At 49.7% G+C, this 55,137-nt stretch overlaps 1 protein-coding gene across 1 annotated transcript; it reads right to left on the bottom strand.

Moving 5' to 3' along the window:
* Positions 1-11,025: 11,025 nt before the first annotated feature.
* Positions 11,026-47,924, bottom strand: Qsox1 (quiescin sulfhydryl oxidase 1). The gene is made up of 12 exons (XM_047520523.1): positions 47,556-47,924; positions 37,816-37,916; positions 28,599-28,644; positions 28,003-28,105; positions 25,639-25,729; positions 23,573-23,718; positions 21,928-22,062; positions 20,693-20,822; positions 18,000-18,122; positions 17,171-17,318; positions 14,415-14,594; positions 11,026-12,792 (listed from the first exon to the last, which is right to left on the bottom strand). Exons 1-12 carry the CDS (start codon positions 47,836-47,838, stop codon positions 12,032-12,034), a joined length of 2,247 nt encoding a protein of 748 aa, XP_047376479.1. The 5' UTR covers positions 47,839-47,924; the 3' UTR covers positions 11,026-12,031.
* Positions 47,925-55,137: the final 7,213 nt, after the last annotated feature.

Consider the following 55,137-nt stretch of genomic DNA (forward strand, 5'->3'; position numbering starts at 1 on the left):
ACGTTTTAAAACATGTCCACAAATTCACTGACACCTCCTGAAACACCCACACATCCATTCAGTCTTTTCAGTCACAGAAACGGAGGGTGGTGACAACCAGTGTTGCTCAGGCCACAGGCTAGACACAGAAAGGAATTCTTCCAGAGAGACGTGAATTAGCCACGCTCTCTCCCTCCATCCCGTAGGCGGGTAATCCACCGTGAAGGCCGCATTTCACACTTGTGCTCTGGAGTGGGCCTGAGGTGATTGCTCTAGGAGAGTGAGAATTGGAACCCAGTGGGCTAATTTGTCCCTTTTACCACACATTTCAGGGCTGCTACTCAAGGTCCAGCTTCACTGGGAGAAGGCATGGCCCCCTGACCAGCAAACCTGGCCGCTGGCCCCCGCGTGCCCGTCGCCTCATCGCCCTGCCCCTTGAGGCCTCCTGCCCTTCCAGGCCTCCCAGACCAGCTTGTCCTCAGGAGCCAAGGATGAGGCGGCAGCAGTGTAGACGCTGGGGGTATTTGCTCGGGTCTGCAGTCTCTGGCCACTCGCCTGTGGACAGGAGTTCCTCATTGTGAGACAGGTGCTGTGACCCTCCTCCTCACACTCTGGGCTTTGGCCGTGGGTTTGGCTATGGGGCCAGAATGCTTTCCCACCACTCCTGCATTTTCTTTTATTAGCTTCGTCATTTTTATCTTCCCCGTTTAGGTTTCGAAGCCTACGCCATACCTCTTTGGTATAACGCAGAGGCCTGTTTTCTTGTTCCCCATACTATGGTCACTTAGAGTGGCCGACACATTGATTTATGGTGCCACCCTTATTATACGCGGTTTCCACATTTTCATGGGTCTTCCTTTTGAGCTTTTTGTTATGATCCAAGGATCCATTTATTTGTTTCTACAGTAAAATAACTTCTTAAAGTTATTAACCGCGGCCACTTTGTAGTATGTTCTAATTTCTCGTAGGGCAATCCTCCGGCTTTCTCTTGCTTTCTCCAAAACTGACTCGGCTGGTTGCTTCTCCCTGAGAACCTAGAGGACTTTAAATGCCCATGTAAATTTCAGAATAAGATTCTTGAGTTTCACACACACACACACAAAAATGATAAAAATAATTCCTGTGGACTTTAGATTGGTGTTTGATATTGGATTTTAGAATAATTTGAGAACCCTCTTTTTTCCTTCCTTGTTCCTGGGGACTGAATCCGGGACCTTGTGCAGGCTGAACCATGCTCTGCCCTGAGCTCCAGCCCCAGCCCCTATCTTTACAATCTTAAACTGTCTAGTCATAACCACAGAACACCTGTCCATTAGTGAGCTCTTCATGTCCTTTACAAGAACTTCTCTTTTATTTTCTCCTCTGCATTTATCACTGTTAGCTCCTTGTTCATTTATTTCTTTACCTGATTATAGTCTCTTCCTATCATTTTGTCACAGAACTGTAACCAAAGACCCCTCTCCTCTTCCCACCCTGTCCCTAGTGCCTTGATCTTACTGACCCTACTTTACTGATGAAAAATACTGAGGTTCAGAAAAGTTGAACTCCCCAAGGCCGCAGAGGGAGCCAGCCACGGGCCAGGATCTGCAGTGGAAGAGAGGCGAGGAGAAGCACGGTGGGGTCAGACAGTGGAGGGCACAGGCTGAACTAGGACTTGACCTTTATTCCTGTTGGTAAAAGGGCGATGCTGAGACTGAACAGGGACCAGGGTTTAGGGGCCTTCCCAGCATGGGGCAGAGAGAGAGAAAGTGGGGTCCAAGGCACAGGACGAAGACTGCGGGGAACAAAGGGAGAGAGCAGAGGGCCTTCAGAGCGAGGAGAATTCATCGGCAGGATGGGAAGGGAGCCTTCCAGTCCTGAGGAGAGGGGGCAGAAGCCCCGCCGGTCAAGACTAGGAGCTGGAGAGCTGGAGGGGCCAGACTTCCCACAGAGAGGCTGAGTGGCAACTGAGTTCAGAGGAGTCGGGAGGGTGATCGGGAGAGACAGGCAGTGACTCTGTCCCCCCATGAGAAAGGGCCATCCTCATGGAAGAAATTAAGTGAAGAAAACCAGGTGCCCCTGGTGCTGGCGGAGCCTTGCCCTGTGCAGAGAATGGGTGTGAGGAGCACAGAGGTCCTGGCAGAGCTGCTTACGCCCAGGGAGGGGCGCATGGCGGCAGGCAGACAGGGCTGGGAGGGAGACCTGTCCCTGGTGTCCTCCTGGATTTTTTTGCATACTCGAGCATGTGTAACCTATTCAAAGCAATTAATGAAATAAACTTTTTTAAAAAAAGAACAAAGGATGAGAAAGGACTTCGGGAGGGGTAAAGAACTTCGAAGCCATAAAGCGCTTTTGCCTTTGAAGAATGGTACTGGGCCTCCAGAGAAAAGTCCCCCCACGGAACCCCCCAGGCAAGCAGGGCCCCTCACTGTGCTCCTCCCTGGAAGGGTGTGTCCAGGACGCTGTGTCTCCATGACCCAGTGCCCAGTGCCTCTGTGGCACTCTGCTCCCAGTGGTGCCGCCTGGTGGTCCTCTACTGCCCAGGTGTCTAAGGTCCAGCGGCCATAGTAAGCCCGGGCCCACTGTGACAGTACAGAAGGCCCGGATGCTAATCATGAGAACACAGATGGACTCCTCTCTCTGTGCCCTGGCATGGTCGGCCACGCTGTTAACCCCACGTGGGCTTTTGTGCAGATGAGGAATCTCAGGCTCAGAGAAGCAGCTGCCCAAGTTTACATGGTCAGTAAGTGGGAGCATCAGGATTTGAACCCAAGTCTTCTTGACCATAAAATCCCCCTTCCTCTACAATGTAGCTGCTTCCTAGTAACCTTGTTCACTTAACCTTTGAAGCCCTTTCATGTTGAAGGCACTGTGCCCAGTATGACAGGGTATGAACATGAATGACATGCTTTGAGAGGTGCAGATCCTGGAATGTGTCCCTGTTCATTCACAAGATGGATACAAACACCTGTTATGTGTCCAGCACTGAGTTAGGCCAAGGACTGCAATGAAAGCAAGGACGATCATCCTGAGTCCACGGAGCTTAGAGGAGCTGGTGGAGGAGACAATCACCCTGGGCACTGTGGTAAGTACTCTTGTGGCAGTGACCAGGGGTGTTCCTGGTGCTCACAGAGGGGTACCCAGCTTAGAGTCAGCAGGCCAGGAGGGCTTTCCAGAGGGAGTGACATCTCAGCAGACTCTAACTCAGGGCACAGCTGAAATCCACAGGGCAGGCCAGGGCAGAGATAAATAAGTGCTGTGAGCGCGGTCCCTTCTGGGACACAGATGTGCGCTGCCTGAGTACCCGGCGCATGGGCACATTCCTCGCCCCCACACAGATAATGCCCTCTGCCAATTTTCCTGAAAAATGACCTGTGTAGTTAGAGAATGAGTGCAGTGGAACTTTCCCCTCTTCTAAATCAACAATGCAAATTATAAATTATAATTACCAATGGCAATGCAACGGCAAACGGGAACTGTCCCTTGGCCTCCACGCTGGAAGGCAAAAGGGAGAGGTGATGAGTATGGATGCCCCTGGAACGGAAGAGGACCTGGTTGACTGTCACCATGTGGGAACAGGTCCCATGTGGGCAGGTCTTCTGGCTGGTGGACTTGAAGTTATTCCAGGTTTTAGGCACAGTCTCTGATTATTTCCTTAGGATAGACTACTGCATTACTGAACCAAAGGAAATAAACATTTTAAAGGCTGACATGTATTTTCATGCTGCTTTATTTTCAAAAATGTTCTACAACTTACATTATGACCTTTGCAGCACCAGGTTGTATTGTTACATGATATATGCAAAATGATAGCAAGCGGATGCAGAGTTGACGCCTATGATCCCAGTGACTCGGGAGCTAACATAGGAAAAAAGGAAATAGGGCCGGGGGTGTGGTCAGTGCAGAGTACACCCTAACTTTTCACTTCTTCATTGAAGCAGAATATTGCTTCATATGTTTATTGATCTTTGTGTTTCTTCTTTTGTGAACTGACAGTTTTGGCTCATTAAAAGTGTTTTTGGAAAAAAATAATAGTATGACTTTTTAGGCTACTGCTGTAGGGGTTAGGTCAGTATTGATGTTCTTTCGTGTTCCCACAGTCCAGGTCTCTGAAACTGCCCAATTAGCCTACACTGGGTCACGTGCCTTCCATCTTGGCTAGGGAGGAGAGGGCAGCTTGATCAACGGCCCTACCAAGACTGCCCATAGTGGGGAAGTGGTGTCTGGGGCAAAGAAATCTATAAGCTGCGTCCAGAAGCAGTTGAAGGAATGTGGGGCACATGAATTGATTCACCTTAGGCTGAACACCGTGCCCCAGGTATTGGTCAGTTCTTCTAGAAGAGAGTACAGCCTAGAGTTTCTCTGAAGATTAGACCCTTCTATACCTAAAGTTCAAAAAGATAAGTTAAATATCTCTCCCTGTACTTATCATATTTATGGATACTTTATATTTCTTAAAGGTTTATTTCTTTTTAATAATTATGATTACATACCTACTTTTCTTCACTCATATTATACCAGAATTACCTGCCATTGATTTTGTTCAAATACAAATTTTTTTGTTTTGTTTTGTTTTGTTTTTGCGGTGCTGGGGATTTGAACCCAGGGCCTCGTGCTTGCAAGGCAAGCATTCCACCAACTGAGCTATCTCCCCAGCCCCAAATACAAATTTTAATGACTGAGTCGTTATGGATTATCAAATATATTTATTCTACATCCATTTGCAAGAAGTTTAGTTTTTTTTAGTTAGACATATAATTAATAAAATAATGTATATAAATAAAAGTGTTTTGAGTGTACAAGTAATATTTAATTTAAAAAAATCAATGGGGCCTGGGGATGTAGCTCAGGGGAATGTGCCCAGCATGTGCAATGCCCTGGGTTTGATCCCCAGTATTGGAAAAGGAAAAAAAAAAAAAAGAAGAAAGAAAGAAAATGAGAATACAGATAAGTAAGAAGAAAAATGCTCACAATCCACCCCTGAGTACTAACCACTATTACCATTTTGGTGTATACATCCCAGATTTTCACCAGTGCATTCAATATCCATAAATATGTGTGTGTGTGTGTGTGTGTGTGTGTGTGTATACATCTTGTTAAAAATAAGAACACAATATACAGAATTGTTTTTTAACTTGATTATTTTACTTGACAATGTGGTATAAAAATAATTTCAGGTTAAAAATATGTATTCAAGTCATTTTTTAGTGTCTGCATTATATTCCTTTATAATGATATACCACAATTTAATCAATCTAACATTTTTGGGATTTAGGTTAATCTCTCTTTGATAACACACATATATCTAATACAGCAAATCTTAGTAAATATCCTCAATTACCTCCCTAAGATAAATTCCAGAAATAGAACTGCTGGATCAAAGGTCATATATATTTTCTTAAGGTTTTTAAAACATTTTACCAGTTATATTCCATTATGAATCATTATATATATTTCCAAAAAATTGTATTCATTTATGTTCCACTGACAGTATATGAGAGGACTCAGAGGCAGATTGTGTTTTCTTAAAATGGCTTCACCCTTATCTCCCATCTTTCCAGAACTTTGTCAGGCCCTTTTCAAGTGGTGGAGCCGAGGACATCCCCTTGAACCTGAGCAGACCTTCGTACCTGCACCCTGGGTCCACCACTGCATCTGCCTCAACGGATGAAGAATAGCAAAAGTAATGCTATGTGACTTCTGAGGCGAGCGTGTGAAAATGCTACCCACCTCCCCCTCGTTGCCTTTGGATCTGGCCTTGGAGTCCAGCCACCATCTGTGGGCAGCCCATGGAGAGGCCCATGTGGAAAGGAGCGAGTTCCCTGCGCTCAGCCCCAACCAGATCGCCAGCACCAACTTGCCCGGTGGTCCCACCCAGACATACTGCATGGGCAGATGACTGTTCTCTGCTGAGCTCAGCTCATGCTGCAGGTTCATGAGCAAAATTAGAGACCACTGTTGTCCCAAACCTAAGTTCTAGAGAGGTCATCACACAGCCATAGGTAATCGATACTTCTCTTTCCCTTTATTGTAGCTCTTATTATTGTTAATTACTGTATCTTTGCCAACAGGATAGGCAAGAAGTGGCAACTCTCATTTCGTTTTAATACATTGGTCCATTATTTTCAATAGGGTTTTAGTGCTTTTCTTATTCACAATAGAATGTTAAGGTCCTTTAATTCTATTTATCTTCCTTTCAAAAGGGATATTTTTGTTTCAAGAAAATTCAACATTTAAGCTAGGGCCAGGATTTGGGCCAGGCTACTGGGACTCTCCTCTTGGTGTTCATATTTGGTGTATATTCTTCCATACTTTTTCTAGACAGATATACATATACAGATACATGCAGATATGGTATAGATATGGTATCTTCATAGATATGTATCCTTCTTGAACATTTCCAGGTCTTATTCATGAAGGCCAAGCTCATTCTAAGACTGCTAGCTGTGCAAGAATAAGATTCTTTTGCCATATTTATGGCATTTATTTTTCCCAGTTACCAAATATGCCATTTGATTTTGTTTTCTATTTCAACTTATTTTCAAAGAAGCAATGTCAAGTTGAGTGAAGTCTCACCTTAGTTTCCCATTGCTTCTATGCTTTTAAAAACAGTAAGGTAGTGAACTAGTCATAAGAACAATGTCCTGTGCATTTCCAAAGCTAGAAGGATTTCAAGTTTTCACCATAAATAAATAAATAGAGGAGATATGTTTACATGCATGTAAACATTACATAGTGTATATATCTATCAAAATATCACATTATCCCATTAATATGTGGTTTCAAATATGTATCAGTTTAAAAAAAATTTTTTTTAAGTGAAGTATACAACTGTGCTTTCCTTTTTTGTTGTTTTTGCATGAGTTTTGGTATTTGGTGTGAAAGTGGGATCTTACCTGAATTCACCCCCAAATGATCCATATTCTCTTCCCCAGTGGTAAACAATTGCCCCACAACCCCAAGGCAGAAAGCTCTGTGACCATGATAACCTTGAGATGGCTAAGAACTTGGTGGGGACATTGTAAACAAAATCAAGCAGGGCGTGATTTTCAGTCCCTTCCCACTGAGCTGCCCCTCCATGGTGGACAGAAGCTTCCGGATTCTCTGGTGAGAGGCAGGCCAAGCCAACACTGAGGGAGGCGGGGAAGTTTAATGGACAGAGCCAGAGGCCACCCTCCTGGGGAACTTGGTGGCCCCAAGGGAAAGGCTTTTGCTCTCAGGGTGGAGATGAACAATCCTCTGAACAAGCACCAATTCTCCAGCCTTGTTGGGTAGACTCCTCCCAGAATCCACAGAGAGTTCAGGAGTCTTCCTAACTCCCTCAGAGACTGCCCCTTAGCTCTGTGTCCTGCATCCTCAGACATCCCCACCTCTACCCTGTGATCTCCAGACTCTTTTCTGTGACCCATGCTTGCCATCCCCCATCCCACCCTAGGCAGCAGTGAAACCTAGAAAGGGACCATGAAGGTGACCAGAGACTGCAGTCCCAGGACCCTCTCTGTGGCCACAGCATGCTACTCTCTCCAGAGGCACCACGCCTGAGAAGAGGTCTCCTCCATCCTGAGTAGTCACCAGGGCTCCAAGAGCTGGCCCCTCCATTAAGGAGACCACACTGCTGGGTCAGTCTGAAGGGCTGAGGTCCAGCAGGGTCTAGAGGACTGAGAGGACCATGAGTTCCCTCGTGGGTGTGGATGACCCCTCAGGGCTGCAAAGCAGGGGGAAGCATGGGTCAGAATGGGATAGGCTAGGCCAGCCTGGACGCCCAGGAGCCTGACCTGGTGTGGAGATACAAGAGCAGGCACAGGTGGGGGGGTGGACAGGCTGTTCCCTTGGGATTTGGCTTAGCCCTTAAAGCCAGGAATCCTGCTGGCCTGCTTCCACAGCAACCTTCCCCTCAGACGGCAATGGGGAGGCCAGGGGCCAGGGAAGGGGTACATGGAGGCAGCTCTGGAAGGTCACTGTGAGGGGAAACCTGGTGGGGTCAGCACAGAGGAGGCTAGGGCACTGTGCCCAAACTGTCAGGCTGTGTGAGCTTTCCTCTTCCACAGCTGTCCTGGACCTCCATCAGGACACAAATCAAGAGGTTGTGGCTCCTTTAGCCAGAAGTCCTTGCCCCTGGAGGGCCCTACAGGGACAAACTCACCTCTGCTCCCCACTGAGCTGGCAGTGAACCAGGGGCAGGGACCCCAGGGGGAGCAATAAGCCAAGGCTGCAGCCTCCTTTTGTGGATGAGAAAGTTGAAGTGGAGGAAGTGAATGGTTCACCCAAGGTCACGTCCATGTGGTCAGTGACCCCTCTTCTATCCAGCCCTCCACGGACCTGAGACAGGACACTTCTGCCTTCACACAAGGAATGGGGCAAGAGCTCTACAACAGGTGGATTTCCTTGAGGATGTCCCCACTCCCAGTCACCAACACACCACACCCCAGAAATCATCCCATATGGTCTTCTAGTCAGGTGTCAACCACCAGACTTCAAATTAGAAAATCAAAAGAGCAATTAATGTTCTTGCTGGAGGGCTGGCACGTTCAGTCCCAACACTAGCCTGGTCTCTGCTCTAACTGGACCAGAACGTGAACAGAATTGAAGGCTGAGAAGGCAGAGGGTCAAAGCTTGAGGGTTGGGAGAGCGGATCTGGGTTCTAGACCTAGATCTATCTCTAGCCATTTGTGAGAACAAAGGCAAATTTATTTATTTTGGTGGGGACAAAGGGCATAGGACATTTGTTAATCTCCTTAAATCTCAATTTCTTCATCTAGGGCTGTTGGGGGATTAAATGAGATTTAAATGAGTGCAAAGATTAAAAGTGGTAATTATGGATTCTGCAGTAGCATAAACATTTCGTAGATAGAGACGAACTCCAAAGCTTTTTAGAAGACACCTCGTGAAGGAGCTGGGGATAAGCTGAAATAGACAGGAGCAGGGAGGCACTGTCTCCACTCAACACCTTCGTGAGCCCTGGACAGTAGGACCTGATGTGGTGGCTCGAGGGCTGGCACCTGCAGGCACTCCAAGGGACACCTTCGCAGAATATCCTATGTGAAAGCCCCCCCCACGGGGCCCCTTGAGTTTTAGTAAAACAGGAGATGGACATCAACAGTGGGCTATCATCACTGAGCACTTGCTGTTGGTCCAGCATGGCACAACAGTCCGGAAAATTAGGTACTTTACTGTCACTGACGGGGGACCCAAAGTCACACGACCAGTGTCAGGAGCTGGACTCACACCTAGATGTCAGATTCCAGAGTCCATTCTCTTCAAGGCTGGACTGTCCCTACCTCTGAGGCCAGATTTAAGGGCTCCTCTGTGCCCTCCTGGATGGAAGGCACTTGGGCTTGCCCATGCCAGGACTTCTAGGGAGGAGCCTGGCCAGAAGCAGGCCACCCTGCGTGGTTCTCCAAGAAGGCAGAAATGAGCGGCCCCCAGGGCTGAGGTCCCTGAGCACCTGCACACCGGTCAGCCCAGCCCCCACTTCCTCCACCTCCTGGCTCACATCTAGGGCAGGGGGAAGCTCCCGGACCCCCTCCCTGCTGCTCTGCATCCTCCAGAGGGCACGTTTCACAATCTGGAATCCTTCCTCCCAAACTCCGTAACAGGGGGGTGAGGGTGCTCCTGTCTTACCCCAGTTTCTTGCCCAATATGGCACCGAGTTAATCTTTCAAACTTAAAAACAAAGTCCCTTGCTCGGAATTATTTTTTCGATTCCCATTTTCTTTGTTGGGCAGGGCACATGCTCTCCCCTTTGCCTTTGGTCAGACTTTCCTCCTTATTTTCCTAGCTAACACCCACTCATCCTTCCCTCCCAGCTCAGTTGCCATCTTGAGGAAATCATTCCTGAACCTTCAGGAGGTGACATGTTGGACAGAGGTAGGTTTCTTTGTCTGGGCCCCCCAAAAGAAGTCTTTGCTTTACAGGACTCCTCTGGGGACCCTCTTCTGCCATGTAAGCCTCCCAAGGGACAGAGAAACAACCTAGAAAGACTCAGTGATCCCCAGCTCCCTGTCTGGCAGCCTGGGCGGGGGAGGGGACCAGCTGGTGGGCAGGCTGGCTTATCGAAGCCATGGACAAGAGCCCTGGGGAAATCAAAGTGAAAGGCGGCAGTTCTGCTGAGGAGTCCCACCCCATCTATCAATCAGAGGGGCTTGGACAGGGCAAAAAGAAGCTTGCTGTGATGGGGAAATCCACACCACTAAGTGGGTCCCAAATAAGGACCCGTTTCCTGTCTCTGACCCTGTGGATAGACACTGTGGGCTGGAGTAGCCCGTGACAGCATTTCCAGCAGAGACCCAGTCCTAAACACCCAGGTTTGGTTTTGGAGCTCCGGGGCTTGCTGACCGAACACTGTCTTTGCCATCTTCTAAGGATGCAGGGGTGGGCACTGCACCCTATCTGATTGTGTGCAGGCCTGTGGGTGTCTCAGATTCCCAGCCAGGGCCCAGAGATCCTGCCCAGGAGGATGGAGGGAGCAGGTGGGTGACCCTAGCTGCACCCCAGGAGCTAAAGAGGTTAGGTGACACAGCAAGGAACAGGGGAGGGGGACCTGCCTGCCTCCCCCCAGCTGCCCCAACACAGGGGGTGTCCTTGGCCTTCCAACTGCTCCGCCCATGCAGAGGCCATCTGAGCTGTGAGAAGATGTCACAGAAAACCCCAAATCCGATTGAGGCTCCTGCTCCCCCTTAATGAGGTTCATTACCAGTTGCTCTGATCCTTATAAAACCAGGCAGGCTGGATTAGGGGCAAGCTCTCTAATCGTGAGACCCCTCCCTGCTGAGCAGCCAGCCAGGCCAGCCTGATAAACAAGTCCTCCCTCCAGGAAGAGCTGAGCCAGGTGCAAACAGGCTTCTCAGGGCTCTGGGCAGGCAGGAGGCCGCTACGCTCACTCAGGCTCGTGCCAAGGCCTATGGGGACGGCAGGGCTCCTGAGCGCTGCTGGCAGTGGGGAGGGCTTCTCTCCCATGTCCCTGGTGAGAGCTGTGTGCCTTCTGTGTTCAGGCGAGGTTGGGTGCCGAGCACCCTGCCCAGACCGGGCCCGGGGTCTCCAAGGAGCAAGTAAAGAATACACAGGCGCTGCCTCAGCGAGAATGATTTATTCAGCACCCTCCCAAGCAGCGGGAGAGGGAACTGGCATGAGTACAGCCAGTCCTCCCCTCAGACCTTGAAAGAGAGGACACTCCCCTCACTGTCCTCAACCCATCACCCTCCACATCTGAAGGACAGCATGGAGACCAAAATAAAAAACAAAGACCCAGTTAAGAGGGATGCAGCCCAATGGGGAGAAGTCAAAGCTTGTCCCCTTCCCCCTGGGCTAAGCACCAAGGCATCTACGATCCCAGCGCCTTTCCCCTCACCTACCACCACCCCTCAGGTCACCAACCAAGCCACACACCTTTCAGTCCAGCAACTGTCACCCTCCCATCAGGGCAAGTCCACCAGCCCTAACCTATACTACTCTTATAGCAGATATCCTCACCCAGAAAGCATTATTTCCAGAAGCTTCCAGTCCCCCAACCCCATCCTGAGCCAAGAGCCCCACACAGATCTGAGGAGCTGAAGGCTGGGCAGGCCAGAAAGGGTCTGAGTGTGTCCTTCTTTTTCAGGTATAAAGACCTCTTTGTGTCCAGACTGGGGAAGCAATGCAGTGAGGAAGTCCACTCGGCCCCCTAGCCTGGGAGGCCCTCCTCTGGATGAGACACCTTGGAAATTCTAGGCTCACTTGCCCCAATTTAAGGGCTAAGACCAAGCAGAAGAAATTGAGTCTTTAGCAAGAATGAAGCAGGACTTCAAATAAGCTGGAAAACAGGAATGTGGTGCTGAGGGGCAGGGCTTGTGCCCTAATCCCCACACCAGAGGTGTGGCCTGCCCACTGCTGGGCAATGCACCTGGACCCTGTTCCTGTCTTTTGTATCTATGGAACTCTCTTTCCAGCAGATGCAGGGGGTTCACTGGAGCAGCTGGCTTTCCTGGACTTCCCATCTCCCAACAGGGACAGAGGCTGGAGGAAGGCAAGGGGGCAAGGGGCCAGAAAAGCCCAAGAGATGGCAGCTCTCTTTCCTGCCCCTCACAAGCTGGATGGTTCAGGCTGCAGGGTGACCAGCATGGACCTTCAGGGCCCTCATCCTGGCCCTGAAGTAGGTGTACACTGCCAACAAGCCCATGAAGGACAGGGAGTAGAGCCCCACACAGAGGCTGATGTCCAGGTGGGAGAAGCCCCCTCCCAGCACCTGCAGCCACTGGCCTTGGCTGGACACAGCGAGGGCCCTGGGCATCCCCTCGGGGATGCCGGCCAGCTGCTTGGAGCCAGGGCCTCCTTGCCTCAGTGCCTCTCTGCGGCTCTCCTCAGCCCAGGCCCCAGCCAGCAGCACGGCCCTCGTGTCTCGCTTGTCCAGGTGCCGCTGCTCCTGGGGCTGCTCCAGGGCCCCTCTCTGGAGTGCGGCCGTGTGCTCAGGAGCAGCTCTGCTCATGGCAAGGCCCCACTGCAGCTCTGGGGTGCCATTTGCCTCAGGCATCTCAGCGGGGACATCTGGGACTGTGGCTCCAGGGGACTCCTTGAGCTCAGCCTGCTCAGAACCCAGTGTTGAATTTCTGGTCACCAGTTCCAGCACTCCCATGCCCAGCTTTGGGGTAGCTGCCAAACCCTGTGCACCCCTCCGGGGGGCTGGCCCAGCTGCAGGGAAGTCCAGGACCAGGTTTTGTGGGGAGAAGTGGGCCTTGAGAAAGTTGAGGGTGGCGCCCAGGTCCCACACAGGCTCCCCACTGAGTTCATTATGACAGGCAGAACAGAGTTCAGGAGGCGGCCACTGCACCTTGGGGAACTGGGGGTCCTCGCTGGGGGCACCTGGGGAGGGAAGCACACACAGGCTGGCTGAGACTCTCTGGGCCTGCCCAGGAGCCCAGACCTCCGCCATCTGCAACCAGGGGTGACAGCTGCAGATGGAAAGCCAGCAGACGCTGGCTCACAGCAAGCACCTGACCACTGACACCTCCTCACATGAGGATTCCTGCCCACCACACCCTTGCACTCTGTGTTTCCAGTCACTTCCCACTGGTGACCTGGCCCACTGTACTCCTTTGTGGTTCTGTTGCCAGTTTATATCCTGGCCCAGACATGGGAGAGGGTGAGAAGTCTTGGAATGATCTGTTTTGTAGTCTCTGGTTGGTCTTCTAGTATTTGTCTCCCCCTTCCCCCATCTTTCTGAAATTTTCCAAATTTGATACAGTGAAGTTCTTTGACTTTTGATGATTAAAGGGAAGATGTTTTAAGATAAGAGCTCACTGCTCAGGGCAGTTCCACAGGTGCTTCTACACTGCAGCCTCAGGGTAGGCAGATAGGAAGCTTGAGGCAGGTGTGGGAAGCCTGTCAGCCCAACCTTCTTGTAGGTAGCATCCTGATAGTTTTAACAAGGAAGAAGTTGCAGACTGCTAGGAAATAGCAGCAGAGGCAAGGGATGGCAATGCCAGAATGATTCTTTTGGAGGGGTCAGTAGGCAAAATCCAGGATGCAGCAAACAATTATGATCAGATCTGCAAAGTGAGCAGTGTGTACCTGCCAATAATCAGTGGGACCTGAAAGGACCCCACCAGACAGGTGAGGGAGCACTTACTTCTGGTCCTTGGGGAGGGGCTTGGATCCTAGTCCCCCAGCAGCAACTGGAGCTTGCTGAGGTCATGAGGCTGGAGGGTCAAATGGAGCACTTGGGGACAGGTAGGAAGGGGCGGTAGAAAAGACAGGCACACATCTTCTTTTCTAAGTCCACCAGGAAGCCCCAGGAGACCACACCAAGTGCAAGTGTCTGCACCTGCTCCATTCAGCTCCTTTAACCTGCTCTACCCGCAGGCGCCCACCCTGGCAGGGTTGTCACAGCCAAGCACTCCTGTCTCCCACACACAGCAGTCTCCTGTCCACAGATGGCTCCCTCCCACCCGCCATCCTTGGAATTTAAAGTTTTTGCCTGCAGGACCCAGCAGCTCCAGCACACAGGGAAGGAAGCACGGTACTCAGGAAGCAGAAGCCAAGGCCACCCATATCAGAACCAATCCCTGGCACCTGTCTCTTGTTTAGCCCACTGTGCCAGGAGCCCTGCCTGGGGAGTGGAAAAGCCCAGCTCTCTCCTCCCTGTTAGTCACAGTGAGGAGCCAGAAGCCAGAAAGCAGAACAGGGGAGGCAGAAGAGACCAGGACAGGCCATACAGAGGGGCCCTGGTGCAGGTGAAAGACAGTGACAGCTTCAGAAGACCAGTGTCTTATGGTGTCACAGCCTCAGTTTTCTCATCTAGAAAATGGCTCTAATGATACACATTGGTTAGCAGGGCTGGCGGAGCAGGTGAAAGGGCTCTGTGAGCTGAGAAGCACAGCTATTTCCAAGGTGATGGTAAGGGTCCCCCATCTCTGGTCCCAAATCCTGAACTACCTGCTTCCAAACCATAGATGACTCCAGCCTTGGAGGTGGCCCTGCCTTACCTGCGAGGCGAGCATTGACCCTGTTGTGGCCAGACCAGAGCCAGAGAACGGCTTCATTCCGACTCTGGACCTTGTGCATGGAGCCAACAGCCATCTGCTCAAAGTGGTCAGCACAGTCCCGGCAACCGAAGAAGAAACGGACATAGTTCCGGATGGCCTGGAGGACCTCCTGGCCTGGGGCTGCAGGGAGAGGGGAATGCCATGCGCAGGGTCCTCTGGGCTGCCTGCCCCTGCAGGCCTCACCACTGCTCCCTCCCCAGCTGCCTGTCCTCCCAGCTCTGCACAGGTACCCCACCTGTGTGACAAGAGTCCAGTGCTCCTTGCCTACTTCCTCCCCTTCCAGCAGTCACAAACTTCTATGCCCTGGGTCTCCTTCCAGGCCACCCATCTAGTCATCATCGTCTACACTCCTTGGCCGTCACTGCACCGCCCTCTGAGGCAATTTCATCTCGTGCCACCTCCAGCAGCGTTCACTCAGCTGATTATACCCTGGTCCTCCAAACACTTTATTCTGGAGGTCCTCTGAAATCTCAATGACCTCCCCTTCAGGCTCCCTCGCTGGCTCCTGTCCCAGCCATAGTCTGGGGTGCTGCCGGGCCAGGGCTCCTTCAGCACTCTTCTCTGCTTTCCCACTGGGGAGCCCATCCAGCCCCGTGGCTGTAACTGTCCTCTACATGTTAATATATCCTGGACCTCTCCAGGAACTCTGGACTCCAGTGTGCACATTTCCATTCAGATTACTTGACAGGCACATAACAGACCCGGCTCTGCGCTCCCCTCTGAAGTCTTGCCCTTGCTCGCCTATATGACCATCGTCCACCAGGGCTCAGGCTCCACACCCCTGAAGCCCATCTCCTCTTCCTCCAGTCCATCCTTAGGTCCCATCCACGCTACCTTCAAAACATTCCTGAACCTGACCACCTCTTCCATCGGCACACCGGCAACTACACTTTCAAGTTCATCACTCCTGAACTATCCCCACAGCTTCCGCCCCCTGTGGCCCACCCTCTACCAGCAGCCTTCCAAGGGCATTCACATTTGTGTCACTGCCCTGTGGTTTCCCATTACAGGAAACCAAGAAGGAAACCCATCCCTCAGCAAGGACCCCGTGCCCACCCGCTCAACTCCTCTGCCTGCCCACTTTGGCCTCAGCTCCCCAACCACCAGGCCCCAACCCTGGTCTTTTTATGTGCTATAAACACAAAAACTTGTTCTCTGCACCTGCCTTGTTCTAAGCCTGTCTTATGGGCTGAACTGTGTCCATTCAGAATTGTTATTTTGAAGTCCAATCCCCCAGTGCCTCAGAATGTGGCTGTATTTGGAGACAGATCTTCAACGAATTGAGGTAAAATGAGGTTTGGGATGAGACCTAGTCCAGTATGACTGCTGTCCTCATAAGAAGAGGAACTCTGAACCCAGACAGGGAGAGGGAAGACCATGTGAAGACCCAGAAGGTGCCATCCACCAGCAAGGGGTGAGGCCTCTGAGGGAACGGAGCCTGCCACACCTTGATCTCGGATTTCAGCCTCCATAACTGCAAGCGCCCAGTCTGTGGCATCTGTCACGGCTGCTTCTTTCCAGATGCCCCATGCCTGCTTCCCTCTCATGAGGCTCTCAGCACAGAGAAGACTGGCCAGCTGTCCGTCTGCACACAGCACCCCACGCACCGCCTTGCGCTGTCCTCCTCGCAGCATTCATCATTAACCCCAAACTTTCTAATTTTGTTTACTGCCCCTGGAGTAAACACTCTTGTCACTGGAACACTGGACCCTGAAGGCAGGGACTTAGTGCCTCTTGAGCTGTTGCATCCCGAGCAACTATGGCACCTATGACTGGCACTGTGGAGATCCTCCCTAAGCATGGACAGATGGACCGACTGACTCTGGCTTCCCTCCAGTTCACTCTGCCTCCGACAGCCTGTGTCCAGAGCTCCTCTTTCCAAGCTGCCCCCCATCCACCCATCCCTCTCACTCTTCCTCCCATGTGAAGCCCTGCCCTTCAACAGCGCAGGGCTGTTTTCTGTTTTAGGGCACAACCTTCTCTCTCCCAGGGTTCTCAGCCCTGACACAGGTCGAGGCCCTCTGTCCACCCTGCTACACCCTCCAGACAACTGAGAACAGGGACAGTCTCTATTCCCTCTGATCCTCCAAGAGGACCCAGTGCCTGATGTAAACTTGGCTCTCAGGAGATGTGTACTGAACTGGATGGCCATCCGCTCAGTGTTAGAAGCAGGTGTGCAGAGAGGAGGTCACAGAGCCCAGCTGTGCCACCTGGGGACAGAGCAGGGCAGCAGGGGAAATAGGATTCTCCACTTCCCCAGGAAAATTATTTTTCAGTGGGAAACAGTCACATTATTCACAAGGCACAGTATCAGCTCTGTAGACCGCAACAGACATGATGAACTTTTTTTTATAAGAGTGTAAAAAACACAATCACAAATTTCTCATGAGGACTGAAAACAAAGCAAGTCATAAGCCCTAACAAAGCCAAGTAGCAGCCTCAGGCCCCAGAGCCTAAGGGGTATGATCCCAGACGCAGGGGAGCAGACTGGGTGGATTCTCAAAGTCCTTCATTTTGGGACCACTTCCATGCTGGCTGTGTGTGACCAAGTGCCAAAACAGATTCCACTGGAGCCCCAAGACTGCCTCTGACCTATCCCCTAAATATGGGCAGCAAGGAGTCGTCCTGCTACCTATCCCCGGGAGGGCAGGACAAGGCAGGGTGAGGCACAGCAGGTGAACAGGCCCTGGACTTACCTGGCTCTTGCGAGTGGTCTACACCTTGCTGACTTGCCTGTACAGTCAGGAAGTGGAAGAGGACCCACAGGGAGCAGGGAAAGCCCCGGAAATGTGGCTCACTCCCCTGGCAGCCAACCCAGTTCACCTTCTTGGCAAGAACAGTGTCCTAAGGAAGACACGGGTGTGAGTGCATAAGAGAGGAGCAAAGGGTGGGAACAGAGGTTAAGAAAGAAGCTTCCAGGAGACACATCACCTGACAGGTGGTACTCTCCTCCCACCAGCCACCCATCCAAGGCCCGGCAGATGGATGAAGCCTCAATTTCCTGTCTGTAAAACAAGGGGGCTGATCTCTGAGGTTCCCCCAAGCTTTAACATCCTAAAGTCTATAATAAGGTCTGCATCTGCTGGCTGCAGTGATCCACTTGGCAAGTAGTGGCATGTGCAGAAGACCAGGGAGGTGCCCTGGAGAGGCAATGCTGAGGACGGCAACAAGCGTGGAGGGAGCAGACAGTGGCAGCTAGAAACGCTGGTGCCTCACCATTTTCAATCCCAGTCCAACCACTAACCAGCACTGCAGGATCCCAGATAAGTCACTTAACTTCTCTTAAGCTTTGTTTCTTCATTTGCTAAATGGGGACAAAATCTACCTTCCACTAATTTATGAGGATTAAATGAGATATATGTGTAGGGCTCAGTAAATAGCAGTCTATTAATTATTAATGGAAAGACCCAGCCAAGATCACCAGAATGCTAACTGGTGCAGCAGTGGACGATTACAGTGTTAACCCCCTGCATTCCCATAAATATCAAGCCTGGGAAGAAGGTCTTCACTGCCTCCCAGACTCACCTCCTTTCTGCTGTCCAGGGCAGCATTAAAGAAACTGTAGGGAATTTTCTTTTTCTGTTGCCTCTTAAGCCAGTCATTTATTGAGTGCAGGAAGTTCTGGACCAAGGGCTGGCCAGGGAAATACTGTGAAGAGGAACAGGTGGAAGTCAAAGGGTGAAAAGCAATTCTGCCAGAGTTTCACAACCCTGCAGAGGGAGGGCCCATCTGGTGTGTACTAAGTGGGGCTTCCTACTTGTCCAAAAGCACCAAGAAAATATTCTACCAAAGGCACAAACATAGAGTCCTCACCACCTTTGCTCTGGGGCACCTGGTAAAGGTCAGAGGAAGAGGGAGGAGAAAGGAGACCCTAAGTGGGAACGGGCCCTGGAGGCTCAGGCCTTGGTGCTGGTCCTCAGCCACATGCCTCCACTGGGAGGAAGGCCTGGCCGCGTGCCATGTCTCAAGACTGCTGGAAGCCCTGGCCACACGTCCTCTTTTCAGCGGTCTTCTGATGGGGCAGCTGACTGACCCACTGGGTGAGTACGACAAAAAGATCGTTCATTTGTATTCTACTGGCTGACAGTGGGGACAGGCCAGCCCAGCGGCCTCATGCCAAGATCCAAATCTCGATGGTAACTCCCAATAGTCTCTGAAGAACATGAAAAGCTACTTTGACAATAAGTCAACTCAAATCTGATTAGTATCAGCACTTTGAAGCCACAAGGACTCTAGGGAGGAGTGTGTGTTTGTGTGTGCGAGCGTGTGTGTGTTTGCATGCACACATTTGCATGTACGAATGCACAAGGCGTGGGGGTGGGGAGAAGGAGGGCCACAGCAGTACAGCAGGTCGGACAAAATCATGAAAGTCAAGGGATGCATGTTTTCTCTCATATGTGGAAGCTAGAGAGGAAAAAGGAAAAGAAAGGGGGGGCAGATCTCATGAAAATCAAAGGGAGCTCAGTGAGTGAAGGAAAGGGACTCGGGGAGGGTAAGACAAGGGGAATACTGGGAAATGATATCAGCCAAACTACACTGCTATATTGTGTGCAGCTACAAATATGTAACAACAAACTCCACCATTATGTACAACTATGATGTACCAATAAAAAATATGGAAGAAAAAAACCCACAGAGGCATGTGGAGAGGACAAGGACCCTGAGAAACCTGCAGAGAAAAAAAAGCAAAGAACCTTTTGAGAGGATGATCCTGGAGATAGGAATGATAACTAAACAGAAAAACCCACTACCAGATCTCGTTCTCTGGGAAAGCCATTAACAGCGTCAGGCCTGAGGGCTGTACACCTCCCAGAGCGAGCGGCGGCTGGAAGGGAGCGAGCTTCATCTGCTCCCCTGCACAGAGCCACGGCTAAAGTCAGCACTCTCACTGACCCTCCCCCATCTTGGCTTGGCACCTTCCACCTCCTAAAGCCACTGTGTCATAAGAAAGGATGAGGCTCTGGACTACAGGGAGCAGGGAAACCCTGGTGACCACACGCCACCCAGTGGCCAGTCCTGCCAGCCACTCCCATGCTGGCAGGTGGGAGCTGGGAGTGTGGGAGAGCGCTGCTGAGGCCTCTGCCCAAATCAGGTCCTTTCTGGGTCTCATCCTCCCCGTCACATGGCTGCAAACAGCCCCACCAAGGGCCAAACAGAAAACCAGCTCTGGGTACAGCTGAGACACAAGTGTAACTGTGCTGTCCTCCTCCCTCCAGAGGCTCACTGGGGTAGCACACAAGGGTGCCCCTCAGGGCTGGCAGGAAGCCAGCACATGGAATGGCTCTAGACTCTTCTCCCTCTACTGCAGAGCTGCCTGCCCTAGGCCTCGGCAAGGTGGGGAACAGGCAGCACTCAGCAAAGGTCTCTATTATTGGTATGGACTAATTCTGCATGGAACTCTATGGGGGCCAAAGACTATCTTGCCTTAGGCTACAACAGCCCTCATAGAGTCCTCTCAGTGCCATTGGGTGAGGTGGGAAAGAGCAGACAGACACAGGAAGTTCCCAAGGGGAAGCACACAATGGCTGCAGACCTGTGCCAAGCAGGACAGGCTCCTAGGGCTGAGGGTGGCCAAGTCAACGGTCAGCCAAGGGGCCCACACCAAAGCTGACTCAGCAGCACTTGGCAGAGTCCAGCTGGTCCTAAGCTGATGAGCCAGGCAGAGGATCTGGATCCAGGGAGAGGTGGCCCAATCCCCCTAGGAGAAGGAGCCACGCTCTGCAGCCCCTGGGACATCAGGTCCATCCTGACCAGCATGCCATCTCCCAGGAAAGAGGAGGCAGTGCTAGGGTCAGGGCCCTGGGTCCTGGGCCAAACTGAGAGGGAAGACAAGAAAAGCAATTTTCTTCTTCACTGTGGTATCCCAGAGGTCCTACTTTCTCAGTGGTCCCAACAGGGAGGGAGATGCCATACTCTTGTGCTCAAAGTGAGGTACAAAATTTAGGCAGGTAGGCAGAATGACAGTCACTGAACAGCTGGGCCCTGTGTCCCACCTGCGCGCTCCCCATGGGATGGACTAGCCCTGGCAGTGGGGCACTGGTGTGGGATATGGCTGGGACTGGAGGGGAGCAGCCCAGGGCAGGCTGGGGCAGCTGTGGGTCCAGATGCCTGGCCAGATCCTGAGCTCCTGATGGGAGAGGCTGGCATGACCATGGTTTGCAGGCACACACACCAATCACATGAGGAACTGCAGACAAGGGAAGCCATGTCCTGCTCACCTTGGCCAACACTGCCACAAACTTTTTCAGGGCTACCAGGCGCTGACCCTCCAGGACTGAGAACTTGCCCACTTCTATCCGCAAGATGTAGTGCAGCGCAGATTCCAGATCAGCCATGTAGACCTTGGATCTGAGGACCCAGAAGGAGGTGGAATGAAAAGGGCATTAACCACAGGGCCTGGAATGGGAAGGAGCATTCAGGGACAGAGGAAGAGAAGAAGAGGGGTGTTGCTAATGGTCACAGAGCCCTATAAATTAGCACTTGGTTCTGCTAGTAATTGGCTGAGCAACCTTGGGTGAATAACTTGATTTCTCTGAGCCTCCATTCTTCATCTGTACTATAGGAACAATAATGACCACTCCCACTTCTCGGTTTCTCTTTCCTTCTCCCTTGATTACTAAAAATCTCCAGTGGTCCTCACCACCCTAAATCCTACATGTTAGATGCAAAATCCTTCTTGAAATCCTTCTAGGACCTTCCCCCAAGTCTCTTGTGCAGCTCTCTCATGGAGGCCACTTTCTTGACCCAGCTCTGAGTTACATAATCAGACATTTCCACTTGGTATGCAGGTGGGTGCCAGAGCAGAGGTCAACATCACCATCTCCCTGCACAACAAACAGGATGTCTCCTACAGGAGCAAAGCCAAGGAGCTTAAGAGATAACAGCAGCTTTCTCATGCTTACAACCACACACAAAGATATGAAATACCTGGAAAAGGAACGAGTTCCTTGACACCAGACATTCCAGTGGGGTGGGTACCTTCCTAGCAGGGATGCTGTGAAGGGGGCTGTACACTCAGCGTGGGTAGGGACTACTGATCTGTGTTCACAGTGTCTAGCACCCCGCTGCTGCTGAGGAAATAACTGCCTGGGTGGGGAGCTGGTTTGTAGGCTGCTGAGTATCCTTCCAAACTGATTCTACTCATTCTTGAATAGAGTTAAGCTTCAGCCAGGTGGCACTGGACAGTGTTCCCTCCACTGTGAGGGACATGTGTGTTATTCAGCAGTCCCCACATATGGCATGGGGCCCAGGCAGTAGACACTGAAGCCACCAGTTAACTCTCCTGAGCATGGCCAGCAGCCAGGGGACCCCAAAGGCCAAGGCTAGCCACTGGGGGTGGGGGAATCTAGGTTTAGAACAGCAGGTGCTATACCTGTAACAGGAACTGGAAAGGGCAGGAACGTGTCTGTCACAGAGGGGCGGGCAGTGGATGGAGAACAGCGTGAGGCCTTACCGATCTGCCAGTTTCCACACTGTGGGTGCTACCGTGTCAGCAGCAGTCGGCACAGCTGTGGTCTGGGGAGCCGACCTGGTAAGCCCAGAGAGCCTCTGCAGGTAGGCAGTGTAGAACGACCTGGATTCCACCAGCCTGTGAGGGAGAGGGCACGGGAAGGCTGACCAGTGTCAGAGGCAAGAAGGGCGGCAGAAAGGCTTATGAAGAAATAACCAAACTTGATGCATCTTGTTTTGGTGGCCAAGGGTGGGACCCCAGGCCTCACAACCTTCCCATTCACTACATACGCTGGAAAGACTCGGTGACACCAGCCTTATGTGGGACCCCAGCTAGAAAAGTGGCTGCGTCTGAGGTCTCCTCAACCTGCCCTTTGGCTCCAGAAGGATCAGGCTGGGAGGGCCTGGGTCAGGCACCTGGCAGGGCAGGTGGGCCCCTCTGGGCACAGGGAAGACTGGGCTTGACTCCCTTCCCTACAGACCCAAAGTGGCAGAAGGCTCTGACCTCAGGCAGCCCACTCAGTGACATTTCTCCCTGAGGAAGTCAAGGGCATTTGATAAGTGATTAAGAAATAACAACAACATCAACAACAAACTACCAGGATTCTCCAGATCATTTGGTTTCTCTCTTCTGATACAGAGGAGTCCTCAAGGGCAAGAATCCTCCCCTGAGCACAAACTGCCCCTCATCAGGTTCAGGCCACCGGGAGGCAGAAATGCCACACCCAGCAGCAGGGTGACATGCTGCCCTGGGAGCTGGCATCAGGAAGCTCTGCTTTCCACTCCACCGTCCTGGCCCAACGGTTATCGATGAGCAGATGGCCTGGGAGCAGCATCGTCACAAACAATTTTCCCCTCCACCAACTGCAAGTGAGGAAACAATGCTTCTTGTCCCCACCAGGACTGGCACGTTCTGGGCCTGCCCAGAGTCTAGCCCTACCATCCCCCTGTGGCCATCATGCTTCCTGAATCTCTGACAGGTCTGCTCCAGGGCTGCCTGGTGATCTGGGCCAGGGCAAGGGCAAGTGGCCACCATGCCCAGTGTCAGTGTAGGATGGCACTAATGGCCCTGAGGGGCATCTCACTGGGCACCTCAGGCAAGCCTGGATCACCCTGCCCTCGAGCTGCTGCCTGTGGGACCAGATGACATCAATCATCTGCCCAGGGAGGGCACCAAGGCACCATCTGGCGCCATTTAACGGGCCATTCAGCGGCAGGAGCCTGACAGTAGGGCTGAGGCTGGTCTGATTGTTTTCTCTCAGCATTTTGGAACAGGCTATTGTCTGGCTTCTAATGAACTTTTCTGCAATTAGAAAACCAAAGGGAGGGAGGGTCAGGCATATTTGAGTTCTTGCCAGGCCTGAAGCCTGCCAATGAGTTTGTCTATGAACAGAGAAGGATGGGAAATAGGACCAGGGCTGGGTGTGGGTGGTGTAGGAGCAGTCAGAACTGAGGCAGGACCTCTGAGCTGTGGAGGCCACAGGGCCTTGTCTCACACAGAGGGCAGACGACTGCTTCTCCTGCAGGGTGTTCCTCCTGTCCTCCAAAGAATCTCCAGGGAGAAAGGATCTGTCTGCTAGGGCTGTGGCTTCTCTCAGCAGGCAGGCGGGATGAGTACAGAAGAGAGAACAGGGAGACGCAGTACTCACACAGGGACTCGGGAGGCAGAGCCATTCCGAAACAGCAGGTAACAAGATGGGAAGTCAGTGACACCAAACTTGTTCACCACATCACCCTCTGTGTTCAAGACCCTGCGCACCACCATGCCTTGGTGCTGGGACAGATCCAGAGTTACCTGCAGAGACAGTAAGACATCTGGGGGGGCAAGCCATTGGCTAGAGGGGGTCAGGGGCTGAGTCCCAGTTCAGTGCTGGTAGGCACCAGGACGGCAGCTGTGCTCTCATCAAACTCAACACCTTTCTAAGAGTAGACCATGGTGATGAATGAGTCTTGTGCCACCAACCTCAGCACACAGGTAACAAGAAGAAGGGTTTTTAAGTGCACAGACCACACCCCTTGCACTTCCCAGGGCAGTCCCAATTGAATATAATTTTCTTGCCAATAAAAGCAATAGTAAAAGGCACAGTAAAAGGTGGGGCTTTTTTTCTTATATTTATAAAGCTTCCTATCTGTATTCTTGGTCAGAAAAATATATTTTATTTTTAGAAAGAAATAAGGGAAAATATTAGCTAACATTTATCACATATTATGTATTTTATATAGATCATTAAAATCTTCAGAATGACACTGAAATGGAACTAGCTAGGAACTAGCATCAGGGGCAGTACACCATGGCTGCCAGTGTGTGAATCCTGGCTCCACGGGATCAGAGTGCTCCCTGGCTCAATTCCTCCCCTGCAAAACTACAACATCGACCTCAGAGGGCTGTTATGAGGACCACACAGGTTGATTTTATAAAAATGTTGTAATGACAACCAGTACTCAGAAGGTATATAAGTATTTATTTTAAAAACTGCTACTTCGTAGCTGAGGAACCAACCAGAAGTGACTCATGTCTTTAGGTCACACGGCTAACATAGGCCTGAACTCCAGAGCCTGACTCTCAGCCACGCTGCCCTCCTGCCTCTCCAACTAACCCTCCCAAGCATCTCTGCATGGACACAGGGCTGAGGGCTCCATCCACGGGCCCTGCTCTGGTTATGGGGACTTGGGAAGAGGAGAGAAGAGCTGATTCCAATTAGCACCAATGAAACACCTCTGTATAAAAGGCCTGCCCCAGGCATGGACGGGACCCCTGGGGGTTGGACACTCCTTCAGTAAAGCTGCCCACTGCCTTCCTCTTCCCTCTGTTTTCTCCAAAGAGCTGAAACACTCTGAGAACATCTGGCTTTAGGTCCAGAGCACCATCGACTTGTTGGATGTTTCTGCAGGAAAGCCATCTGGGCCCGCCATGGCATACCACATGCTCCCTCAGGTCTTAGCTCCCTGACGCCTGGAAACATCTCCCATACAAGGCACGTCCCACTCTTCATCTGGGAAAAGCTCCCAAGTAGTCAGCAGGGAAGTCCACAAGCCAACAGCAGAGTGGGTGCTCTTTGCATTAAAAATGGAATAGAGCTTTATAAAGCACCTACTTGTGCTGGCTATTAATCCAGGCCTGTACCCTAAACTGCCCAGCTGTACTAGGAAGAAACATAAGCATGACTACTCTCTAGACAAGGAGATGAGGCTGAAAAAGTTGAGCACCTTGACCAAAGACATGCCATGTAAATAATGGAGTGGAAATTCAATGTGTACCACCTGGTAAAGGACCCCATTTCCTCGTGAAGAACTGGGCCATCTCTACTCCTATTTTCTACTCTAATTCTGTGTAGATGGGACAACACAGGCTTTGAAGCCAGACAGCCCTGAGCCAAAGCCCTGATCTACTTTACCAGTCATGTGATCCTGGACTTACTTGGTGGTCTCTGTTACTTGTGGGGATCAGTAGCTTTGTGTTAGCAACCTATTCCTGCACTCGAAAAGCAGCAGGTGTTATGTTTGGTTTCAGTGAGGGAGATTAATGGACACAGAGGTTATAAAATGGAAAGGCTTAGTTCCTACACTTCCCATTTGCCCCAGCAGGGGTCAGGCTGGTGCCAGGCTAAGAAATGCAAAAGGAAAAGATCCTAGCACTGGCAGGAAAAGCTGTTTCTGAACTGGGACTTTCTCCCAGCAGCTCTCCCAGAGTTGCAGGAAAACAGAGGCAGCTCACCTCTCTACCCAAGTAGGAGCCTTCCTTTTCAAAGACCAAAGCCAGATATTCTTCATTGTTTCTTGCAAAAAATCCTTCAATCTCCGCCAGCCTGCAAGAGACAAATCAGGTTGTCACTCTCTCCACAGCCAGTGGGAATGAGGCATAACTGACAATGCAGAGCTGCAAGTCCAGCAGCTGCCCGGTGGGCTCTGTGGAGTCTCTTCTCCCTCTGCCAGCCCTCCAGGGAGAAAGCCAAACCCTTGGTCTCAAAGGATGCTGCTCATTACCTAACCCTGGTTCTTCATGTGACCACCTTGGGTTTTTTGTTTTTCTTTCCTGTCTCTTTGAGGAGTCAGGAGTGAGCAGGAGGCAGGCTGGGGAGGACTGGCAGGAATGCTTTGAGACCCAGCTGTCACTGTGTTCTGGGTAAGGTCCAGGGTTACTGGATATGGTTTTACTGGTCCCCTAAGAGAATGGTAATTAGAACCCATCAGATACAAGCCCTGATTCTGTGGAAAGCCACACCAGCTGGGAAAACTGCAAATTCCTCTCAGAAGCAGGCAAAAAGTGGAACCAAAGAACCAGAAAATTTGGGTGCAGGAGACCTCCAAAGCTAACAAATCCAAGATGAGACTAAGAGGAGGAAGCTGAGGCCCAGCCTTCTCAGGTGGAAATGATTAAGATGGCAAATTTTATCCCCACAAAATGGGAAGCTATAATTTGCTTTAAAAACTCTTAAGTTTCAATAGAAAATAATGCAAAAATGATTTGTTTTCTTATTCTAAAACATTCCATGCATGTTTAAGAGGCTGACAGGTAAGAAGTCACAGGGGAAAAAGGTGATCACATCTTTTTTATCTTCAACTTGGCAACTCATTTCCCTTTACTGGACCGAAGGACACGGCAGCAACTGGCCCCAGACAGAGGTGCACCAAGGGGCTGATGCCAGAGCCCAGCCTGGTGACAGGATGAATGGATATGACAGAGATATATCCACTAGGTGGATAAAGAGGTGTCACAGACACCAGCCTCTGGGGTGGCATCAGGTGGCTGGCCTCTCAGACCACTTCCCTAGCCCTGTCCTCAGCTGGCAGAAGAGCTGGTCCTCAGCTTCCCAGAAAAGGTGACTTCTTTCATCATGCACCTCTGCCTCCTTCTGAAGTGGCTTTAAGAGGGTCAGTTGGAGAGAAGATGGGAGATTTAGCCACTTTGTTGTTTTGAGATCCCCAGGGCTTAAAAATGCACCATGGGAGAAGTGCATGTGTGTGTAAGAGACAGACACACAATCATCAAGAAGTGGAAGAAGGAAAGATCAGATTGGCAGAGGTGTTTCCCAGAGAGATGGGATCTATTTGAGGAACCCCAACTCTCATCGGGACTATATACTGGGCAGCCCAGGGTCTCCATGAGGCCTCTGGGAGGAGGAGGAACTGGGAGAGATGATAAAGCAGTCACTGTGAGTTGGATTCAACCCCAGCTGACACTGGGAACACACTCTCTCAGCAGGGCTTGTGGCTCTGAAGGACACCAGCACACAAGGCTAGAGAGCTTTGAGGAAACACTCGCCCTGAGTGGCCTTCTCAGCACTGGGATCTTCGCTGTGTTGGAGGCTGGACTTCCTCAGTTGTCCCTGCTGGTGCATGAACTTATTCCCTCTTGGAAAGAGTCCCCCAAAGTGGCATTATCCTATCCTGAGTTCTCATACAGAAGTCAGGGGTCTAGTGCTTATAGTCTGCTTGTCTCCTTTTACAGGAAAACTTGTGCAAGACAAGAAGCACTGCAGTATTCTCATTTTCCTAGGAAAGAGGCAACCTGGAAGGTTGCCTGGCAGGTGGGTACAGAACACTGGCCACCATGCCTGATGCTCTGTGGCACAGGGAGCCAAGGTTGTCCCCAACCCCCAGTCACAACCACCACTCAGAAAAACAGCCCTCTTCCATTCACAGGGACAGGCCCCTACTTTTCTGAGCCCCTTGCCCTTCTCTTCTAAACAGTATTTGATCTCCTTGCCCTCCCGCTTCTGTCAGTGGCGTTCCCTGGGTTAGACCCTATGAAATCTAGCTGCTTCTCTAAACATTCCTGAGGACAGGCAGGGAGGAGGAGGTGTGACCTGCAGAGCCCCCACCAGTTCTCTCCTTCCCACCCAGCAGGATGGACGATTGGACCCTCAGTCCGCTGCCGGAGGAGAGGGCTCCTCAGCACCTCCAGCAAGAGGAAGCTGCCACCAGTTACTCCTGGGTGTCTCTGGGCTCTAAGGAACTGTGAATCTGCCCACAGACAATGGATCAACCTGGGTCCCTGCCCTACAGCTCCTACCACCCTCGTGCTCCCAGGCCCAGGACCCTGACCCACACTGTGCTCAGCCTGCCAAGCCCAAAATACCTGGCAGGTTCCAGTGGTGGACAAGCTGAGGGCCATGTGTCATGGTGGGACTCCAGGGCATCAATGAGCCTCTCCCGCAGGGTCTGCACATTAGCTCCAGCCACTGTAAATGAAAACAGGCATGAGAGCTGGTCAGGAAAGACAGATCTGTGCCCTTCCAGCTTCACTCCCAGCAACAAGGGGCCAGTCCTGAGAGAGACACATATAGTCCTTTCTCAGAGTATGGGTAGGGCTCCTCCTGTGAACGAAGCAAAGCAAGGAGCCACTTCCCCCAGAGGGAAGGAAGGAGTCCCCCAGAACTGGCCTCTGAGGGCTCTCCCAGGGGCTATCTGGTCTGCCCTGATACCAACCCCATTTTGACACAAAGGCTATTCTTGAGGTGTGATGCCCCCACCTCCCACCCCCAAACTCTGGATGGGCAACATCTGAAGGGGTTCCTTCAGTCTGGCTTTCCTAGGGCCTTTCCCAGGGTGACACAGGAAAATGTGTAAGGCTTCCCTTAGGGCCTCTTTACCCAGTAGAAGCCCAGGAAGAAGAGGGAGTCAGGGAGAGGAAGACACTGACAATGCACACAGTGGCAGAGCCAGGCTACCCACCTGGAATCGTTGCTCCAATTCCACTCTTGGAAAAGGCCTTAAAGAACTGGAAGCAAACAGAAAGGCAAGAGTCAGCAATACATGCTGACTAAGAGGACAAGAGTGGTGTCAGATGGACCTGGTTTAAAGTCCAGCTGCTTATTAACTGGGGTAACTTTGGACAAACTACTTTTTTGAGTCTCATCATCTGTAAAATGGAAACCAGAGAGGTTCTTCTCTGAAGGTTGGACACTGATTCCCTGCCCCATTACCCTCACACCTAATCCTTTCCTCCATAATGCTGAAGCACACACAGAAGCTGGAGATGACAGCTCAAAGACCTCGCCAGGGACCAGCTCTTTACACAAAGCACTAGTGCCTCATGCATAACTATTGTACTGGTGAATGGTGAAGAAGCATTGCTGTTTTTCCTTATAGACTCATCTGAAAAAAATAAAGGGAAGACACTTTATATGCCCCTTAGAAAATGTCAGCCTTCCTTTCTGTCAATCTGTCCTTGCTCCCTGTCTGGGGAAAGGGGCTTTCAGGCTGGTGCCCCATCCCTGAGCGCTCACAGCCTGCCACAGTGGATATCAATGAAGGGAGGGGTCCTACTGCAGGGCGGGGAAACAAGTCTGTCACACACAGGCCACTTCGGTTTTTTTGTTTGTTTGTTTTTTGTTTTTGCTTCTTGTCACTGTCTTTGATTGTCTCTTTATTCAAAATAAACGGTCAAAATTATTTGAACTTGAGGAATACAACAGATTTTTAAGAGTTTTCGAAGCAGACTTTGTCTCTTCTGCTACAGGTCTCTTTCCTGCTGGTTTCTTTTCAGCTGTTGGTTTCTTGGAAGGTGCAGCCTTTTCTCCAATAGGCTTCTTTTGCTTAACACGAATAGCCTTCTTTCCTTGCTTCTTTACCACAGGCTTCTTGGCTGCAGCCCCCTTCTGTTCTTTTTTATTTGATTTGGCTGCTGCTACAGCTGCTGCTGCTTTATCCACCGGGAGTCTGTGATTCTTGGTCTGGCAAAGAATGGTGTCCCAGTGCATAGTCTTGCATATGGATTTAGCTTCAGCATGATTCTCGGGTCTTCCAATGGATTCTTCTCTGGGACTCTGCAATGAATCTTTTTACATGGTGCCCTGAGAGTTCTTTGGATTTTCGGGCTTTTCAAGATTCTGCTGAGGTCTGTATCGATCATCTTGTGCAAAGTGAGGTTACAGCCACTCTTGAGGGAAGCAGCTTTACACTCAGTGCCATACAGTTTGTCTAACTTCTGAGAAGCACTTTCAGTCCAAATCAGAAATGCCCCAAATGCCCACCAGGAGCAAGTTTCAAAATGTTCAGTTGCTTACATTAGGTAGAGTAACTCCAGGATGTTTCTGAAGGCCTCGATGATACCATTTTCTTCATTATAGATGATACAGGGCCCCCTGTTCTGGATACAACGGTTTCTCATTTTGTCTTTGCTGCCAGCTCTCATTTGTTGAGAGGTACAGACATTTTTGACATCATTCCAGGCTTTGTTTCTTAAAGAAGCAAAACAGCCTCCTTGGTCTTCTTATAATCTTCAACTTTATCTTCCACCAGGAATCTCCTCAATTCGATGACCTTTAGACATGATCAGTGCTGGTAAGGCTGAGGCAACCAAGGCAGAGAAGATGGCATATTGCTTTGGGTTGTTCACTCTAAGGTGCCAACAATGCCATGTTTTGCTTGGTGCAAACACACAGCCTCCTCTACATATATTTCCAAAGGCACCCTGGCCAGAATGGTGGGTCCCACTACCTGGAACTCTGGGAATTCAAGCCACAGCTCTGCCAGTACCCCAAGACTCAGCACTGATCTGATGACCTGCTAATTCACTGACAGCATAGGGCTGTCTGTTGTTTTTACACAAGTTGGTGTGAACAAAGTTCACAATATCTCGTTGAACTGGAGCCTTGAACACAGCAGGCAAAGTGACATTTTTGCCAGATGACTCCCCTTTTCAGAGTACACAGATATCAGAGGCCACATTCCTCTTGACACAACTGCTCTCTCAGGAAAAAGACAGGCCAATTTGATGCATCACTTTGTCTTCCTTTTCCATGTATGTGACACCCCAGGTCTACTCTATCACCTCCTTGGGGCAAGAGGACAGAGAACACAGGGCAACTCTAGAATCTGGGCTTCTGCCCAAGTGGCAATATAGTGTCTAAGGCCCTTACCTGTGCCCTCCTAGCTCAAAAGAGAACAGAGCTTTCATCCTAAGGACAATCACTTAACTGCCTAGGGAAGAGTCCAAAGGCAAAATAGAAGCTTCTGCCTCCAGGCCCCTAACTTCAGGGTTGCTTTTAGCTACTTTGAGCCTCTGCCTCTAAAACCATGGCCACCTGGCCTTATCCCAAGCTGATGGCTGAATGTAGGCCCTGGGATTTCGTAGACCTGCTATACTCTTGTGAGACCTTGGGCAACCCATCAACCTCTCTGAACCTTAGTACTCTCAAATTTAAAATGAAGATGACATCGCTTATCTTGAATTGTGAAGATTCAATGACAATACATCTAAAGTGCTTGGTGCATACAGCAAGAGATCACTAAATGTTAACTGCATCATGACATAATCATCCCTTTCCCATCTTCCTTTTAAACATTAGGAAATGCTGTTAAGCTAGGACTTGTGTGTTCTGGCCATGTGTAGTCAGGAAACTAAAATCTGGAGACCAACTGCCCCCTTACCCACACAAGGAAGAGACTGCAGAGAAACACCATCTCCCCAGTCGCAGCCTTCTCCTGCTCCCTCTGACCTCTCCTGGTCCCTACCCTGCTCTCTGTTGTATTTTCTTTTTTAAAACATGAATATGAACTTTTATTCATAAGTGAAAACAACCATTTATAAATGCCACACATATCTATAAGAGGGTTTTAAGCAACTCTTGACATAGTAAAATTACGTTATCATAATACTTGTGAAAATGATCACACATTTCCAGAATTATGACATGGACCAAGTTGATAACATATGTTAAGGCATTTGTGGGTACACATTGCTTCTCAAAAATAAAATAAAGCCAGGTTCAGTGGTGCATGTCTATAACCCCAGTGGCTTGGGAGGCTGAGAAAGGAGGATCTCGAGTTCAAAGCCAGACTCAGAAACAGCGAGGCACTAAGCAACTCAGTGAGACACTTTCTCTAAATAAAATACAAAATAGGGCTAGGGATGTGGCTCAGTGGTTGAGTGCCCCTGAGTTCAATCTCCAGTACCAAAAAAATAAACTAGAAGTTTTGCATCTGTAGTCACTTAGCGTCAGTGTCCTTGTGGGTATACACGGGACAGACTGCACCTTGCTTCCCAGGCAGAACACCTCTGACATGATGAAGCCTTGAACTGTGTGACTTTCACAGCTATATATCTACAGCGTCACTTTCAGATTTAAAGGGCAACCTAGTACCTTTCCTTTATCAGGCATCATGTCACCCAAGTCTGAGCAGGTGCCCATCTTAAAGAGGCTGATACACCCCCCCATCAGAAGGCGCCTCCCCAGCCCCTGCTAAATCTGAGACCAAACCATGCAAACCAGGAGGTGGCAGTAAGAGTTGCCTGGGGGGACACAGGGACTCCAAGGCACCCTCATAAGGTGCGGGGCTAAGGGAAGGCTCTGCTTCCACTCCTAGCCTCTGTATTGTCACCATGCCTTCCCTCCTCCTGTCCTCAGAAGCTTCCCTTCCACATTCCAGAACAAAGTCACCACTGGAGCTCTGGCTCCCTGGTAGCATGCTCTTTGGGGACTTTTCCCTATCAATTATCTTTTTCATCCTTCCCCTTGCCTAGGCTACAGATTCTAATTCCCCAGTGTAAACTTTAAAGGAAGAAAGGACAGAAAGGAGGAGAGTGGAATGAAAAGAAGCCTCCTTCCTTCTCCTGTTACTACATTTCCCATTTCCCCTCGCTGCCAAATACCTCCAAACTCTCTTCCCACTACTCCGACTTCTCTCTCAGTTCCCTAAGCAGCATGCGCTGTTCTGGGAAAGCTGACTGGTGGCATTCTCTTTGGCTGATCTGGTGACCCCTGATGCTATTCCTGTCTGCTTTTCATCTCTGGGGCTAGTGTGGGTCACTTCTTGTGCCACGTTGCCTTGATATTCTCTTTGCCTGTGTACCACCACCTCCTCTCTTTGCTGAATGTGGACCAGCCCTTCTTGGCCACCCTCATCCTAGCCTCACCCATGACTGCTCTCCTGGGCCGTTGTCCTTGCCATCTCCTGCCTCCAGCTCTCCGGCAGCCACACATCAGATTGTGGCACTGTTGTGTTTAAAGAGTCCTTGAAGACACTGTCGCAAAGAGGGGTTCAGTCTAGGTCTTTTAAAGAGTGGCTGAACACATGAATCAAGACCATGCCCCTCATTTCTCCCTCACCAAAGTGAGCTACTTTCTCCAACTGATTTGCAATCTGAACCACCTGTCCTAGACTTCTGGTTCCTCCTGGTAGCCTCTGCACAGGTGTCAGGGCACCCACACACACACCAAGACTGAATCACCCTTCTTCAACCTGCTTATCCACCTTTATCTTATCTCACCCAGTGATTGGTCCTCCTCCCTGTCACCCAGACCAGCTTCTCCCTCTCCTGCTGACAGCTCTGAGAGTATGACTTGTTGCCTTGTCTAGGCAGGGCCAATAGATGAGAACCTATTTCCCAGAAAGCTGCATCTGTTCCTATTGTTTTCTGTTCACAAGTCAGAAATTGTAATAAGCTCAATCTTTTCATTCCTCATTGCCAGCAAGGTTAGCTTTCTAAGGCACAATTCCAGTCTTAATATGTCACTCCTCCTCAAGTCTCTTCCATTAACATCCCAGTGCATATGAATAAGGTCAAAATTTATGGCATTCCAGGACTTCTTTCCAGAATCTGAACCCAAACTGACTTCCCACTGCCTCTCATTCCCTACACTCCAGCTAGGACTTGAACTTCCCATCCAGCCAGGAGTTGGACAGAGTACATTCATCTCTGCAAGCCCCACTGAGCCTGCACAGCATCTAGCACACAGAGGTACTCAACAGACTGTTCAACTGAACACAAACTCTGCCCTTTGATCACCTTGGACGCTCAGGTGAAGATCTAGTCAGGGCACATTTTTGTTCACGTATTAAGTAGCTGTTGAAAGAGTGTGCCTGCCCTGGGGAAACCACCACAACGCCTCCGAAATGGGCAACTGAGTCTTCAGGAATGAGTCTTCTTTTCCCCAGGCAGTCTGTGCCTGCCCCTTTCATCCCTTTACATAAGACAGGAGCTCTGCCCTCCTGCCCTTGGGGCTTCTGTGAGGACCCTGCCTCTCCCTGGCAGCAGGGAAGCAGGTGGCACCAGGCAGGCCAACCCAAACCTACAGAAGGACTACCTCCCTGGGGACCAGACAACTGCACATGGGCATGCTTCCCAGCTGTGACCAGCCATGGTACTGAACTCAAACTTCCATTAACGGGTTTTCAGCAAAATGATCCAGTCTCCAAATATTTTATGGTGAGCCGCGAGGACAGTCAATCTTAGCCACTCTCTGTGCTGTGTACTATTAACACAGAAGGTAGCTGGAAGACGGCAGGTGACACAGAGAAGGCAGCCCATCTCCTTTCCCCAGAGGAGACATCTTTCTGAACCCTGACATCTCACCCTCACAGCCGGAGCCACATAAGATAATGGCTGAGTACAACCCACAGAGCAACTACACTACCAGCCTGGCTTTCAAGGACCTGCCATTACGGGGCTCCCTCCTCCCCTGTCCCACCTTACTTACATAAGCCTCTGTCCAACCAGACAGGCCCCCTCAATATTCCACACAGTTCGGTTCATAAAGAGTCCAACTTTGGGATACTCTCACTCCCAACTCCCTTCTGCGGTGCTCTGCCACGCTCCTCCCCTGTCCTAGCCAACACCATCCATCCTTCAACACACGTAGACGTTCCCTCCCACACAATGTCCTCTCTGATGACCAAGAAGGAGCTCAGGAAGTGTCTGGCCCATTCCTCCTGTCCTTGCTTTGTCTGGACCACTCAGCCAGTGCTAAGCACCCAGTAAATATTCCCTCACCAGCTACTGCTGGCCAGACTGCCTAAGATGCACCCACCAAAGAGGAACTACCACCAGCCCCACAGGGCAACATGAAGGAAGAAAACTCACATTTACTGAACCCCAAATAATGCCCCTTCTCAGCACTCTCACAGGTAAGGCCTTGCTTCACATTTGGCAACAGTCCTACTAGGCAAGCACTGTCAGTGCATTTTTATAGACAGTAAAACAGAGGCCAGTGTCACACAGAAAGCAGAGGAGCCCGGATGTGAACCCACATCAATGATCTCCTTGGCATCTTCCAAAGGGAAGACATGTCCTCTCCTCCACTGCAGTCAAGCCTTGGCTACAAAGGATCCCATTTCACTGCCCACTGAGGGGCACTGCCATGGCTCAGAGAGAGGTCCCTCCTCAGAAGCCCAGTCAGAACCTGCTGCAAACCAGCTCCTCCCTCCCTGTATCTTTGTTTTCTTCCAGGACTCCAGTTCTGGTCTGATGGGGATCTGACACAGCCAGAGCCTGCCCTTCAGAGCCAGCTGTTTGCTAAACAGGCCCGGCTGGTAGAAGCTCACTCTTTTCATGGTGACAAGGGGCAGGAGGCTTAGAAAAGGATGGTGACACACGTCATTGGCTGTGACCAGACTTAAGTGGGCCTGTCCTCCTCGTATCAGCAATGCAGTCTCCCCCTGATCAGCATGGGTCTTCAGGTGTCCCATGGCATCTATGTGCAGACTGAGCACAGGCAGGCTCCAGTCCCAAGGGGCAGCACACAGCACAACAGGACTATCTGTCCAGCCTCCTGGTGGCCAGCCAGGCCTCTGGGGTCTGCTCTTCTTTTTAGGTGTCCAGCCATGGTGCCCACAGGCACACCCAGCTCTAGAAGGGCCAGGGTCTCTGGAGATATGAAATCTGAGTGGTGTTTTAAAAAGCACTAGTTGTAGAATCAATTTAGTGAATCAAAGTACTTTTTAAAATTGAAAAAATCAGTGTTTTGCACTTAGTAAGAATAAACTTTTTTTTTTTTTTTTTTTCAGGGCCTTGTGCTTGCAAGGCAAGCACTCTACCAACTGAGCTATCTCCCCAGCCTAAGAATAAACATTTGTGAGTTTGTTTTATCAACAGATACAAACCAACTTTGGGATCACAATGTAAAATATAGACTTGTTACTATAGGTCACAGTTAGAAAACCATAGCACAAGGCCTTAGAGTAGGGATCCACCAGCAGCTTGAAACTGTACGGCCATGGCCTCGAGTCCTGAAGAAAGAGCACTGAGTACTTCCCCTGGCGGAAGCTGAGTGCCAGGTTCCTCCGGAGAGGCAGGGAAGGCTGTGCCACAGGAGGCCATACTGGTCTCTGGAGAGTTTAAGAAATGGACAGCTGACTACCAGACTGGCCTAGCCAGGTGCTGCCTGTCTGGAGGCAGGAGAAGGCCAAGAAGACCAGTTAAGGCTCTCCCGGCCCCTCCCACAGCCAGCTGGGTGGGTAGTGTGATTAATCACTTGAGGCATCCAGGCCGCGTGTGCTGCGTGACCTGGGGAGGTTGCTGAGGAGCCTCTGCACCTGTGACGCCTGGGCCGCCTCCTTCATACCCACTGGCCCAAACTCTCCCAGGCAGAACAGAAAGCCCCAGGTGTCGGGCCTCACAGAACCCCAAAAGGCTGTCCTGACTGGCCACCATACCAATGCCAGGGCACTGGGCAATGGCTGCACTCGTGAGCTCAGGCCTCACTGGGAGAATACCATCAACCTGTGAATGACAGTTCCTGCTGCCACACTGGTATTCCCATGCTTCCCACTCAGTGCTGCTCACCCTGGCTCAGCACAAGGCACCCCATTTTCACTTACAGACCTTGGGGCAGAGGAGGGGCAATGTTTTTACCAGGGAAGTCTACTTTAAATGGATGCCTAATAAGCAGTCACCCTGCTGCCACCTCTAAATGATGTGGCAGAAGCTGCTGGTTTGCAACACTGTTCTCCAGAGCAGACTGGTCTCAGAGCCTGGGCCAGGTCCTAACCCTAAGTGACAACAGTTTAGAAAGAGACCTCTGCTGGGCCCTGGAACCTCTGAATCCAGCAGGATTCCGCTGGGCTTGAGAACAGAAAGGTCGTGTGGAGTCAGAGCTGGATATTCCTGGAGGAGATGAATGCTGCTGGGTAATTAGGCTGTGTTCCATCTCATGGGTCTGCTTAGAACTCCAGGTCCCTGAGCTCAGAGATATTTTGTTCCAGGGACAATACTTGGCATTTCAGCTTTCAAAGGCATTTCCTGATTACTCTTAATGACTACAGAGGACACTGCTTTTCTAGCTGCCATTCTGGTGTGTGGGGGGGGCAATATTATTTTATAGCAGGAGGAAGAGAGAAGGAATTGGATTTGGCTTCTTAAACTCGGAAGAAAACTAACTGGATCAGAGCCAGGCCTGGTCCTGGGGGGACCCTCACCATAACTGCAGCATCCTTGCTGCTCAGGTCTCCTGTTCAGAGCTGTGGAAGTTGTTCAGACATTAATCGAGCAGCCGGTGCCCTATGGCGGGCAGGCTGGCAGGCAATCATCAGAGAGCTCGTGGCTCTTTCTGCAAGGGCTGAGTGCAAAAGCTCTATGCCTCGGGCGTGACAACTCCTATGCCAGGGATCCCTGCTACCTGAGGCCCTGGCACTTCCACTTGTGGGCTGAAGCTGCTCTTTGGGTCACTTTTGAGCACTTGTAGGTCAAACCACTTGCCTGACAAGGATGAGGCTTGTCAGTGTCTCTGAGATTCCTCTGAGGAACCAACTTTAGGCCCCTGGAGTCTGATCCTGTCCAAGGATCGTCAGAGTAAGGTCAGAACTCCACGGCTGGGCAGTCAGGAGTGAGGAAGTGGAGATCACTTCACACACAGCTCACGCAGAGCAGCTGAAATCTGCCCACCCCAGCACACCACAGGGTCATTTCCTTTACAAAGGGCACACTTTTCCAAAATAAATGAACCTTTCTTTTCTGCCTCCACCTCTAAAATATTTATTTCATCAGAGGGACAAAGCACTCCAGGGGCGAAGTTTAAACAACTCAGGCCCAGAAGCAATGGGCCTAACCCGAACCCTAACCCTAACCCTGGAGTGCAGCATCTGGGCAGATGCCAGGGAAGCACAGGGCAGTTGGTGAGATTTGGTAAGAGCCACCCACCACCCCCTCCTCCCCGTCCTTGTCACATACCCTCACGGTAGGGAAGCCAGAAATGCTGAAGTTTCTGCAGACGGCGGTATTAGACTCATCAGCACAGTCCAGGGCAGCGAGATTCAGCGCTGGCCTCCAGTCTGAAAGGATAAGACACAGGTAAGCCACTTACTCAGTGGCTTACCTAACTACCCCATGCAACGCCCCCATTAACCCCCACAGCACTTGACCCCAAAGCTCTAGTGAGAAAGGTACTCCCTTCGGTCTGCATCAGGCAGAGACTCACAAGAGCCTGTGCTTAGGATACAGTTCTGTAGCACAGGTAATGTGTACAGTGATGCTCCTGCATGCCCCGAGTGCTCTGTGGGGAAGGGAAGGTGCTGGCGAGTGGGAGAGATATGTAAAAGGAGCCTGGCCTCTGGAAAAACCCTGGTGTCACCCCTGTCCCTGTGGTCATTTAAGAGTCTCATCAGTTCCAGAAGGGTGGAGCGCATGGCTCAGGGGGCTTGGGATTCCCCAGTGGACCCTCAGTGAGGGTTTCCGGGGCCAGAGGTACTGGCAATCAGCCCAGCTTGGGTGGATCAGGCACAGGGTGTTGGGAACTAGGTCCCTGGCCAGAAATGGAGGCAGGAATTTTAGGGGAGAAGGAAGGCACCTGGAATCTAGGAATGGCAAGGAAGGAAGCTAAGGCCAGAGTCTGAAAAGAGATTTACCCTGCTCCCTCAACAGATCCTGGGACATGAGGCCTCTCTTCCCTGAGACTTACTGGCAGAGAGGATAATGGCACAGACCAGGGCCTGGGAAACAGAAAACTAACCCATACACCAGGCAGGTCTCCTGAGCTCCAATTCCAGGACAGGTGCCCCGTGAGCACCCACTGAAACACCACCTCACACTGAGGCTGCCCCAGCTGTAACACAAGACACGTACATGAGACCACACAAAATGAGACGGCAGTGACCAATTTATGGGGCACAGACCTGAAAGAGTTTAGACATCAGGGAGATCAGTTCTGTGGACAATGCATGAGTATCACAGAAAAAGCAGAAATGGAGTACAGCCTTGACACTTAGTGCAGTTGACAAGGGACTGCGAGAATGAAGGGGAGGAGGCTCTGGTGGGAGGCTGGCAGCCAGGCTGGAAGGTGGCAGGAAAGGGCAGGAGGGCACGTTTGCCTGGGGGGACAGCTGCTCCCTTCATCCCAGAGTCACTATCTCAGGCTTGTGAGTGAAGGAGGAAACCTGCCTGGCCATCAGGCACAGAACCCTCAGAGCCCCAGCAGAGACCCAAGGCTTTGCCCACCCAGCACCCATCAAGCGCTACACGAGAACATCTGAATAACATCCCAACAATCACAATTTGCAGGACATCTTACCCAAGTCAGAGCCTATTTCTTACAATGACTTAAAATGACACTTTAAGAATACCAGAACTCCCAATGACATTTTATACTCAAGGAAGGAGTGCTACTCCCCACTTCCAAGAGACAGATGAAGGAAAAAACAGACAAAGCCTGACCCAGCCCCAAAGGAAAGCCATTGAGCTGGTCTTCCTGGGGCTGACGCAAGGCCGCAGTGGGTCTGGGGGCTGTAAGGAAGGCTTCAGCAACACCCCTCCCTTCCTTGCTGACAGTCGGCTCTTGGCACTGCACCTTCTGGACACATGGCAGGAGGGAGTGAACACGGGCAAGTGGTGGGGGAATGGAGGTAGTTGGAAAGGAGGGAAGATGTGGATGTAGTAGATACAGACTTCAAGAGGTACTGGCAAAAACAGGGGAGACACATCCTATTAACACCATTTCCCCAATCTCTTCCATGCCCCACTTGGCCAAATCCTTTCAGGGTTCTCTCTTGACCCCCTTGGCACATAACACCAGTTTACCCTTATCCATATACCTGCAAGCTGGTTTGTAGCCTTTGGCTTAAATCCCGCTGCACAAAGGTGGTTGTAGACTGCATCCCTCCTGGCCTGACACTCTTCTCTACCCTTGTTCCTGACCACTGTTGGCTCTCCTTGGTAGGCAGAGTCAGGGCTCCTTGCCCAGGGATCTGCTCACCCAACTCACATCCTGTCTACTGTCCCTCTGAAGTCTCTTTTCCTTCCCAAGCCCCCATCTCCTCACTTCCTAGGTGGCTTAGATCCCTTCTACCCTATCTGCCACGTCCAGTGAGCTGGTGCAGGGTCTCTTACAGCACTACCTCTTGGGATAACCAAGCACACCTACTTCCTTCCTAGTGAGCATCTAACGTGCTTTACCCTTCACTGGCTTCTACAGCCACCAAACAATCTTTCTACCTGTGGATCTGATCAGGTCACCCTCTACTCAATATTCTTTGGTGGCTGCAACTGCCTTTAGAAGAAAACCTACAGCCATAAGCGATGCTTGATCTGGCTTCTGCCCACACATCCAGCTTCATATTACCACTTCCCCACAGGAAAACCCAAGCTTTCTTTTTCCCTGAAAGCACAGCTCTCTCTCCCAACTCCAGGCTACTCTCCCTGAGAAAGGACCTCTCTGCAGTCCACCTTACCCAGGCTCCCCAAACTCCCTGTGTCAGGCCCATCTCAGTTTGAGCATTGTGTTCCCCAGGAAGAGCTGTTGCTGCCCAATGCTCAGGGGCCCTGCTCATGTTTCTTCCACACCATTACAACCCTGCCCATCTCCAAATGTCTTTCTGTTTTTGCACCCTCTCTGCCTAGCATCTTACCTGCATACAATAGATGCTCAGTGAAAGTTTACTAAATTATACAACTGACCCAGATCAGGGGGCCATCTGGCAGCAACTCTCTTGCTAGGACATTTTCTCTATGCGCCCAGCCTCAGTCCTTCCTGGGGTCCAGATGGTGGGTGAGGTTGGGGTCAATCAGCTGTGCTTATGTCTGTAGCCTCTAAAAGCTCCAGCAAGGTCACAAAAAAGAAGAGCTTCCCTATGACAGTCTGACACCCAGGACCAGGGTTTTGCCCTGGATCACAGGCAAGAGCACACCAGATCCTTTCTGTGTCCCCCACCAAAGGGAGGATGAGGAAGGTCAGTGGGAAGCACAAGTCACTTCCTAGGACTATGTGGCACAGTGTAAGTTTGGCTTCTGATTTGCATCAAGGGATCTGGTTTACCTTATTCTGGGGATACCCAGAAAAGAGATCCAGTTGACCTGAAGAAAGTACCAGCATATCAATCAGATGGAAAGGCAGGAAAGAGGCAATTTTGGTGGCCTTCTACCAGCAAGGGCCTTCAGGGTGTTCAAGGACCCAAAGGCTTCAACTGTTCCTCCTTTCTCCAAGAGTACAGATCATCATCCCTCAGGCCAGAGCTGGTACTCACTTCTGTTAAGGCATGAAGATCCTTGAAGGGACCGGAAGAGGACAGAATGTGAAGTGGGCATTCATGACTACCCATGGCATACTCTGTATGATTGCATTCCACCACGATCACGTGAAGTGGGTGTCATGTCCCCCACTCTGAAAATGAGGACACAGACTGAGAAGCTTCCCAGTTCATTCAAGACCAACCAGCCTGGAAAGCCTACTGTCCTCTCTCCACCTCACAAGGTCAGAGCATTTCCTTTGCATTTGTGCTCTTTGCTCCAATTACAGGCTTCTGCATGAGAGCACATGGCGGGAAGAGTTTGTCTTCTAGTTAAATATCATTCTCCATAACTCATAGCAGCGGGTGGCAGCCTAGGCTCAGTGCTCACTTAGAGCATGATGCTATCAGCAAATGTACTGAGTTTACTGTGTGCCAAATTTATCTCCTTTGGTGCTCTTAACAACCCTATGAGGAAGTAGGAAGGTATTTATCTCTGAACCTGCTTTCCTCAACTGTAAAACAGAAAGATTAGATAGTCGTGCCCAAGGCATGGTAATCTAATTAACAGTGAATCTGGGATTTGAACTCAGGAATTGAGCCTCTGAGCTAGTCTCAAAAGGGCTCAGGCCAGAACAGAGGTCTGCTCTATTGGCTTCCCAACCCACAAGCAGGAAGGCCCGTGGTGGGCAAGTGTTGAACAGTGGAAATGAGGAACAGCGATGCTGGGAGCTGTCTTTGCCTCCTCCTTATGCCTTGATTCCTTAAGTGCCTCTTCTGATCTGCCTCAGATTCAAGGGGAAGGGGAGAAGGAGGCTGGGATCAGTCAAGAACTGGGAAAGTCCTAAGAAATGTTTCTCAGGACTACCAATGTCAATACCTTAATAAGCCATAATGACAAATAAAGCTCTAGTTTGACACTAATCACTGTGGACCTGTCTATTCATTATTCTAGTATATTAAATAAAGTTTACAGGAAGCCATTGGTTTGGATCAAGCTCCTACATTATGCCCAACAGACCAAACCAAAACAGGGTCACTCACGCTGAAGTTCCATACCGCCACGTTGAAGCTGTCATCTCTGACCTTCCCAGTAATAGGAAAGAGAAGAGTCAAATCCCCAAAGAGGACGCTTTTAGCCCACATGATAAGAAGGTCCCCTCTGCTTAATGTTTACAAGAAAAGTAACTCTGAAATGACTAATCCATTTTTTGTTCTTTTTCTGCTGTCTTCAGCCCTTTTCTGCCTATAAAACCACACTCCTCTGTTCAGTTCATCAGATCACTTATTCTACTTTATAAAATGAGATGTTACATGACTCTAGAATCACAAATAAAAGCCAATTAAAGTCTTTAAATTAAATTTGCTTTATCCGAGTGCCCTGCTGGTAAAGCAAAGTTGCATTTAACTAAGTGCTTTGCTATCTGGGCAAGAAAGGCTTTCCAAGGTGTTGGTACTTTAAAACACCATCCCACTCACTGGAAAACTACTAGTACAATTATTGCCTTGCAGAGTAATTTTTCTAACAGAGTAAATAGGAAATAAAAAGGGAAGGGTGGGAAAGCAAAAGAAGCCAGAAGAGCTGTGAAGTTTGGAGTGATAGGTAAGGGGATGCTCTTCAGTGAGGGGATATTCCGTGGTGGAAATTCTGCTGTGGCCCCTGGGAGCTTCTCCGGGAACAGGCAGGGTCCTCTTCTCCACTCACAACTGCAGGAGGGACACTACATCCAGCGTTAGAAGACTTGCTCACAGTCGTAACTACTGGACTACCCTGGGCTCCTTGTCTCCTCTCTAGGCCTTAGCTTCCTCATGAGGCAAATGAGGGCCAGCAGGGGTGGTCTCTACCATCTCTTCCAGCCCTGATAACCATTTAGGTGCTGGATGGTAAACACCTCTTGACAAGAAGAATGGCCATATAACCTCTGAATGTCAATCAAGCCTGGGTCTTCATTATGGTAGAGCCACAAACTTACCCAAACCTCCAAAAGCTAGTGAGATCTAGTGGTCCAGTGACTTGACCCTACCTGTTCTCAGCTCTGACTCCCCAACCGAGTCTTGAGTCCTCCTGATAGTTAGATTATACCTGCCGCATGCCTGTAATCCCAGCAGCTCAGGAGGTTAAGGCAAGAGGATTGCAAGTTGAAAGCCAGCCTTGGCAACTTAATGAGACCCTGTCTCTAAATCAAATAGACGAAAGGGTTGGGGATATGGCTCAGTGGTTAAGTGCCCCTGGGTTCAATCCCCGGTACCAAAAATAAAACAAAACAAAACAAACAAAAAAATCCAGAGAGTTAGCTTATACCACGCCCAGTCAGTCAGGGCTGTGTAGTCACCACCATATCCTTTCCGTTCACCCTGATGAAGGTTTTTGGGCAGTGAGGTCACGGGATAGACAAAACGCCTTTTCCACCCCTCCCATTAGGCCTGACCATCCAGGTCTGAGTCAAGAGGAGCCACAGCACCAGCAGAAGTTTTTGTTGTTCACATTCTCCCATGAGGCTCCAGACACTGAGCATTTAACAGACTCCTACCATGTACCAGGTTCTGTGCTAGACATCACAGGAATACAAGTAGGAGGCATCATCTGTGCCCATGAAAGGGAGGCAAAACCAGCCATGCTCTCAGCCACTCAAACATGCTTGCCTTACAGATCTCATCTCCATGGTTCTGCACATGCTGTTTTCCTCCCTGGAGTACCCTTCCTCCTCCTGCTCAGCTCTGCAGAGTCAGAAAGGTCTGGGGTTAGCCAGGCATGAGGGCACACTCATGTAATCCCAGCAATTTGGGAGACTGAGGCAGAGGATCACAAGTTTGAGGCCAGCCTGAGCAACTCAGCGAGACCCCATTTTAAAATTAAAAATAAAGGGCTGGGGGATGCTCAGTGGTAAAGCAACTCTGGGTTCAATGCCAGTACCCCTTACACCCCCCTCAAAAAAGACAATGATCATGACAAGATCTATGACTCAGACATTTTTACTGGTAAAGATGTATGTAACAATGGCCTATAAGGAATCTTAGCAAGCTGGGCTTGGGGTGCCCCCTTATAAATCCAGCAACTTGGGAGGCTAAGGCAGGAATATCACAAGTTTGAGGCCTAACTCCACAAATTAGTGAGAACCTGTCCCAAAAAAAAAAAAAAAAAAAAAAAAAATAGGTGTTGGGGTTGTAGCTCAGTGGTGGAGCACTTGCCTGGCATGTGTGAGGCACTGGGTTCAATTCTTAGCACCACATATAAATAAAATAAGGATCCATCCATAACTTTAAAAAAATAAGAATAATCTAAAAATAAAAAGTGCTGGAGATATGACTCAGTGATAGAGGCCCCCTGGGTTCAACTCCCAGTACCTCCCACAACACACAAAAGACCCTTAGCAAAATGCTAAGACAATTATGTGATAAATAATGGCTTGAATGAAGGGACTTGGTGACCAGGTTATCCCTCTGTGATTACTCCCTTCCATGAACTCCTACAATAAGAAATGGCTGAACCACTCCTTCAGCCATTTTCAAACACAGCTTCATACTGGTACAATTTTCCTGCTGTGTGTAGTTCACTGCCCCAACTGCAATGTAAACAATGACTTATGACTCAACAAATATTTGCTGAATGATTAGCCAGTGAATAATAATGAAGTTCTCAATTGGACACAATCAATTTCTGGAACACATGGTAAGACAATAGGAGTTCCTCTGAAATAGAAAGGGGCAAGAAAGATCTCAGAAACAACTGTTCTGCCCCAGGGTAGCAAATGCCCCAGAGAACCTATCACCCAAGTCACTGAAGAAATATGCCCTGTCCAGTCAGATTCAATGCCCAAAGTCAGCTGGGAAGGATTGCAAAATTCCTCTCTCCCTCTATGACATTCCACACTCTCTCTGCTCCTGTCCCAAGAAACTTGTATTATCAGCACAGGAATGCACCACAGTGGCAGGGTCTGGGGTGGTATGAGAGCAGCCCTCTGCTGGCCCACAACCCCAATTTCTCTAGGAACTTCAGAATACAGAGATGAGTTGAGATAAATTCTAGCTTTTCAATAGGGCCTCACCAGGAAACACCCCTATGAACTGGGGTGGAGGACAGTCCTACCATTACAGGCCAATGTCAGATTCTGCCAGTGCCCTCCCATGACAGGATGTCACTTAGGGGAACTGTCTTACCCCCATGGCTCACATGAGACACTCAGTTTCCACAGAATCCGCTTACCTCTCACTTACCCTGGTTCATTTTCCTTTAAGAGGTTAAGTTTGGCTTTTGCTTTTCTTTTCAGGGAAAGACTTTCACTCCTTGCGCTGGGAAAAGACCACTTTGGACGTGGCAACTCTCATTCAAAAGTAGGTTGGCTCAGAATCTGGATGTCTAATTCACAGGAAAACTTTGAAGCCAAATACATGAGTCAGCTGGAAGCTAATCTTACCCTCCAACACATTCAAAGATCAAAGACTCTTCTAGAATAAGTCCATCTGCAGCCATTAAAAAGCTCTTATAGCCTCAAAGTAGAAAGTGATTGTGGGACTTTTATGATGTTCAGGTCCACAATGTCCAAATTACCTCCCCTTAAGTGTCTGGTTCCATGGCCCACATTCTTCCTTCTGCCCTCATCAGTTGTGTGAAAGGCTGTTCAGTGACAGCCCACACAGGTGATGGGACCAGAGAGGCATATGGGCAAGTGTAAATTGGAGGTAAAAGGACTTGTAATTTTGTTAAAAGATTATTTTTCAGGACCATATGATTAAAAGATATAAGCATCATTCTATCTAGCCATTTCAGTAAGTCCTTTGTGAATGGCTGCACAGGGGAAGAGGGAGGCTATTAGAAAACTGACCAAGAAATACTAACATCACAGGAAGGGAACGGCAGTTCTAGTTCTCTTTTCTCTAGAAAGGCCTATTCCCTAAGATGCCTACCGTTCTCATTTGATGACCATTTCAGGGAAGAAACCCTAATAGTGCCCTAGCACCACAATCAGGAAGTAGCTCCAGTCAGAGGCTGCAAATCAGAAACAAATCACCATCACCATGCCATTCCTGCCCCCACCCCAATACCTACCATCTGGGTTAGGCAGATGTGTGACACTACAGGGCTCTTTACTTATTTTGCAGTACTGGTGATTAAATCCAGGGGCAGTCTACCACTGAGGTATATCCCCAGACCTTTTTATTTTGAGATAGGATCTCACAAAGTTATGGAGACTAGCCTTGAATTTGTCATCCTCCAGCCCCAGCTTCTGGATTTACTGGGATTACAGCCTGTGCCACAACACCTGGCCCACAGCGATCATTAAATTAAAGAAAGGAAACTATGAGACAATATATGTCCATCACTTAGTAAGGTGTATGGTATATAAACACTCAGTAAATATTAATTACTATTATTATCATATTTCCCCAGTTCTAAGTCTTAAGTTTTTTAAGTCTACCATTTTGTAATAGAGTTCACCTTAAAATCTCTATACATTTAGTCGGTTTTATTCTTTTTTTTTTTTTTTTTTTTTTTTGTTACTGGGGATTAAAACTAGGGACACAACAACTGAACCACATCCCCAGCCCATTTTATTTTATTTAGAGACGGGGTCTCACTGAGTTGCTTAGTGCCTCATTAAGTTGCTGAGGCAGGCTTTGAACTCGCGATCCTCCTGCCTCAGCCTCTAGAGCCGCTTGGATTACAGGAGTGAGCCTCTGGGCCCCACCATTTAGTCGTTACCTTATCCACCTACTCCTCAGGCTATTATTAAATGAACAGTGGGTCTCACAACCGATGGCGTCTTGGAATCAAGGAAATAAATGGTCTTAGTGCCCAGGCCAGAGAATGGAACATAGAGCAAGGACCAAACACAAACCATAGGGCTGCTGTCGCTCAGGCCTCTGGGCTTAAGGGATTAAAACACAGGGTCTGAGAAGGCCCTTGGTCCAGAGCAAGAGAGATGTGGATGTGGCCCGGAAGCCAAGGGGCAGGAGGCAGCAGGTCAGGAGGGCCCCGGAACACAGGAAAAGTCCCCAGTGAAGGCGCCCGCTCAGAGATAACGAAGAGAACCTAAGTCTACGGACCAACTGTGTCACTAGCCAAAGGGGCGGAGGAAGGTGTTGGGGCGGCGAGTGAGTCCGTTCCCTTTTCTCCCCAGCACAGGTCCACGGCAGGTAGGAACTCGGCAGGAAGGTGACAAGGGTCCTGGGGCGAGGGGAAGGCGGATGCCACCGGCTGGGCTGGAAGAAGCGTCTGAGAAGCACGGGGAGGAACAAAGGCGACCCCCTCGCAGGGATGGGGACAGCAAGCAGAGGTGGGGGGCCGCAGGCCGCGAAGAGGGGAGAGAGGCTCCGGATGCGGCCGAGAGGAGGAAGACAAAAAAGGGCTTGAAGGCTGTGAAAGTGCGGGCGGGCGTGCGGCGGGCAGGGAGGAGCGGGGACGAGGGTGGGAAGGCGGGAACGCGCCCCAGGGAGGGCCCTCGGCCGGGCAGGTGGGGCGCCCCGGCCTCTCACCCTTGACGTCCTTGGCCAGCGCCTTCCACGTCGGGGCGAAGGCGATGCAGTGGCCGCACCAGGAGGCGAAGAACTCCACCGCCCACGCGCTGCGGGAGTTGAGGACAGAGCCGCGCACCGTGTCCGCCTGCAGCAGCGTCAGCGGGTCGGAGGACGAGTAGAGCGCCGAGACCCGGGCCGCGCCAGGGCCGGGCGCCGCGAGCAGCAGCGGCGGCGGCAGCAGCAGCAGCAGCAGCAGCAGCAGCAACGGCGGCGGCCCCGAGCGGTGACCGCACCCCCTCATCCTCAGCCGCGGCGCCCACCACCGCACACAAGTTTGCGACCCGTCACTGTCGGACGGCGCCGCGGCACCTCGGGCCTCCGCCCGCGAGGAGGAGCCACGTGGCCCCTCCCCCGGGCCGCAGGCCCCGCCCCGAGGCCCGGCACGCCTCCGGGGCCGCCCCTGCCGGCCGGCGGGCGAACCTAGCGCCCCCGCCAGCTCGGCGCTGAGCGCTGCCCGGCGGGCTACCGAAGCCTCAGAGCCGCGCGAGCCCGCTTCCCGCCTCAGGCCCGAGGAGGCGAGCAGCGCAGCCCGGCCCCTGGAGCCCCATCCCCAGGGGAAAGGAGTAGGTGCCTGCCTAGCAGAAGCCCGGACTCGGGGTCGCGGCGGGGGCGCTGGAGGTCATGTGGCCTCTCCCGGCCCCCGTATCGTCCGTTGGCATGGACGGTGCCGATTTCTGCGGTTCCTGGAAAGTTCTGGGTCTCCCAACAAGCAGTGTGACGTAGCGAATTCGAAGTAGTTGGGGGCTAAGAAGGCCACGAGGTCGAATGATCTCCGAGTCTGTGACCCCGCAGGGTTCAGATGCATCCACCTGCGCGGGCAGGTTGTCCTGGAAGCCCCTCCCGCCCCTTCGCCCTGCTCGCACCTCGCCCCACTCGCCGCTCCCTCTCGTGTACCGGGACCACTAACCCTGTGTTCCTAAGTGTCAGGGTTTTGCGTGGCCATTGTGTTATTGTGAGTTCTTTTAGGAAGAGAAGGTGCTCCTCGGGGTTGTCGCAGTGGCCTTTCCCTTGTGGCCGCGGGGTTAGCCCACCTCACCTGTGAGCCTGGAGATGAGGTTCACTGTTTATTCAACATTTACTAAGTGCCGCCCTGGTGCCAAGAGTAAGGCGGAAAGCGGAATAGACTGGGCGTGGAACTTACATTGCAGTGGGGATAAAGAGATGATCCACAGGTAATTGAAGATCGGTCGGGTGATGACAAATGAAATGAGGAAATACACAGTTGGGTAAGAATAAAGTGACAGAGGAGGTGCCATTTTAGGGTGGTCAGGGACAGGCCCACCCTTATTATTTGCAGGAACTGAGTCAGTATTACAAATGGAGACCTACATATCATATTTCTACACATTTTAAAACTATAAATCAAACTATGTAAAATTCCTATCCTTTTATCTTAACATATGTACTTCCATAATAATCTGGAACTTTTCTGAGATGTGCACTTGAATATTGTGGCTTTGGGGGTAACTGGTGTCTGGTCTTCAACCTTCCATTTCCTGTTTGCATGCAGCTCTTACATACTTCAAGGGGCCTCCTGTTCACACCCATAACACCCCTGTTTGTATATCCGGGCTTCGCCCACACCTCCCACAATGAGCCTCTCCTTGTCTACTCTTTGGCTTAAGAGGCTAGAGCTTGGGAAAAAGTCACTTCAGACCTGCATTTTCCCAGATGCTGGCCTATTGGCTATAGAGGCAGTGAGTTTTAGGGCCTTAGCTCATAGTATTCTCTAAGGAGGAGTGAAGGACAGGAGCTTTGGGTGTGTGCACACCCTTGGCCCATGGACTTCTTGCTCTATGGAGAGTGGCATTGCTGGAAGGGGACCAAAGAGCCCCAAGGAGCTCCTCTTACCTCAGTTTTTAGAATTATGTCAACGTTCAGAGTATTACCTCTCCAACTCCTCAAGTCAATTACAGTTGCTGAGTTCTCCACCCCCTCCCTGGGACTTAGTCCCTATACAGCTTCTGTGGCCCTACTTTCCTGGTTGCTGGCAGCCACTGGGACCAGGCCCTGGCCCAAGGTCATTAGAATATACGGTCCCTAGTAACTTTGGAGTTTAGGGTTTGTAGGCACTGTAGCAGCTGGATCAGTTGCCAGTAAAATGTGCCTTCGAATGTCTCTTGTTAAATGGTTTGTAGTTCCTTCCCTGGGGGCCTGAAATTAAGGAGACATTGTCTGCTGAACAAGCTGAGTGCCTGGGAAAGACACCAGATAAGTACACAAAGATTTGCTTGTTCACATATCTCTATCAGAGCATCAGAAATGGAAAATAACACAGACTATTTGAATGGGGTAGAGCAAGTTCTTTGGCAGAAGGGCCAAAGAAGATTAGGACTGAGCATTGTAAAGTCTGAAGTTTTAATATCTCATCAGAGCAGGAATTTTCAACTTTTTAAACTCTTGGAAGCTTTTATTCAAACACTCCTGAAAGGAATCTTAAATGATAAGAGCAAGCCAACCGGTGACCTAGAGTAATACCCACTTTCTGTGGTGGATGAAGTTTCTTGGAAACTCCAGGATCCCCAGGTCACAAAACCACTTGGCTAGAATTGGCATAAAACAAGAATCTCAGCTTATCCGGATTGCCTGCTTGGAACTTCCTGGGTTGAAAGGGTGAGACAAAGGAAATCTACCAAGGAACGAGGTGTGGAGAAAGGGATGGGGTGCTGAGGAAAGTTTCGGGACGGGAGGGGAAACTTACAAATTCCCACCCAGGCCCCCTTTTCTCCCTTACTGTGCACAGATCTTAGGAAAGCCGGCCAAGATGACTCTGATGAGAGAGTAATGATAGCCTTAGCCAATACTTTGCACCTGCTACTGTAAGCGTGTGAGGTGTTACTCATTCGGTCCTCTCGCTGAGTCTATGAGGTTGATGCTGTCCCACTGTACAGATGAGACTGAGGTGGCAGGAACCCTGTTGACTTTCCCACTTGTGAATCATCCTTGTGTGATGCATGAATTAAGAGAGGGAATTTGGAAGTCTGCCACCCAAAAAATAGTTGGTGAAAGGAATGCAGCTTATACACAAATACAGATAATTGTGGTGAGCAACAAAGGATTATTTGGTAAAATATGTCACCTGGTAGCAGAGCATTAGATGACATTTTGCTTACTCATTTGCACCAAGAAAGAGAGGGGGTGTGCCTATGGAGGTAAGCACCCAGCAACAGAGAAGGCATTCTTCAAAATTTGCCTCTAAGTCTTCCAGATTAATAATAACACAGTGCCACAGACTGGGTAAGATGTAAAGAAAAGGTCTATTTTGGCTCTTGGTTCCAGAGGTCCAAGACCCAGGGGCCACATCTGGCGATGGCCTTCTTGCTAGCAGAGTCCTGAGGTAGCACGGGGCATCACATGGCAAGAGACAGAAGGCACGTCTGCATATCTTTTCTGGTCTCTCTCCCTCTGTTTTGTTTTTTTTTTTTAAAGTTGTTTTGTAGTTGTAGATGGACACAATACCTTTATTTTATTTGTTTATTTTTATGTGGTGCTGAGGATCGAACCTAGTGCCTCACACATGCTGGGCAAGCGCTCTGCTGCTGAGCTATAGCCCCAGCTCTCTCTCTGTCTAATAAAGGTACCAGGATTCAATCATGGGAGCTCCACCCTAATAATCTTATTTAATTCCCATCACCTTCCAAAGGCCCCACCCCAACACCATAGATTAAGTTTCCACCCTCTTAATACTTCACAATGGGGGTTAAATTTCAACACATGAAACTTGGGATACACACTTAAACCATACCTAAACCATAGCACTTTTCTTAGCTGGGAGCAGTTAGAATCCCAATTCTGACAGTTGGAAAAGAAGTCGAGTCGGAATGACAAGAAAGAGAATGCGTTCAAAGGTTTACTGATAGGAGTTTAATGGACATTTAGAGGCATGAGCAGGGTAAAGGGAACTAACCTGGGGACTGGCAACAGCAAGCAGTCCCTTTAGCACTCCTAGACCAGAGGAGAGAAGGGAAGGGAACCAATGAAAACCACTGAGAACTGGAGCAAGGGGGGCCACCCAGCTAGAGCTGTAACCACAAAATGCCACCGCTGCCAGAAGCACAGGGCAGCAGGGAGGCACCAGGAAAGTATAACTTCCAGCTCTTTCTCCTCCAGTCCTCTGATCTCTTGCCAGTGCCTCCATTGGCCAAACCCAATCAAAGCCAGAGGGTGAGGGTGCTCTGATTTTATAGTCCATAGCAGGTGGCGTCTGAGACAAAATGCAGGTTAGAGGAGGTAAGAATGGAGAATACAGTACCTAGAGTTCCTAAAACTGGGTCCTTCAAGGCCTTAGAAACAAAAGTGGAAAATGGACATTTCTGAACATCCTTCTGTGATTCTTCTGAGACAGGAGGTTGGGGGAAGGCTCAAAATCTACTCAGCCACCCAAGAGAGCAAGCAGAAGGTGACTATGTAGTTCTTCCCAGCTCCTCATTCTTTCTGTTCACACTTAGTCTGATTGCCTTATTCTGTATCCGTAGAGGAAACCGAAACCCAGGAGAGTAGAGGGACTTGTTTAAGGCTGCATAGCAAGGTAATGGCATAGTCACTGAGCAAGAATTAAGAAGGAATATTTGGGACAGAGCCCATGTTCAGGTAGAGCTTCCCTGTCCCCAGTCACCTGATAACAAGTCAAAGGGACAACACACACACAGAGGAAGATAATTATTTAGAGTGGAATGAAGGTAAAAAGGTACAAGCTCAAGGTCTGTTGTCTGGGCTTTCTGGCTAGTGTCAGGGGCAGGGCCTTTTGGGAAGCTATACATCAACAAATGGGCCTGAAGGCAAAGGCAAGATGGCCACATTGCTGAGGTTCTGGAGTGAAGAATGCCCAGTCTTCCCAGTAGAAGACTTTTGGGGACTTTGCCAACTGTGTGATACTGTGAGAAGATTTATTTGTGGAAACTTTAGGCTTCTGGGGTAGCTGTCCTCATTTAGAATATTTCTTGCCAAGACAGGGTATACATCACAGTCCTCATGAAACAGAAACACACGCACAACTATAGTTTAATAAACTGTTTTGTTTTTTTCATAAGAGAATTCTCAGAAATGGCCCGAAGAACAGGTAGATATTAATGATGTCAGTCCATGTCAGAAGCTGCGCTCTGCCTGTGTGTGTGTGTGTGTGTGTGTGGTGGGGGCAGACGCCAGTTGGAAGAGGGCAATCAACCGAGGCTGGGATGGGAGCACCGTCCTTCCTTCCTTCCCAAGTCACCAGGCAAACACTGACCTGCCTTTTATCACTAGAGTTTAGTTTTGCCTGTTCTAGATCTTTTTTTATGTCTAGTCATTCTTGCTCAGCATAATATTTTTGAGATTCTCTTTGTTGCAGTTCCTCTAAAAGTTATGTGAGAGTTTATGCATTCTCCACTGCTCTGCACTTGAGCTGCTGGCTATTATGAATAATGCTGCTGGAACTATTCACATACAGGTTTGTGTGTGTGTCTATGTGTGAACGTAAGGTCCATTTCTCTTCAGTATATTGCTAGGACTAGAATTGCTGAGTTATTTGGTAACTTTATATTTAATTTTTTGAGGAACTGATAGAATAATTCTTTTTTATTCATGCACAGAATTCTGCATGAGTATACAATAGTTTATCCATTCTTCTATAGACATCTGGACTATGTCCAGTTTTTGTCTATCATAAATAAAGAGCTTATGACTATTCCTCTACATGTGTTGTTGCATGTGCATATATTCCATTTCTCTTATAAAAATACTCAAGAGCAGAATTTCTAGGTCATGGTTTGGGGCGTGTTAGTATTTGAAGTCGCCAGATCTTTTCTTGAAGTGCTCATACTAACACTGTATGAGAGTTCTGCTTGTACCATGGACTTGCCAATATTTGGCATGTTGTCTTTAAAAAGACATGTTAACCATTCTGGGAGGTGGGTAGTGGCATCTCATCTGGGTTTTAATTTGTGTCTCCCTGATAACTAATGATTGAACCTCTTTTCATGATTATTCTTAAATCTTTTTGTTGTTGTTGTTTGTAAGTATCTTAAAATCTTTTGCTTTTTAAAAATTGGGTTATCTTATTACTAATTTGAAAGTTTTATGCTTATATACGTACATATACACATATACATATATGTGCTAGATGCAAATCCTTGTCAGATATATATTTGGTAAACATTTTCTGTCAGCTGACAGCCTGCATGTTCATGTCCTTAATGGTGTCTCTTAAGGAAAAGAAGTTTTTTGGGTTGGGGTTGTGGCTCAGTGGTAGCACACTTGCCTGGCATGTGTGAGACACTGGGTTCAGTTCTCAGCACTGCATAGGGTAATTCAGTTTATCTTTTTCAGTAACTGCTATAGGTCCATTGACAACTCAAAAATATTTTTAAAATAATAAATTTTAAAAAAAGAAGTTTTTCATTTTTATGAAGTCAAATTTATCAGTATTTTTTCTTTTATGTTTTGTGTTTTGTGTCCTAAGAAATTTTTACCTACCCTGAGGCCACAAAGACTTTTTAGTTTTCTTCTTCTAGACATTTTATAGTTTTACTTTTTGCATTTAGGTCTTTGATCCATTTGTAGTTAATTTTTGTGTATGAGAGCAGGGGCCAGAATTCATTTTCCCCATACAAATATCCAGTTGTTTTAGCAACATTTGTTGAAAAGTTTACTTTTATGTAACTGAATTGCTTTAACAGATTTTTCAAAAATCAATTTACCATGTTTATGTAGATCTATTTTTGTAGTATTGATCTATCCCATTAAAATAGATTGTATGTGTGTGTGTGTGTGTGTGTCTGTGTCTGTGTTTGTGTCTGTGTGTGTGTTGGTATCCCTACACTAATATGACATTGTCTTAATTACTGTAGCTGTATGGTGATCCTTTTATTTAACTTATTTATTGGTACTGGGGATTGAACTCAGGGGTCTTAACCACTGAGTCGCATCCCCAGCCCTTTTTATTTTGAGACATGGTCTCTCTAAGTTGCTCAGGACCTCACTAAATTGCTGAGGCTAGCCTTGAACCTGTGATCCTCCTGCCTCAGTCTCCCGAGTCTCTGGGATTGTGAGCATGCACCACCATCCCTGCTTGGTAATTCTTTTTAAATTGAGATAAAATTCATATGTGATGAAATTCACCCTTGTGTAGTATATAATTCAGTGAGTTTTGGTATATTCACAAAATTGTACAATCAACACCATTTCCTAATTCCAGACTTTTTCATGACCCCAAAAAGAAACCCCATACCCTTTAGCAATCACTCCCCATTGTCCCTCTCTCCCAGTCCTTGGAAACCACTGATCCAATTTCTGTTTCATTGGATTTGTCTATTCTGGACATTTTATATACTTAGAATCATGGAATATGTGGCCTCTTTTTTTTTTTTTTTTTTTGAGTGATGTCATGTTATCTTGCTAAGTTGCCCAGACTGGCCTTGAACTCATGATCCTTCTGCCTCAGCCTCCCAAGTAGCTGGGATTACAGGTATGCACCACAGAACTTAGTTTATCATGTTGTCAGTGTTCATCCATGAGGTAGCATATATCAGTATTTCGTTCCTACATATGGCCAATTAGTAATACA

This window comes from Sciurus carolinensis, chromosome 12, assembly GCF_902686445.1.
Source record: "Sciurus carolinensis chromosome 12, mSciCar1.2, whole genome shotgun sequence".
Classification (NCBI taxonomy): domain Eukaryota; kingdom Metazoa; phylum Chordata; class Mammalia; order Rodentia; family Sciuridae; genus Sciurus; species Sciurus carolinensis.

Bases quoted from the DNA above. Each gene is read 5' to 3' on its own strand.
- Qsox1 (XM_047520523.1), bottom strand. From the start codon at position 47,838: ATGAGGGGGTGCGGTCACCGCTCGGGGCCGCCGCCGTTGCTGCTGCTG. The intron at 28,645-37,815 runs GTATGTGACAAG...GTTTGCTTCCAG, and splicing joins CTGGCTTCCCTACCGTGAGG to TTCTTTAAGGCCTTTTCCAA. The intron at 22,063-23,572 runs GTGAGTACTGCG...TCTCCCTCACAG, and splicing joins TCTGCCTCCCGAGTCCCTGT to GCTGGTGGAATCCAGGTCGT.